At 41.0% G+C, this 72,089-nt stretch overlaps 1 protein-coding gene and 2 pseudogenes across 1 annotated transcript; 2 read left to right on the forward strand and 1 right to left on the reverse strand.

Annotated features, from left to right (window-relative positions):
- Positions 1-20,735: 20,735 nt before the first annotated feature.
- On the reverse strand, positions 20,736-32,308 carry LOC139355069 (uncharacterized). Its single transcript, XM_070999375.1, has 4 exons — positions 32,210-32,308; positions 31,988-32,062; positions 28,837-30,117; positions 20,736-21,458 (listed from the first exon to the last, which is right to left on the reverse strand). Exons 1-4 carry the CDS (start codon positions 32,306-32,308, stop codon positions 20,736-20,738), a joined length of 2,178 nt encoding a protein of 725 aa, XP_070855476.1.
- A 17,423-nt stretch (positions 32,309-49,731) lies between these two features.
- Positions 49,732-50,672, forward strand: LOC139355070 (FK506-binding protein 59-like; annotated as a pseudogene).
- Positions 50,673-63,565: 12,893 nt separating this feature from the next.
- LOC139355071 (uncharacterized) lies at positions 63,566-65,595 on the forward strand (annotated as a pseudogene).
- Positions 65,596-72,089: the final 6,494 nt, after the last annotated feature.

The following is a 72,089-nucleotide window of genomic DNA, read 5'->3' on the forward strand; positions in this document are numbered from 1 at the left end:
AAATTTCAAGTGGCTAAAGAAGTCGGTAATTTAAACTAACAAATCAATTGTTTTTTAGGTGTTGCCATAAACTATTTTAGTTCAACACGGAGCATCATAGTTTCCACATTTTTATCCCTAGTTCCGCTCGAGGAGGGCGACTTGAAAACGATTTCGAACAACCTCTGTCAGGAACTAAGCAACTTGAAATTAAACCTTGCGAATTTCATTGGAATCGGCATGGAAAACGCAAGTGTAAGCAAAGTCTTCACACGGAATTAAAAATAAGAGTTCATTCCCGAGTTTTAATGAAATGTGTGTGCCATTCACTTCAATTGGCTATCAACAGTGCCTTTAAACAATTTTTTACCCGAAGCCTTAGAGTATCTTGTTTACGAAACGTATAATTGGATTTCAAAAAGCGCTAAAAGGCAATCAGATTACAAAAAATATATCAGCTTATTATTTCCGAAGAGGTAAAACGACCTACGTGTTTGTTTTGTTCGACATTAATATTTTTGTCTGTTGAGATTTAGTTAACATGCGTTTGTCTGTAGCCTGTGTAATGTGGTATTGTACTCTATGTTTATATATTTCTTTTTTATACCCCTGCAGAGGGTATTAAGATTTCAGTCAGAAGCTTACAACGCAGTGATATATATATATTCTTGATCAGCATCACTAGACGATTCGATCTAACCATGTCCGTCTGTCCGTCCGTTTCTACGTAAACTAGTCTCTCAGTTTAAAAGCTATCGGACTGAAACTTCTTTTTTTTGCATGTAATATATAAGTCGGAACCAGCCGGATCGGACAACTATATCTTATAGCTCCCATATAAATAATCGGAAAAAAAACTTTTTTAAGTATATCTTTCGTGTTTTTTAACATATAACTTCCTTCGCGTGGAAATAACATTTTTAGTTAGTTCTGAATTTCGAATTTAATTTAATAAAAATTGGACGACTTTATCATATAGCTGCCATAGGACCGATCGGAAAATTGGTGGGACAATAATATGAAAGAAATCATGGCTTCGGTGTTTTTTGGCATATTACCTTATACTAGGGAGCAAATTTTGTTGTATTTTTCAGAATTTCAAAATAAATTAAATAAAAATCGGATGACTCTAACATTTGGCTGTAAAAAACGGTCAGAGAAATAATAAAATAATTATTATAACCTTGCATTTATTTTTATATTAGTATACCCTTGGTGAAGGTATTATGATTTCAGTCAGAAGTTTGCAACTCAGTGAAGGAGACGTTTCCGACCTTATAAGGAATATATATTCTTGATCAGCATCACTAGACGAGTCGATCTAGCCATGTCCGTCTGTCTGTCCGTCTGTTTTAAAGGTATCGGGCTTTCCTGAAAAGTCTTCTTTTTTTCAGGTAGTATATAAGTCGGAACTAGCCGGATCGGACAACTATATCTTATAGCTCCCATAGGAATATTCGGCAAAAAAAATTTAAAAATTATATCTTTGGTGTTAACTTCCTACGCTTGAGTATAACATTTTTTAATTAGTTCTGAATTTCGAATTTAATTTTATTAAAATCGGACGGCTATATCATATAGCTGCCATAGGAACGATCAGAAAATTGGTGAAAAATTGCTCGGAGAGATTACTCAGTACAATCCATGTTGTCAACACCTTGACTCATGTTGGAAACCTCCAAAGGAAGTGCCGTTAGCTGGTCCCGATTTTTATTCGGAGTGTCTATCTTTTTTGACTTAATTATGGCCAGGTCAGATCAAGTTAGGAAATGATTGGCCACAGTCCTTGTTTGGCTGGAAATCTTTAGTTTCTCGAGCCGGATGTCTCTGTTTGTCAAGAAGCCAGGGATACATTAACAAATTTTGTTTATCGATTTTGGGAATGTGAAGAGGTTCAACCCGCTAGGTCCGGTTTCACGTCATAAGAAAAGAAATGTGAAAGTATCTTCCCTCCTAGCGTTAAACAGGGCGAGAGCGGCCGGTAAATTGGTAAGACACAATTCATCGACTTTTGAAAGGAGGTTTGCTCGAAACACTTACTGAAAAGAGCAATATGAACAATTTATCCAAGATTATATGGAATTAGGTCATTTGGAAGTGGTCGATTCATCTGCAGTCCGCGAAGTGACATACTTCATGCCTCATCACCTAGTTCTTAGTCCAGACAGTGAGATGATAAAACTCCGCGTCGTCTATTAGTGCTTCTTGCAAATCAAGTAACGAGAAGTCTTTGAATGAGAACATGCTAGTGGGGGCAAAGCTGCCACCTGAGCTGTTTGACATCCTGGTGGATTTAGATTTTATAAATAAGCTATTACAACGGATATTGCTAAGATGTGTGAGGAGTTAAATAACTCCCCACAAATCTCAGCAGCAGCAGCAACAGATGGCCGGCCGCTTACCTTAGGGAATTTAGTACTAGAGAGCTTGGGGAATTTGGCTTAAGAGAGTTTGGAGAGTACGAGGAAAGAGAGCTTGGAGAGAAAGTGTGGGGCCCTGAAGTGATGCCGTGCGCAGATGCCAAAAATTAACGGTACCAGGAGCCATAAGTGGGTCCAGCGATGGAAGCAGCATCAGTCGATCACGAGGAGTCAAACCGTCAAGATCCGTCAATATACCAAAGTGAACAGACAGTCAATCAAATAAACTACAAGGGAGCTACAACAAGTCGAGTCGTCGGAAAAGCAGCGCCGTGGGAGCCCACAGTGAGCAAGATCGCTACGTCGAGACTTTCGGGATTAAGATACCAGGAATCTTCGAATTTAGACGCAGGTAGCTGAGGTCCAGAAGGCATCACACGGCTAGGTCAAGGCAGGCTGTTTATCCCTATCAACTAAGTCCTGGCGGTACGCCTGGAGAATCCCGAGTATAACAAGCCAGAAGGGAGAGCGGTCGATCGGTACGGTCTCGAGTGAAGTTGTCCAAAAGAGCCCTACGGTTTCGACTCGTGAAGTCCCGGAACGGCGTGTCCGAATCCCGAGTATAACAAGCCAGAAGGGAGAGCGGTCGACCAGTACAGCCAGAAGCAGTGCGCAAGACATTGTCAGCAGCAAACCAGCCACCACATCACGACAGACAAGCAAGACAGATCGAGGCGAGCGGAAACGTCCCGGACAATAAGCGAAAGGGTGAGGTTAGGGTGGAACGTTCGTTTACACTAGGCGTAGAAGCGAATTAAAGCGCGAGGCAGCTTCCTGGCGTTTAGCCGTGACTGTTCGCGCGGGCTGAGCAGAAACCCCAGTGGGACCATCCGGGACAGAGCAAGGGACAGGCGGCGGCGTGTCAAGAGGAGTGATCCTGGAGAGCGGAGCATCCTTTCACCCTAGTCTGAGAACGGTGACGCTTCCCTAAGCCCGCACGGCTGACCCCCTCGCGAGTCCAAGTCGTCATAAGCAGTCAGTCGTCAGGGACGAGCAGCGAGCGAGCATCTTCAGGGAGCTTCAAGGATCTTCAGGGAGCTACAGGACTGGAGCACCGAGACAACGAGGCGAGAGGTCGTCGAGACAACCAGGACCGTCGGAGATACCAAGGGCCAAAAGTGGCGATATCAAGGCCATCCAAGCTACCAAGTAATAATAATTTGTAATAATCTACCCGGAATAAACCCACTACGAACCCGTGAATTCTGTGCTTTCTTACTGAGCTACTGGGCGGTCACGTTTATATAAAATTGGTGGGACGAACACACAATCTACTGAGCTAGCCGCACGAATCTCGTAGAGAGCAGATCACAAAAATCAGTTCCTTACATCTGGGGCCCAACGTGATTGTCCCAGCAGTGAAAGCAACTTAAACAGAATGGGAAAGAAGTGGATCTACCGGCTTAAAAAGGAGGACTTCGCCAAAGTCGCACAGAGGCTTAATGTCACCCTGGACGGCAGATTAGAAGACATGAGAAAGGCATTATCCGAGTATTTCTCAGAAACTCATAATGACCCACAACTCGTCGACATCTGGGCCGAGCTGGAAGCTACATACCACGACAAAGCCGGCCCAAGCATCACGTTAACGAACGCCGAAGGGGACACCCTAGTGGCAAGCCTGAGCGTTGACAACTTACAAAAAGAGGCACACAGGAGAGTCAAGCCAGGACAGGAAAATAACAGCGCTGATCTCGAGATCCAGTCAGTCAGACTATGCAAGGATCGCTAAACAGGTCCGCGAATGGTCATTCAGGTTTGACGGGGCCGAAAAACCGTTCCGGTTCCTGGAGCAGGTGGAATGGTCCGCCAACACATACGGCTTGGATTTAGACATGATTGCCCGAGCGATGCCGGAATTGTTTAATTGAAGGGCTTTGAAGTGGTTCATCGCCAACAACAAACAATGGAAAAACTGGGCGAAGCTCATAGATAGCTTCCACACATACTTTCTGCCGAGAGACTTCTTCACCAGGCTGGCGGATCAGGTCAGGCAAAGGAAGCAGGGCTTTAGCGAGTCTTTCAAAGGCTACATGATCGACATGCAGACGATGGTAAGGCCACTTAATTGTTCTGCTAAAGAGACCCTAAAGATCATCAAGGAAAACTGCACCCCGAGTCTAAGGATCCTCCTAAGGGCGTACAAAGTGTCGGACCTGTACACGCTGATGATATTAGCAGGTGAGTGCATAGAACTCGAAAAGGAAGGGGAAGCGTTCGCGGAAGAAAACAAATTCTCGAAGACCAAGTCGACACCAACGCCTGTTGTTCTGCTGGGTGTGCGGGAGAGTAGGCGTCAGGAGCGTCGAATGCTGCCAGCAGACGGGATATGCCCAGCGATCTCAACCGCAGAGAGGCAAAGAACTGGCGGACAACCTGGCAGCCCTCGGGAAGATTACGAGGATACGACGGCAAGTTAAGTTGGCAGACGGAAGATGTGGCGGAATCGATGAACAGCTGGAGGTGAAATTCGCTTTCGGGAACAAGCGACTGAGCATGAGCCTGCTGATACTACCAGGGGTAGTGGATTCATTGGTGTTGGGATGGAACTTTCTAACACATGTCGGAACTGAGATTAAGTGTGCTGGACACGAAATAATAATACCGGCCAGGAATCGACCCAATGGATGGCTCGAGGAGAAGCTATCGGTGGCAGTCGTGCAACAAGCAAGCGAAGATGACGACACGACGAAATTCCTGGAGGCAAAGCTATCGAGTTTCAACACCATGACATCAACATCGAACATGGCAGCCCATACAGCTCTCCGATCGTGATGGTAACGCAAATCAACGCCAAGTCTATAAAGGATGCCTATCCGGTGCCCCGAATAAATTACATTCTCGACCAACTGAGGGAAGCACGGTACATCAGCAGCTTGGACCTAAAGGATGAGTGCTGGCAAATCCCACTGAAAGAAGGCAGCAGGCAGTACACGGCGTTTACAGTGCCGGGGAAAGGCTTATTTCAGTGGAGAGTAATGCCATTCGGACTTCATTCGGCGTCTGCGACCTTTCAACGGGTGCTGGACCGGGTAATCGGTCCCGAAATGTCGCCGCACGCATTTGCTTACCAGGTTGACATCATAGTGATCGGGCGCTCGCTGGAAGAACACAAGGCTAACCTGAAGGAAGTGTTCCGACGGCTAAAGGAGGCAAATCTGAGGTTAAGCCCGGAGAAGTGCCAATTTTTCAAGAAAGAGCTGTTGTATCTTGGTCATCGAGTGACTAGCGAAGAAATAGGAAAGGATCCGGAGAAGGTAGCAGCCATCGCCGAACTAGAACCACCACCGACAGTAAGAGAGCTCCGACAGTACCTGGGCGTAGCATCATGGTACCGCCGGTCTGTACCTGACTTCGCAAAAATAGTCAAACCTCTCAACGATCTGCTACGCAAGGGCAATAAGTGGGTGTGGACACAGGAACATCAGCAAACTGACGCGACCGACTACGGCATCGGGGCAATCTTGACCCAGGAAACTGAACGAGGCGAAAAGGTAAGGTAAAGCCGAACGCTCAACGGCGCTGAGAAGAATTAGTCAACGACCGAGAAGGAGTGCTTGGCAATCGTCTTAGCGATCCAAAACGTCAAAGCGCTTTACCACTTTAAATAGTAACTGACCACATGCGCTGTAGTGGCACAACAGCATAGAAAGCCCTTCAGGGAGGATCGCCAGATGGGCCCTGGAGTTGCAGCAGTACGACCCATCGTAGCGTACAGGAAAGGACAACTCATCCACTACCGGAAACGCTTTGAGCGATCAAGGAGACATCGGAGGCGGAAGTTTCTGCAGCATGCAGCTGGACTCAGGAAATGCGCAAAAGTATCCGGACTACGTGATGGAGGATAACACCCTGTACAGGAATAAACCTAATAGAGCGGGCAGCGAGGATGTCGCAACATGGAAGATATGCGTCCCGAAAGCTCTACGGGAAACGGTGAAGAAGGAGAACCACGACTTACCGGCGGCTGGCCACGTTGGAAGTCGAAAGACAATAGCACGTCTGGCAGTCCGGTTTTACTGGCCAGGAATGCACAGAGACGACCGAGCCCACGTGCGAGGATGCGAGACATGCATGAGATTCAAGCCGAATCAGATGCAGGCGGCTGGGAAAATGCTGACGCAGGTGCCAGAGGAACCATGAACTACGGTATGTGCGGACTTCGTCGGACCCCTGCCACGTTCAAGGCACGGCAACCAAATGCTGCTGGTACTGATGGACCGGTTCTCCAAGTGGACTGAGTTGGTGACACTGCGAAGCGCGACGGCCGAGACCGTAAATAAAGCTTTCAGGGAATGCATAATCGCGAGGTATGGGGTTCCGAAAGTAACGGACAACGGAGTACAGTTTGCCCGCCAAATTTTAAAGAGTTTCCTGGCCGAAATGGGAACCAAGCAACAGTTCAGAGCTCCATAAACCCCGCATTAGAACCCGACTGAGAGAGAAAATAGGACGGTGAAGACAATGATAGCGCAGTTCGCAGGGCAGAACCAAAGACAGGTGACACACCGTCTTTCATTACCCAAGGCAGAAACCAAGACTACCGAGTGCCCTATATGACAGAGAGACCATAGGGACCGGACGACAGACTGAGACCCCGGAAGAGAAGGCCAGGAAACTCAGGGAAATCTTCGAGATTGTAAGGCGGAATCTGGAGAAAGCTTCCCAGGATCAGGCTAGGCATTATAACCTAAGGAGGAGGCAATGGACTCCAGCGGTGGGTGACGTCGTGTGGGCCAAGGTACACCAGTAGCTACTAAAAGCGGCTGTGGAGGTTTTTTAGGCGGTTTTAAATGTATTTTGTATGAGTTGTTTTTAATTGCAAGCATATACTCATCCCATAATCAGTGTGTTTGCTATTCCACCGAATCCTCCCGTTTTATTGCATTTCAAATATTGTGACCCCTCGTTATCTTCTGAGAATGAGCAGGAGAAAGTGAACGTGCGTACCCACGAACCCGAATCTCACCCCTACCCTCTAGTCCTTACTCATGACTGCTTGTGCGCGAAGGTGTGAAATTTGAATTTTGTGAGTTTTGATTAAAATGTGTAGTTTTTATTTTAGAACAGAGAAGAGAGAATTATACCATTGGAAAGGGCTTGAAAAATGCTTTCCAATGATACCAAATTTTTTTTTTTTTTAAGGGCTTATACTAATTACGTTATCGGCGGTCATCGTTGTTTTTTGCCTTTTTCAGTCGAGTATTGGGAATATACGGGAGGAGGCAGAATTAGAAATTGAAAATTGAATTGAATTGAATTGAATTGAAAAATAACCCTCAATAAAAAAAAATATAACAAAAGTGGTGTTACTGAAAAGCATTTTTCAAGCCCTTTCCAATGGTATAATTTTCTCTGTTCTAAAATATAAACTGCACATTTTGAACAAAACTCACAAAATTAAAATTTCACACCTTCGCGCACAAGCAGTCATGAGTAAGGAGTCGAGGGTAGGGGTGAGACTCGGGTTCGTGGGTACGCACGTTCACTTTCTCCTACTCATTCTCAGAAGATAACGAGGGGTTACAATATTTGAAATGCAATAAAACGGGAGGATTCCGTGGAATACCAAACACACTGATTATGGTATGAGTATATGCTTGCAATTAAAAACAACTCATACAAAATACATTTAAAACCGCCTAAAAAACCTCCGCAACCGCTTTTAATAGCTACACTTAGCTTAAGGCTTAGGAAATTCGAAAGGTTGCATCGCGACATCTTATACCAATGCTGGCCCGACCTTAACTGACCATTTACTCATATCTTGCTTACACAGAGATTGCCTTTCCTTAACCTGCGTCAAAGTTGTACACCTTCGATATTTACCTACATCCTAACCCCTCCTACACCACGTTCACCCCCGGTAACTTGTTATCAATCCTTGTGTTCGTTTTCCTTCTAATAACCATTCTACTGGGGTTTTGGGATTGGTTCTAGGAGTACAACATGCCTGTATGCACTCCCTGTAGATGTCAACCTGTTATGTGAGCATTCTAGACTATAAAAATGACACCACTCAAATTGCTCAGGATCAGTTCTTCAAATGCATCAGTACTGCATACCTATGGATCTAACCGTAGAATTTATCGATTCGGAAAACGAGGTTGAGATTGACAACTTGGAATTACCACCTACGCAAGGTTATGATGTTGAAATAATTGAAAATTCGGATCTGGAATTTGTGCAGGCTTCCGAAGCAGAAGATTCGGTTGATCGCCTCCTACAAGCGTATTTCAACCGGCTGCATCGTCGACCCAAAATAGGGACCCAGGATTGGAGTATCTTTTTATTTATTGGACCATTTGTCTTTGCCGTACAAATACTTTTTAGCTCTGCGCTGTGAACCAACAGATGATGCATATTAAAGTCGTATCGCAACCAAATATTCCGTACTTTAGGACAGAAAAAACAATAATAAAAGGAAGATTTAGATTTCTGATATGCGCTTTTAGGCCGCTGCGAGTAGTAAAGGAATTGGTTTCTGAGCACAACTCGCAATGATACTTCACCATTTCGATGTTTTTAAAAATAAACTGACTTTTCTATAAAAAAAATGTATCTTATATAGAACCTGAGGGACAATTCTTACGTTATATACACTAACTTTATTTTAACGCTATTGAAAGATTTATATAAATATAAAAAGAGATAGACATACGGATATGTATTTCTGACTTTATTCTCAAGTATTACATCGTTTGAATAAGTATTTTGGTACATATAATGAAGACATTTCGTTATCTCATTTACTCCACATGAATTGATGGAAATATATAGTTTTTGACAAGTATAAAAGACCATGTAATTTCGGGTTAAAGAATTAGTATACAACAGTTAGGTACTAGTGCACAACGAATCCAATCTTACGCTGATCAAAAATAGTAATCATTTAAATTAAAAGTAAATACTTTATCAACTAATCTTGGTGAATTTGATAGGACTTCTTAGAGACCTTAAATGAAGTGAAGCCTGTGATTGGCTACACAAAAACTGAAAATCTATGTATTGGATTTGAGTATAAGACCACTGGATGTAAGCTGAAAAAGACACCATATGGAGCTAAAATAGCTCTGTATTTAACTGATAAGGACGACAAAGATGTTTGGATATTTCTACCTAAAAGTTATGTGAACAAATTTTCTACAAAGACACCATTTAGGATATTAAATGAGAATGGAATAACTCATTTGGTATATAAAGGAAAAGATCTGAACAGATATAGTTGTGCTCAAATTGAATTTTTATCAGTAAATAAGTAAAGTAAATAAAATTCTTCAATATAAAGAGCTGAGTTCTTAAATCCAACAACAGTCTTAAATCAGTCTGAAAAAGAAATAGTTTTCCTTAAAACTGTTCGCTCAACAGATAGAACTATTCTTGATGCAATTTGAAGGCATGCTTTTCGAGCAAAACCTACAAAGAATGGAGTTCCTAAAAGCTACTTTGGAGAATTAAGAGGAAAACGAGTTGATCCATTCGAAGTTTGGATTCCATTATAAACTTTGTCCCTGGGGCGACGACGATGCCTCATCTGGAGCAGACACATGTCAGTGTCATATGCTGCCTTCACTGAAAGAGGAAGCCCTTAGGCTAATGATTAAATATTATAAGTTAAACAAACGTATTGCTCCAAAACCATAAATAAAACCAGATGATTTTACTTAAATATTTATGTTTTCTATTTTTTTTAAATGGTTCTTAAACATTTTTATTATTAATTTATCATTAAAAAAATAGTCCTTTTTCTTGAATTTTCTTTAAAAAAATCAGGTTTTTTTTATTTTTAAAAAGACTTTACAGCATACAACAATGTGCGCAAGTGTTAGAAAAGAATCCCTGTAGTTATTGCTTATTAAACAAATTTATAAGCGTACGATTTTAATTTTTAAATTTCCTTTTTTCTAGGGATATTGACCATATGAATCGAAAAACTCTGCTGACCTACGACTGTCAAAATAAAATGCAATCCAATGAGTTCCAGGTTGATCTGAAGTGTCGGTATTCGCAATTATTACTGCGGGATACTTAGTTAGTTAGTTAGTTTTTGGTAACCTATCCGAGGGAAAAACTCCTTTAAAAATAGATTTTGTCTTTGAATGCTTACAAAGAAAATGTTCAATTTGTAAAGTATTCATTTTAAAAGAGCGTACGAATGTTTCTATGCTTATCAATATCAATCATTGAATCGTATTCACAGTATACCAAGCAAGTAACTGCTTCAGCAAGTGGTTCCGAACATCTTCCTTCGATTCTTATAGTACCTTGAGAGATTAAATTTGAACATATAGTTGAATTTGATTGATCAGCAGTTAAGTCAAAGGCTAATGTAAAACTGTTTGAATAAAACATTTCCTTGGTAATTTGTAGTCCACGATCGTAGTGTTTAATTCCACATGATCTAAAAAGCATATTATAACCTCTTGAGCTTTGAACCTTTTCAGCGTTCGAGTAATCGAACTCCAGAGCCCAGGGAAGTAACTTGAACTCCATTAACCAATAGGTTAAAGCGTTGAATTTTAAAATGTTCAAATTAAAATGGGTCTAAGGCTCGGTTTCCTGAGTATGAGCGGTTTTTAACCATACAAAAGGCCAGGAAATTTAATATTTGACCGATAACTGCATTGTCTACATCGACAGTGTATTGTTGCCCGGATATATTGTAAATGATTTGACTTCAACCTTGCTGAATGGGTACAGAGCATTTTTTGTTTGTAAAGCATGATGATGAGCCAATAAAATGCTTGGGTTAACTGTTATATGGTTCATGAAAAGTTGTGCTTTAAGTATCTTTAAATTTGATTCAGTGCCACTTTCCGTTAAATAAAACGTTTTTTTTCAATATTGAAATTCATTCTTAAATCAACATTGTTAACAAGCAGTTTGTTTTGATTAAAAATATCTGCATGAACTTTTCCGAATAACTCAACCTTGTTACTATTTTGAAACATATTTTTAAGGGTCTCATCGAGTCCGAATAAACATATTTCCTTGCTGTTATTCTTCCAAAATTTGGAAAATAATAGTTTAAGTTATCTAAATAAACTGACGAACTTCTAAATATTGAATGTAGAATATTGTTTACAGAACCAAGAGCATTTCCTTCAATGCTGCTGCTATCAATTTTTTTAAGTTGCACAACAAGTCGTAAATAAACACTTGATAAATCTCGATACGTTTCACCATTTCCCAAGCAAACCAATTCGATTGAAGAGGCGCCGTCCAAAGAAGCAATTAGATTGTATGAGACCTCTTCAGCTCTTAGAATAGAACTTTGAGTGGGGTGTGCCGCAAACAAATCTAATTCACTTTTCATACATTCGATATGCGTACTCATTTTGCTTCAGAAAAAATATCTTTAATATTTAATTTTCTTGTTGATTTTTTTTTTATGTTGCGTTTGGGTATGTTTACGTTGTCGTTTATATGTATAATGAAGTTGTTTTTTCCTATTACCTAGCCTTTTCCACTTCCACTTTGAAAACGAGTAATTTTATTCTTGGACATTGATGCACTATGATCAGTACAAACAAGTGGCCCTTACGACAACAAGCAATGCTTGTTACGCGCGGAGCCCTTAACCGATTTGGGCAAGAAAACGAAATCGCGGACATGGAAAAAGACGAAATAACAATAGACAGTTTAAAATACATGCTCACATAGAATGGCTAGTAACATAGAAATTTACAAATTATTGGAAGATAGAAAATACATAAGTTTATCATAATTAGTTGCATTAGGGCTATCAAACAGTAAGACGTGACACAGTGCATTATAGTCGTCACAAAGAACCCGAAAAGGATCATGAAGGGCATAATTGGATCTACAAATTGGCAGGGACAACGGACGAAAACGACGAACTGTTCTACAGGGTACACTCCAGTTGAGGGAACTAAGAAGGAAGGGAGAGTCGACATCACCATTAATTAATTTATGCAAAAACGTAACTCCATGACACTTTCTACGATGGTTCAGGGTTGGTAAGTCCAGCAGGCGCAACCTCGCATGATACGAGGGCAATCGACTTCCTGTGTCCCAGCTTAAACCTCTCAAAGCAAATAAAAGGAATTGTTTTTGAACGGACTCTAACATATTTTGGTAACAGCTAATTTGAGGTGACCATATACACGAGCAATATTCCATTGAGGGACGAACAAGAGAAACATACAAAAGCTTTGTTGTGTATGGATCATCAAACTCCCTTGACCAGCGCTTCATAAACGCCAGGAGACTTCTGGCTTTGTTAGTTATAGTAGATATATGGTCTTTAAATCTAAGTTTGTGATCAAATAGAACGCCAAGATCCTGAACAGAAAAAATACGTTCAAGGGCGTTATTTCCGATAGAATAAGAATACAGAGATGGATTACAACGATAAAAGGTCATAAAGTTACATTTAGAATAGTTCAAATTCAACATGTTAATCATGCACCACGTATACACACAATGAAGATCTAATTGAAGGACATTATATGAATTAGGTAAACACATGGACAAACATAGCTTGACATCATCTGCATACATTAAAACAGTTAACGTTTTTATGACATAAGGTAGATCATTAATCATTAAGCCAAAAAGTAAAGGTCCCAGGTGGCTACCCTGTGGCACTCCAAAAGTAACATTAATTATTTTGGAAGTTTTATTATTAAAACAGACCATTTGAGTTCTATTAGAAAGGTAGGAAAGTATCCACTCTAGTAGGAAAACCTAAAAGGGACAGTTTATAAATAAGAATCCTATGGTTCACTGAATCAAAAGCTTTAGAGAAATCGGTATAAATCACATCAGTTTGATGATGTGTCAGAAAACCTGTAGTAATTAAAGACGTAGATTCAAGTAGGTTTGTAGAAGTAGAGCGACATCTAGTGAAGCCATGCTGACAAGGTGAAATAATAGACCTGCAATGATGCTGCAACTGACAGGTAATAATTTTTTCAAAAAGTTTAGGAATAGAACTGAGTTTAGCAATACCGCGATAGTTTGAGATATCGGACTTGTTCCCTTTTTTAAGCAATGGGATAATAAAGGATTCCTTCCATATGGATGGAAATCTACATTGACTTAGGGACAGATTAAATATCAATGTTACGGGAAGAGCAAGATAAGATGAACAATTCCTAAGTATACAACTTGGTATTCTATCAGGTCCCGGAGAAAATGAGAGCTTGAGAGTATTAAGACTCTGAAGAACATCAGATACATCAATCACTGGTTTGAAGATAGAGTTCAAATGCTTTATTATCAATTGCTTTATTTGAAAGATTTTGTAAAGCAATTTGTTCTTAAATTATATTTCTTAAAGGCTTTCTCCCAAATTCATTGTTTACAGCCTTACCAGTCTCAGCAGGCTAATTTTTTATAGTAGTTATACCCGAAAGAAAAAGTGGTTTTATGTAATTAAAAAGAACGCTAAAAAAATTTCCGATTCCTGGTCCTTGTTGCACTATATGCGGAGATATGTAAAGACTTCCGATGTTGCTTAAGCCCCCACCACACTGATTTACATAATAATCTTGATAAGATTTCACCATAATGACTATTTTAGTTCTAAATAAATAATATTTGGGTATGCATTATTTATAGTCCTGACCTTCTCCTTCTTCTAAAGTGAAGAGTAACGAAAATCGGAACAGCTGAAGTTTCAAATGGTACTATGGTTTGTCTTCAAACCAAGGTAAGTCCTGCACTTAAGTTAACACAGAACTTGGATGCTTAGATTATAATAAATATATTTTGGTACTTTGTTATAACCGAGTGATTGTTCAGAATTGAGATCTCTTTTCTTAGTGGGCTTTTTAGCGTGGTTCTTCAAGGAGTGTGCCCAGAGAGGTTTTTTGATACCAATCTCTTCTGAGGAGTTTTTAGCGATGCTAGATGGCAGGAAACATGATCGCCACAGTACTCCCCCTAGACTTCATGATGTAAAACGAACAGGAAGTCTAATTGTACGAGGTCTTGAAGATTGGTTAACAGCATGCTGTTGGGTGGTCTATTCCTAGCAGTCGTGACACTTCATGAAACAATTGGGACTCAAACTGTCTGCCCTGATCCGTTGTGATGCGGGCTGGAACTCCAAATCTTGAGATCCACGAGCCGATGAGTGCAGAGGCTACCGTGTTGGCGTGCATGTCCTCGATTGCGATGGCTTCTGGCCAACGTGTATAACGGTCAATGATTGTTAAACAGTATCTATATTGACATGATTGTGGTAATGGACCGATGAGATCTAAGTTGATGTGGTCGAATCTTTGTGTAGGAAGCGTGAACTGCTGCAGCGGCGAGCGGACGTGTCTGGAAATCTTTGATTTTTGGCAAGGTATACAGTGTTTAACAAATTGAGAAATCTCCTTGTGCATTGAGGGCCATACGAAGCTTTGCTTGATAAGTTTTATCGTTAATCCAACTCCACTGTGAGAAATGTTGTGTAGTTTTCTGATGACGTTCTTCCTTAGAGGCTGTGGAACAAAAGGTCGCACGATGGAAATAGATAAATCGCAAATTATTGAGTTGGTAGAGTTGGGAATGCTGATTGACTTCAACTGCAATGCACTGGTGTTGTCGTTTAGTAGCCGTTTAAGTTATTCGCAACTTGCTTGTGCGATGCTGAGTTGGTTGTAGTCAATTATTTCGCGTTCGATGGTTGAGATGGGAAAGCGCGTCAGCGGTAGTGTTTTTAATTCCAGCCACATGCAGGATAGAGGTAGTGAATTGGCTAATGAAATCCAATTGTCGAAGTTGTCGTGGGGAGGCTCTTTCAGGTTTTAGCGAAAAAGCGTATACCAAAGGTTTATGGTCTGTGCGAATGTCAAACGTTCTTAATTCTAGCATGTCGCGAAAGTGTCTGATGCTGAGGTATAGCGAGCAGCTCTCGATCATATGTGCTATACTGAAAAACTCCATTGGTTGAAACTGGCCGTCTACGACTTGATGTAGTACTGATCCAACTGCGAAATCGCTTGCATCTGTGCAGAGAGAAAGTGGCGCAGAGGGTGCTGGGTGTACAAGTAACGTTGCCTCTACAAGAGTTCGCTTACATTCATCGAAATCGTTGATGCTGGCGGCAGTCCAAGTGATTGGAGTTGAGTCATTCTTCGTATTTCCAGGGATAAGTTGGTTTAGCGGTGCTTAATGTTGAATTGCATTTGCCAAGAATCGCCTGTAGAAGTTAATCATTGCCAAGAACCTGCGTAGCTCCTTTGCGACTTTGGGCAGAGGGAAATCCGAAATGGTCTTTACCTTTTCTGGCAGTGGTTTGATGCCGTTTAAATAGATATGATGGCCTAAGAAATCGATCGACTTCTTTCCGAAACTACATTTATCTGGATTAAGGGTGAGGTTGAATTGGCGCAGTAGTTAAAATACTTTGCGGAGGTGAAGTTAGTGCTGCTCCATGTTAACTGATGCAACCGCGATGTCATCGACGTAAGCGAAGACAAAATCCAGTGCAGTCTTGAATGTATGGTAAGGGACACCGATCTGGGGTGGTTTGGGCATTGAGAGCTCGGTAACCGCCGCATGGACGGCATTCACCAATAGCCTTACGGACCATGTGTAACGGGGAGGCGTAAGGGCTTTTTGACGCGCGGCAAACGCCGAGGTTGACCAGATACTGGACCTCACTTTTTGCTGCTTGGAATTTTTCTGGAGTAAGTCTTCTGGGCCTAGCGAATGGTGGAGAGCCTTTGGTTTCAATGCAGTGTGTGACGTTGGCGGTTGTTGCTTGAGGGGGAGATGAGTTAAGCTGTGTGATGTCCTTAAATTCTTCCAGTAGCTTGAAGAATTCGCAGTGAATGTTATATGTCCTGATCTCCGCAATTGATTGTTGGCTAAATATACCGCAGCATGATAGGCGTGTTTCGACATCAACTAACTTCGAGTTTTTAAGATCAACCAAGTGATAGAAGTGCTGCAAGAAGTGTGAGCCAATGATTGGGATTCTCGTATCGGCTATGGTAGAAATCCACGTGAAAGGGCGGCGCAAGCCGAGATTCAGCGTAAGGCGGGTGGTACCATAAGTATGGATTGCTGTTCCATTAGCTGCGAATAGCGTATGGTTATTATTAGCTTTGATGTCTCGATTAATTGTTTTTGGTGGTATAACAGATACGTCAGCCCCAGTGTCGATGAGAAAATGTTTACCCGATTTGGAGTCCGGAACGAAGAGACGGTTGGAGGATGAAATTCTGCAGATATTTACTTTGAACAATGGGTAGCGTTTTGAGGCATTTGCGTTACGACCGTCGGAGCTGCCCTGTTGATTTCCAACGGTGGAGCTTAGTTTTTTTAATTGTTGTTGGCATGGAAAGAGCACAGTTGAATGCAACGTTACGCACTGTCCGCGTACTTGTTGTGGTACCAGCATAATTGAGGGTTAGAATTGTCCCTGGATGGTGTGTTACTGCGGAGCTGTTGTTGTTGGGTGAGCGATTGTACATAGCTCCGACCGCGTTGCTGATTGGTGGTGCCAAGGAGCTGACTCAGCTTGTTGTTGATCTGCTGTACCATCTTGTCGTTGTCATCCAGGCGTTTAACCAGCTGGTGGTGGGCGTTTTGCTGTGATACTGCACACATGTGATCTGAAGTGTCGTAGTTAAGGGAATCCATCACTGCATCGGCAGCAGTTGCAAGCTGGGCCAGGGTTGTGTTGGGAGTGCTTTCGAGCAGACCTACGATTACAGCACGCGCTGGAGGTGATAAACGCTTGGTCCAGTAGAGGCGTACAACCGATTCGTCATTGGTGGCGTTAGTTTGCTGTGGTTGGCTGAGTAGATGACTAGGACGACCGTAACCATCTCTGATTCGGCAAGTTTTGACAAAATTGCTTGCTTGAGGGTTGAGTACGGGTTTGTTTGTGGTGGGTTGTTGACAAGAACGTGCACTTGATCCAGGTTTTTGGGGATCATACTGGGATCAGCATACGCAACTACTGCTGCGTATTTCTCCAGTTCTTTGCGTGCACCGAGACCTTGCAACATTTCGATGTTGGTGATGGAATGTAGTTGAGGGAAGGGCATCTTGGCAAATACCGAGTTCACAGCACTCGCATCAGGAATTTGCAGTGGTTCCTGCGCGTCGACGAAGTCTTCGTTATCCGGCATTTTTTGAGGTTATGTTGAAGCTCTGAGTAAGTCGAGGTGCGTTCGCTTTGACTTCAGATGTTCGAATCGTCTGGGGTCACCAATTATGGTTTGTCTTCAAACCAAGGTAGGTCCTGCACTTAAGTTAAACACAGAACTTGGATGCTTAGATTATAATATATATATTTTGGTGCTTTGTTATAACTGAGTGATTGTTTAGAATTGAGATCTCTTTTCTTAGTGGGCTTTTTAGCGTGGTTCTTCAAGGAGTGTGCCCAGAGAGGTTTTTTGATACCAATCTCTTCTAAGGAGTTTTTAGCGATGCCAGATGGCAGAAAACATGATCGCCACAGTACCTTATATCCATTGGAATCAGTAATTAGTTTTATGTCCAAAGGATAATATCCAATATTTTTAAATTGAATTTTTTTTTCCTTTCCATTATAATGCAATACATGAAGGCATCGCGGTCTTTTACTACCCACTGACCTTGGTTTTATTATGTCAGTGTAAATAACAATCAATCCATTTTCAGGTATATTCGTTTGAACGGATACATTTTTATACCTAAATGTTTCAGCATTTACAAGACTAACAAATTCCGTTTCTTCGACGACATTTTTATCTTGGTTGTATATTTAATGTAATTATTCAAATATATATCTGTAATACCGACTTCCCAATCATCGTCCATGTCCTCTGAAATGTTTACAATGTTTGCAAATGCACATTTTACGTTGTCAGGAAAAACATTCATTGAGTCATTACTTAACAATGTGATAAAAATCTTTTTTAAATAACCCATATTTGATTTTTTATGGAAGTTAATGATACGAAATCCAATTTAATTTATTTTTACCAGTTTGTACTGAATTTTTTGTTCTAACCGATCGCCTTAACCTTTCACGTCCTGATACATATTTAAAATTTTGATAAGGTAAAGTTTCCGTTTTCAATTTTTGTAGTTATACCCGTTACTCGTAGAGTAAAAGGGTATACTAGATTCGTCGGAAAGTATGTAACAGGCAGATGGAAGCGTTTCCGACCCCATAAAGTATTCTTGATCAGGATCACTAGCCGGTCGATCTAGCCATGTCCGTCTGTCCGTCTGTCTGTCCGGATGAACGCTGAGATCTCGGAAACTATACTATAAGAGCTAGGCAATTGAGATTTGGCGTGCAGATTCCTGAGCTTCTTACGCAGCGCAAGTTTGTTTCAGCAGAGTGCCACGCCCACTCTAACGCCCACAAGCCGCCCAAAACTGTGGCTCTTACAGTTTTGCTGCTAGAATAATAATATAATAATAACTGAAATGTATTGTTCTCATCAATACCTATCAAAGGCCGAAAAAAAGTTTGTCACGCCCACCCTAACGCCCACAAGCCGTCCAAACCTGTGACGCCCACAATTTTCATGCTAGATAAAAAATGTTAAATGAAATGTATTGGTCTCGTCAATACCTATCGATTGATCCAAAAAATTGATCCATTTAGCTGAGTAACGGGTATCTAATAGTCGAGGTACTCGACTATAGCGTTCTTCCTTGTTTTGCTTTTAATTTTCGTTGTCGTTCATTAAGCTTCACTTTCAGCACTGGTTTCTCTAATCCTATTTTCTTTTTATCTGTTTGACTATCTAAAAAAGGGGTATCACTCACTTTTCGTTTATCTGATACTACATTTTCTTGTTTATTTGAAATAAAATCCTCATAATCACTTTCAGGTGGTAAATCCGGGAGTTCAAATTTTTCCGGATGTGAGTGATCGTACTTTGATGTTGATTTTAATGTGCTGGGGTTTATTAGTGGTTTGGGGTTTAATTGTTCTGGTTGTAATAGAATTTGGTTTTTGTTCATTTTGAAAATTCCACGATTTATTACGTTTTTTATTTTGATAGTATCTTAATTCTTGACGAATTTTGAGCCATTTATCGAAATCACTTATCTTGTTATTATTCAAAATTGGTAAAAATGTAATATTTATTAATTGATTTCCTCTATCATTGTTTATCAATTTCTGATGGCATTAAAATTACTTTGCTTAAATTATGTTTATTTTTAATCATTTTTTAATAGTTTTCCAAAAATTCCAGAAAGCAATGAAGTTATAAAAATAAGTAGAAATTCCCCTTTTTGAATAAGGACTTTTCTCTTAGAGTTTAATGTACGCTTTGGACACAAAATGTAGCGCAATGCATTTTTATACTTTTTTAGAGCATTAAGATGGGACTATGGGACAATAAATGTTTGTTCGCTTTCAAGCGATTTAGGCTCTTTTTGTAAACCATTTTCATTCTGAATTCTGAATTAAAAATGTCAGATCTAAATCTTAAGAGATCGTTAATGCCCTGAGTGAGATCAATAAGTAAATATCCGTGACGTTGCTCCGTTCTTCTTTATATATATTAAATAGCTCCGTTGGGTTTTCTGGGTAAATTTGTCTTGCTAAACATTGATATTGAAGTTTATCACGAGGATTTTTGAAAGCAACAATGTATTTGGTATTTAGTGTAATATCTCTGGTGTGCGAAGATTTATGAAATATGTTCTGAGTTACCAATATTACTGAAAAATTCCTATGGTGTGATTCTTTTGTAAACAGCTCACACAAATTTTTATTAAAAGCTCCCATCATCAAGTCATCCAATATTAAAAGAATTGGTTCATTCGTTTCATTTTCAACTGTTTCAAAATTGGGCTTGGCACTCTCTTCTGCATAACACCAAATAATTCGATCTATTGAAATATTAAAAAGATCATTCTTTTTGATGATTAGATTTTCTAAAAAGGTTGCTTTTCCCAATCCTGAGGGTCCGCAAATAAGCATTGTAAAAGGATGTATAAATTGTGTAAACATTTTTTTATTAAAAATTATATTTTATTCGGAATGAATATTAATATATTATATATATATATACATTATATTATAATGTATTCAAGTTAAACTAGGTTTTATTAATATTCTCTTGATCGCGTTTCTTGGAGCAGTTCTTCTCGAAATGAGCATCAGATCCGCAATAATCACAATAAATATTCATTTTTACGGGGACTATTTCCAATAAATCTCTTAAAAGAATCCATTATAAGAGACATCCTGATAGGACCGTGAATTTAGGTTAGGTTAGGTTAGGTTTGGGCGGCTGTCGGACTATAGTCCGACACACTTAGACCTCAATGGGTCCGTTGTGATACCGCATGATCTCGTTTCTTCCTTCTCTAGGGTCCCGTTTTTAGTAGTTTCGGCTTGTGTTAAGCTGATCAGCATGTCTTCCACCCGGAAGATTTAATAAAGGCATTTATGCTTTTGAGATTAATCTCCGATATTTCGGTAAGATCGTCGATAAAGGGGCTTCCTAAGTGTTTCAGTCTGAGTCTGCATAGGGCTGGGCAGAAGCAGAGAAGGTGTTCTACCGTTTCCACTTCTTCCTCATCCCTACAGCTTCTGCAGAAATCATTTTGCGGGGCTTTTAGCCTGCCTGCATGCGCGCCAACAAGCCAGTGGCCTGTAAGAGCTCGGATCAACATGCCACACTCTGTGCGGCTGAGCTTGAGTAACTCCGAGGTTTTCTTGTTGTTTATCACAGGCCATGTCTGGTGAGAGATGCGACACTGTGGTGCGTTTTGCCAATGGGTGTTGGCTAGTGTGTTGAAGTGGTTTTTTATGTTTAGCTTGCAAGTAGCCATGGGCATACCGACATTTTCCTCTCCTGGTAGGAGAGGCTTGGTGGTGCCCTGCCTGGCTAATTCGTCCGCTATGCAGTTGCCTACGATGTCCCGGTGACCCGGAACCCATATTAGGCTGATAGTAAACTGATTTGCCATCTCGTGGAGAGATCTGCGACAGTCTGCTATTGTACGAGAATTGGTGTTTGTCGAGTAGATCGACTTTATAGCCGCTTGGCTGTCACTATATATGTTTAGGTGTCCTCTCTGGAGGCTAAGGTTCCTTAAACAGGTTAGTGCTTCTTTTATAGCGTGGACCTCCGCCTGAAAGACGCTACAGTGGTTCGGGAGCCTGAATGACTTCCTGATATCTAATTGTTCGGAGTATACACCTCCGCCGACGTGTCCTTCTAATTTGGAGCCATCTGTATAGAAACAGATTGCGTCCGTCGTGCCCGGTCAGCCCGGTCGGCCCTGTTCCCAATCCTCTCTATCAGGAATCAGGGCCTCAAAGGGTGTGTGACTATATTCAATAGATTTGCATAGATCCGTGATCTTCGGAATCGATTTATCATTTTGGAGAATTTTAGCATGGCCATCAAACTGCCCTGTGTCCCTCAGTCGAATACATGCCGATTTGGCCCTTTCCATGCCTGCTAAGTCCAGGCTAGGGAGGTTCAAGATCGCATTCAGCGCTTCATTCGGGGTGGTTCGAAGGGCTCCACTAATACACAAAGCCGCCATTCGCTGTACTTTGTTTAGAGGAGTCCACCACAGAGCCACTCCGTACAGTAGGATTGGCTTGACTACCGCTGTGTATATCCAGTTAACTATTCTTGGGGACATGCCCCATCTTAGCCCGATTGCTTTTTTACAGGAGTAAAGTGCAATGGTCGCTTTTTTGGTTCTCTCTTGGTTGTTTAAGCCCCATTTGAGGCGTTTATCTAGTACTAACCCCATGTACCTGGCGTGATCGCTAAAGGAGAGATTACAATTGTTTAAAATGGGTGGGTTAAGTTGAGGAATTTTGTACCTATTCGTAAATAGAACAAGTTCTGTTTTCGAGGGATTTACCCCGAGTCCGTTCGCTATCGTCCATTCCGATAGCATTTTAAGTTTAGCGGTCATAAGATCGCAAAGTGTTTGTGGATATTTTCCATTAAAGATGATGGCGACGTCGTCTGCGTATGCCACGACCTTACAGCCTCCTCCCTCCAGAATCCGCAGTAGTTTATTTACTGCGATATTCCACAAGAGGGGTGATAGTACACCTCCTTGCGGGGTGCCTCTGTTCACTAGTCTAGTCTGGGTTGAGGTCCCTAGTGTGGCTGTGACCATTCTGCTTATCAGCAATTTATGGATTAGCCTCACCATTGGCGGCTCAACCCCTAGTTCTGTGAGAGATTCTGTTATAGCGGTGGGAAGCACGTTATTGAAGGCTCCCTCTATATCCAGGAAGGCGATCAGTGTGTATTCCTTGATGTTGAGTGATTTCTCGATGCTGTTTACCACCAAGTGTAGCGCCGATTCGGTTGACTTACCTTTGGTGTAAGCGTGTTGCGCTTCTGATATTTGTGTCGGGTCTACGGTGACCCTTATGTGTAGGCTTATCATTCTTTCAAAGCTCTTAAGCAGGAATGATGTTAGGCTTATTGGCCTAAAATCCTTTGCTGTGGTGTGAGTGGCCTTCCCTGCCTTGGGAATGAAAACCACCTTTGTTTCTTGCCATGCTGTTGGTAGTTCTCCTACCGCCAGGATGGATTGGAAGATTTTTTTCAACCAGTTTATGGCTATTTGTCCTGCTTGCTGTATGTGAGCCGGTGTTATCCCGTCCGGTCCCGGCGATTTGTATGGTTTCAAACTACGAATGGACCATTTCATGTTGCGGTCTGATAGGAGTGGATCTATTTCGATTACCTCTCCTGTTCCTCTTTCAGGTGGATGACCTGCTTGTTGGCTCCCCGGGAAGTGAGCGTCTAGGAGCAGGTCCAAGGACTCTTTACTGGAGTCTGACCATGATCCATCTGCTTTTTTTAAGATAGCCCAAAGGCGCGGCTGTCTTAGAGAGTATTTTCCTGAGCCTTGCGGCATCAGTTGTTTTTTCTATGTCAGAGCAGAAGGTCTGCCATGCCGTTCGTTTTGCTCTTCTAATGGCCTTTTTGTAAGAGGCTAGTTCAAACTTGTAGTTCAGCCAATTGGTGTCCTCATTTCCCGCCTTTGCTCTGTTAAACAGGCATCTGCAGTTGGTTCTGAGGATAGATAGTTGTTGGGTCCACCAGGGGGGTTTTTTCCTTCCCCTTGGTTTCTCTGTGGGGCATGCCACTTTGAAGGTAGTGTTGCATGCCTCTGTGAATTTGTATACTGTTTCGTCCAGCTCCTGTGGGTTTGTGATGCTTTCTGACGGTTCCATGGGGATGATATTTGTCAGAACTCCTTTGTACCTGTGCCAGTCGGCTCGTCTGGGGTTAGCGAAGCTGACCGGCAGGGGCGAATCAAGGGACAATACAGTTTCTATGAATCTATGGTCCGAAAAGGAGTGCTCGTCAGAGACTGCCTAGTTTTTGACTGCGCCTACGAGTGAATCTGATACCAAAGTTAGATCTATGATCGTTTGGCAAGCTTTATTTATGAGTGTAGGGACATTGCCCCTATTGCATTAGAATAGGTTCGAATTTAGAATAAAATCAAAAAGATACTCACCTCTGTCGTTGTTGTTTGGGCAACCCCACTGGGTGTGATGGGCGTTGACGTCACAGCCTATTACCAATCCGTACTTGAGCTTTTCGCATTCCTCTGCTAGTCCTCTGACCAGCGCATCTGGGGGGTTTTTCTTCTCAAAGGCCAAATAGGCCGATTGAACCCTTATAGAGCCACTCTGCAGCTCCAGGCTTACTGCGGTGTTGTCTCCGTTGCTGTAATTGCGAAGTAGAAATATACTAAGATGCCTTTTGGCTAATATGCAGGTTCGAATTTTACCTTCTTTTGGGTCAAGCATAAGCTTGTATTCTTTTGATCCTAGTCCAGCAACCTTGCCTCCTACCACCCAAGGTTCCTGTACGAGGACTAGGTCGGCTCCGCCTTCTGTCAGGCGAAGCAGAAGTGCAGCAGACGCTGCTTTACTGTGGTGAAGGTTTATTTGTAGAAGTCTTAGTGACATCTACAGCTTCAACCTCCACCACAGTGACGTCGGCCTCCTCTGTGTCGCTGAGGTCCACGTCCTCGATTGCCGGTCCGAGCGCACGCATCTCTCTGCTTAGCGACGAATCAATAGAGTAGCCGTCCTCCGGCCCACCAGGTGCCTCCAACTCCTCAGCAAGCACCTGCTCGGCTGGGTTGCCGGCAGAGCTGCTAGCGGCGTTGGAGTCGCCCTTATACACTTTGATGTGTATCGCACTGAACCCGAAGTTCAGCACTCCACGAGCAGTCTCGATCGGAGCTACTGACTCCTTGTTCAGGACCAAAACCGCCTGGTTGACATCCCCTTCATGCTCCTGCACCTTGACGACTTTCCAGTCCTTCGTGGGGAGGTGCGGGTTGCATTGTTGCAACATGAAGAAGATGTCCTCCGGCGTCTTGATCGCTGCTGGAATCCAGATCCTGGCTCGAAGTCTACTGGGGACATCGCACCAGTCAAGCGCAACGATGTTTGCCCTTTCATATACCTCGCCGAGCTTGCTCGTCGCCTCTTTGTACATATCAGCCGACCGCTGACTGTCGCATGCTACCACCTTGACGCTGCCCTGGTACCAGCCCGCGTCCATGCAACAGGGCGAGGTGCCTGGCTTCTCTCGTACCATGCGCAGGCAAATGAGGGAAAGGTGGGACTCCACTGCCTTCCACTTGTTTCTGGGGATCCTGCCCTCCGGATTTCCCCTGTCAATCAGGCCGAGTAGTACACGATTCTTCGTGATTTCGGCGAAAGAGACCGATGGCTGGATCTTTGATCTCTTCGCCGATGGCCCGGGTAGTTCGAGGGATCGCTGCCTTTTCGCCTGAGTCGCCTCTTGAGTGGGCTTTTCCTGCCCGTAGTTTGGGAGCACCTTCCTTGCCCACTCTACCTTCTTTAGCCATTCAGGCGAAGGCGTGGCAACGGTGCTCCTGGTGTGTGAGCGCAGAGTGTGGGCGGCAGTCCCCCTTTCTGCGTATGTATATTTTGCACCAGCGGGTGGCCCGAGCGTCTTGGCAGTGCCTACCGTTGCTTTCGGCGCAGATGCGCACGTCGCGGAGGCGTTTGCGGTTGGCTTTCTGCCACCCATCATCCCCAGTTTGGGATGCGGCCCTTTCTGGGCCGTGCTGGTATGGAAGGTGGAACCAGTGTTCGTCTTATCCATGGGTTTTTTAAGAGTACCCGTCTCTATGTTTTTTGTCTTTTTTTCTTCTGTTTTTTGATCCATAATTAGGTCCCACGAGTTGCGGAGAAGGGGAAAAGTCCGCCCGGGCAGAGATCCGCGATGCCCGGGTAAGGCGATAGTTAGAACAGGGAGTCGCCATGTCCCTGAGCACACCGTTTGAGACTGGGCTATTTTTGATCCGGGCCCCCAGCCAGGCTGACTCTTGGCACGGTCCGTACTTCACCGTAGTCCGGAGTGAGATGTTGTTTGGGAGGGGAGTTGGGTAGGTGTTGTGTTGGGAGTGGGTTTGTGTAAAGCAACTATTTAGATGCGGCTGAACACTCGCATCGTCGGTATTGCTTCGTTGCAAAATACCCGCTGGCTGTCCGGGAATGTTTATTTACTGGGGTTTCCGTCCACGGTACCGTGTTTGACTTATCCCACCAGCTTATTCACAGTCCGCTATCCGCAACCTGCGACCCGCTCGGTTGCCCCAGCTAGACGACTTTGGAACCATCTCACAAGTTCCTCAGCCGAGACCGTGAATTTCTTTTTACTAAATTTTAAACACATGCATCACCATTGCTATATATTTCATAATTGTTGTTTAACAGTTAACAGTTCCAGCAGGCATAAACCCCAGCTTCTTAACAACAACTTGTTTGTTGAATTAAATTATTTAATAAACATCAAAGTGGAAGTTTTTTCTTGTGTGTTCTACAATTCGTAAAAAAATTGGGTAGTTGAGTTAAACTTCTTCCAATATCTATATCGATATTGTTTGTTGATAAATACTTGATTAAAAAATTCCTTTTAATTTCAACACGAACAAGAACTGTGTGATACTTATTGAGTGGTGTTAGTATTTCTTCAAGACTCGTGTATGCAATATCTCTAGCTGACCAATCCAATCCGTTTACGTTCTGCTGGTTAAGGTGCTGCTGCTCAAGAGCTCCATTATTTAATTCTTTTAAATTATATGGCGGTTTGAAATGGAAAAAATTAGGTATAACAGTTCCAGCAGGCATAAGCCCCAGCTCCTTAACAAAAACTTGTTTGTTGTTGCCAAAAACATATTGAAAACCTACTATAATGCTTGAATTACGATCGACTGTGTTCATCATTGGTTCAGATTTTTTAATCAACTGAGGGTGTGCTTGCTAGGGCTTTCTCCTTTATATACCGGTAAGACTAAAACATATTTACAGGTTATTTAAAGTAGTCTTATCTGATGGACATGTGTGTAACTAAAAGAAATAAAACTTCTTGAAAGAAACAGGACCACGAAGTCATTTTTGGATTCGAGTATTATGTTGTTCATAACTTAAAATTGAAATGTGACCACGCTTTAATCGAACATTAAAAAATCGTGTATGGAAAATTTTTAGTATGCAGGGTAAATATAAGTGGATTCATAACATCAATTATATCGTAAATCAAAACAATAATTATTATCACCGAACAATTAAAATGAAGCCTATAGATGTGTGCACGAAAAATGAAGAGTTTATTTTCAAATCAGTATATAATAAACCAAAAATATTTCCAAAACATAAATTTTTGTTGTTAAAATAAGAAAATACAAAGGAGAATTTATGAAGGGATACGAACCTAATTGGACCACAGAAGTTTTTAAAGTTTTAAAAGTCAAGTCTACAAACCCCGTAACATATGAAATACAAGATTATATGGGTACCCCTATTAATGGATCATTTTATGAAGAGGAACTTCAAAAAGTGAAAGACAAAAATGCTTTCCTAGTAGAGAAAATACTAAAAAGGAAAAATAATCAAGTGCTTGTAAAATGGAGAGGTGTCGATTCCAGCCACATCTCATGAATATCTGTAAATGACCTGCTAAAGTAAGTCGTAGTTAAGGGAATCCATCACTGCATCGGCAACAGTTGCAAGCTGGGCCAGGGTTGTGCTTTCGAGCAGACCTACGATTACAGCACGCGCTGGAGGTGATAAACGCTTGATCCAGTAGAGGCGTACAACCGATGACTAGGACGACCGTAACATAGTTGAATTCCTGTCGCAAGTCTGTGGGGGCGCACCATCTCTGATTCGGCAAGTTTTGACAAAATTGCTTGCTTGAGGGTTGAGTACGGGTTTGTTTGTGGTGGGTTGTTGACAAGATCGTGCACTTGATCCAGGTTTTTGGGGATCATACTGGGATCAGCATACGCAATTACTGCTGCGTATTTCTCCTGCTCTTTGCGTGCACCGAGACCTTGCAACATTTCGATGTTGGTGATGGAATGTAGTTGAGGGAAGGGCATCTTGGCAAATACCGAGTTCACAGCACTCGCATCAGGAATTTGCAGTGGTTCCTGCGCGTCGACGAAGTCTTCGTTATCCGGCATTTTTTGAGGTTATGTTGAAGTTCTGAGTAAGTCGAGGTGCGTTTGCTTTGATTGCAGATGTTCGAATCGTCTGTGGTCACCAATTATGGTTTGTCTTCAAACCAAGGTAAGTCCTGCACTTAAGTTAAACACAGAACTTGGATGCTTAGATTAGGTTAGGTTAGGTTAGGTTTGGGCGGCTGTCGGACTATATTCCGACACACTTAGACCTCAATGGGTCCGTTGTGATACCGCATGATCTCGCTTCTTCCTTCTCTAGGGTCCCGTTTCTAGTAGTTTCAGCCTGTGTTAAGCTGATCAGCATGTCTTCCACCCGGAAGATTTAATAAAGGCACTTATGCTTTTGAGATTAATCTCCGATATTTCGGTAAGATCGTCGATGAAGGGGCTTCCCAAGTGTTTCAGTCTGAGTCTGCATAGGGCTGGGCAGAAGCAGAGAAGGTGTTCTACCGTTTCCACTTCTTCCTCATCCCTACAGCTTCTGCAGAAATCATTTTGCGGGGCTTTTAGCCTGCCGGCATGTGCGCCAACAAGCCAGTGGCCTGTAAGAGCTCGGATCAACATGCCACACTCTGTGCGGCTGAGTTTGAGTAACTCCGAGGTTTTTTTGTTGTTTATCACAGGCCATGTCTGGTGAGTTTTGCCAATGGGTGTTGGCTAGTGTGTTGAAGTGTTTTTTTATGTTTAGCTTGCAAGTAGTCATGGGCATACCGACATTTTCCTCTCCTGGTAGGAGAGGCTTGGTGGTGCCCTGCCTGGCCAATTCGTCCGCTATGCAGTTGCCTACGATGTCTCGGTGAACCGGAACCCATATTAGGCTGATAGTAAACTGATTTGCCATCTCGTGGAGAGATCTGCGACAGTCTGCTATTGTACGGGAGTTGGTGTTTGTCGAGTAGATCGACTTAATAGCCGCTTGGCTGTCACTATATATGTTTAGGTGTCCTCTCTGGAGGCTAAGGTTCCCTAAACAGGTTAGTGCTTCTTTTATAGCGTGGACCTCCGCCTGAAAGACGCTACAGTGGTCCGGGAGCCTGAATGACTTCCTGATATCTAATTGTTCGGAGTATACACCTCCGCCGACGTGTCCTTCTAATTTGGAGCCATCTGTATAGAAACAGATTGCGTCCGTCGTGCCCGGTCGGCCCTGTTCCCATTCCTCTCTATCAGGAATCAGGGCCTCAAAGGGTGTGTGACTATATTCAATAGATTTGCATAGATCCGTGATCTTTGGAATCGATTTATCATGCTGGAGAATTTTAGCATGGCCATCAAATTGGGCTTTCCACTGCCCTGTGTCCCTCAGTCGAATACCTGCCGATTTGGCCCTTTCCATGCCTGCTAAGTCCAGGCTAGGGAGGTTCAAGATCGCATTCAGCGCTTCATTCGGGGTGGTTCGAAGGGCTCCACTAATACACAAAGCCGCCATTCGTTGTACTTTGTTTAGAGGAGTCAGTATGCATTGTTTGTGCAAGGCGGTCCACCACAGAGCCACTCCGTACAGTAGGATTGGCTTGACTACCGCTGTGTATATCCAGTTAACTATTCTTGGGGACATGCCCCATCTTAGCCCGATTGCTTTTTTACAGGAGTAAAGTGCAATGGTCGCTTTTTTGGTTCTCTCTTGGTTGTTTAAGCCCCATTTAAGGCGTTTATCTAGTACTAACCCCAAGTACCTGGCGTGATCGCTAAAGGAGAGATTACAATTGCTTAAAATGGGTGGGTTGAGTTGTGGAATTTTGTATCTATTTGTAAATAGAACAAGTTCTGTTTTCGAGGGATTTACCCCGAGTCCGTTCGCTATCGTCCATTCCGATAGTATTTTAAGTTTACCGGTCATAAGATCGCAAAGTGTTTGTGGATATTTTCCATTAAAGATGATGGCGACGTCGTCTGCGTATGCCACGACCTTACATCCTCCTCCCTCCAGAATCCGCAGTAGTTTATTTACTGCGATATTCCACAAGAGGGGTGATAGTACACCTCCTTGCGGGGTGCCTCTGTTCACTAGTCTAGTCTGGGTTGAGGTCCCTAGTGTGGCTGTGACCATTCTGCTTATCAGCAATTTATGGATTAGCCTCACCATTGGCGGCTCAACCCCTAGTTCTGTGAGAGATTCTGTTATAGCGGTGGGAAGCACGTTATTGAAGGCTCCCTCTATATCCTGGAAGGCGATCAGTGTGTATTCCTCGATGTTGAGTGATTTCTCGATGCTGTTTACCACCAAGTGTAGCGCCGATTCGGTTGACTTACCTTTGGTGTAAGCGTGTTGTGCTTTTGATATTTGTGTCGGGGATACGGTGGCCCTTATGTGTAGGCTTATCATTCCTTCAAAGCTCTTAAGCAGGAATGATGTTAGGCTTATTGGCCTAAAATCCTTTGCTGTGGTGTGAGTGGCCTTCCCTGCTTTGGGAATGAAAACCACCTTTGTTTCTTGCCATGCTGTTGGTAGTTCTCCAACCGCCAGGATGGATTGGAAGATTTTTTTCAACCAGTTTATGGCTATTTGTCCTGCTTGCTGGATGTGAGCCGGTGTTATCCCGTCCGGTCCCGGCGATTTGTATGGTTTCAAACTATGAATGGACCATTTCATGTTGCGGTCTGATAGGAATGGATCTATTTCGATTACCTCTCCTGTTCCTCTTTCAGGTGGATGACCTGCTTGTTGGCTCCCCGGGAAGTGAGCGTCTAGGAGCAGGTCCAAGGACTCTTTACTGGAGTCTGACCATGATCCATCTGCTTTTTGAAGATAGCCCAAAGGCGCGGCTGTCTTAGAGAGTATTTTCCTGAGCCTTGCGGCATCAGTTGTTTTTTCTATGTCAGAGCAGAAGGTCTGCCATGCCGTTCGTTTTGCTCTTCTAATGGCCTTTTTGTAAGAGGCTAGTTCAAACTTGTAGTTCAGCCAATGGGTGTCCTCATTTCCCGCCTTTGCTCTGTTAAACAGGCATCTGCAGTTGGTTCTGAGGATAGATAGTTGTTGGGTCCACCAGGGGGGTTTTTTCCTTCCCCTTGGTTTCTCTGTGGGGCATGCCACTTTGAAGGTAGTGTTGCATGCCTCTGTGAATTTGTATACTGTTTCGTCCAGCTCCTGTGGGTTTGTGATGCTTTCTGACGGTTCCATGGGGAGGATATTTGTCAGAACTCCTTTGTACCTGTGCCAGTCGGCTCGTCTGGGGTTAGCGAAGCTGACCGGCAGGGGCGAATCAAGGGACAATACAGTTTCTATGAATCTATGGTCCGAAAAGGAGTGCTCGTCTGAGACTGCCTAGTTTTTGACTGCGCCTACGAGTGAATCTGATACCAAAGTTAGATCTATGATCGCTTGGCAAGCTTTATTTATGAGTGTAGGGACATTGCCCCTATTGCATTAGAATTGGTTCGAATTTAGAATAAAATCAAAAAGATACTCACCTCTGTCGTTGTTGTTTGGGCAACCCCACTGGGTGTGATGGGCGTTGACGTCACAGCCTATTAACAATCCGTACTTGAGCTTTTCGCATTCCTCTGCTAGTCCTCTGACCAGCGCATCTGGGGGGTTTTCCTTCTCAAAGGCCAAATAGGCCGATTGAACCCTTATAGAGCCACTCTGCAGCTCCAGGCTTACTGCGGTGTTGTCTCCGTTGCTGTAATTGCGAAGTAGAAATATACTAAGATGCCTTTTGGCTAATATGCAGGTTCGAATTTTACCTTCTTTGGGGTCAAGCATAAGCTTGTATTCCTTTGTTCCTAGTCCAGCAACCTTGCCTCCTACCACCCAAGGTTCCTGTACGAGGACTAGGTCGGCTCCGCCTTCTGTCAGGCGAAGCAGAATTGCAGCAGACGCTGCTTTACTGTGGTGAAGGTTTATTTGTAGAAGTCTTAGTGACATCTACAGCTTCAACCTCCACCACAGTGACGTCGGCCTCCTCTGTGTCGCTGAGGTCCACGTCCTCGATTGCCGGTCCGAGCGCACGCATCTCTCTGCTTAGCGACGAATCGGTAGAGTAGCCGTCCTCCGGCCCACCAGGTGCCTCCAACTCCTCAGCAAGCACCTGCTCGGCTGGGTTGCCGGCAGAGCTGCTAGCGGCGTTGGAGTCGCCCTTATACACTTTGATGTGTATCGCACTGAACCCGAAGTTCAGCACTCCACGAGCAGTCTCGATCGGAGCTACTGACTCCTTGTTCAGGACCAAAACCGCCTGGTTGACATCCCCTTCGTGCTCCTGCACCTTGACGACTTTCCAGTCCTTCGTGGGGAGGTGCGGGTTGCATTGTTGCAACATGAAGAAGATGTCCTCCGGCGTCTTGATCGCTGCTGGAATCCAGATCCTGGCTCGGGGTCTACTGGGGACATCGCACCAGTCAAGCGCAACGATGTTTGCCCTTTCGTATACCTCGCCGAGTTTGCTCGTCGCCTCTTTGTACATATCAGCCGACCGCTGACTGTCGCATGCTACCACCTTGACGATGCCCTGGTACCAGCCCGCGTCCATGCAACAGGGCGAGGTGCCTGGCTTCTCTCGTACCATGCGCAGGCAAATGAGGGAAAGGTGGGACTCCACTGCCTTCCACTTGTTTCTGGGGATCCTGCCCTCCGGATTTCCCCTGTCAATCAGGCCGAGTAGTACACGATTCTTCGTGATTTCGGCGAAAGAGACCGATGGCTGGATCTTAGATCTCTTCGCCGATGGCCCGGGTAGTTCGAGGGATCGCTGCCTTTTCGCCTGAGTCGCCTCTTGAGTGGGCTTTTCCTGCCCGTAGTTTGGGAGCACCTTCCTTGCCCACTCTACCTTCTTTAGCCATTCAGGCGAAGGCGTGGCAACGGTGCTCCTGGTGTGTGAGCGCAGAGTGTGGGCGACAGTCCGCCTTTCTGCGTACGTATATTTTGCACCAGCGGGTGGCCCGAGCGCCTTGGCAGTGCCTACCGTTGCTTTCGGCGCAGATGCGCACGTCGCGGAGGCGTTTGCGGTTGGCTTTCTGCCACCCATCATCCCCAGTTTGGGATGCGGCCCTTTCTGGGCCGTGCTGGTATGGAAGGTGGAACCAGTGTTCGTCTTATCCATGGGTTTTTTAAGAGTACCCGTCTCTATGTTTTTTGTCTTTTTTTCTTCTGTTTTTTGATCCATAATTAGGTCCCACGAGTTGCGGAGAAGGGGACTGTTTATTTACTGGGGTTTCCGTCCACGGTACCGTGTTTGACTTATCCCACCAGCTTATTCACAGTTGACCTCGAGAGAGGTCGTCCGCTATCCGCAACCTGCGACCCGCTCGGTTGCCCCAGCTAGGCGACTTTGGAACCATCTCACAAGTTCCTCCTTTTACTAAATTTTAAACACATGCATCACCATTGCTATATATTTCATAATTGTTGTTTAACAGTTAACAGTTCCAGCAGGCATAAACCCCAGCTTCTTAACAACAACTTGTTTGTTGAATTAAATTACTTAATAAACATCAAAGTGGAAGTTTTTTCTTGTGTGTTCTACAACTCGTAAAAAAATTGGGTAGTTGAGTTAAACTTCTTCCAATATCTATATCGATATTGTTTGTTGATAAATACTGATTAAAAAATTCCTTTTAATTTCACCACGAACAAGAACTGTGTGATACTTTTTGAGTGGTGTTAGTATTTCTTCAAGACTCGTGTATGCAATATCTCTAGCTGACCAATCCAATCCGTTTACGTTCTGCTGGTTAAGGTGCTGCTGCTCAAGAGCTCCATTATTTAATTCTTTTAAGTTATATGGCGGTTTGAAATGGAAAAAATTAGGTATAACAGTTCCAGCAGGCATAAGCCCCAGCTCCTTAACAAAAACTTGTTTGTTGTTGCCAAAAACATATTGAAAACCTACTATAATGCTTGAATTACGATCGACTGTGTTCATCATTGGTTCAGATTTTTTAATCAACTGAGGGTGTGCTTGCTAGGGCTTTCTCCTTTATATACAGGTAAGACTAAAACATATTTACAGGTTATTTAAAGAAGTCTTATCTGATGGACATGTGTGTAACTAAAAAAAATAAAACTTCTCGAAAGAAACAGGACCACGAAGTCATTTTTGGATTCGAGTATTATGTTGTTCATAACTTAAAATTGAAATGTGACCACGCTTTAATCGAATATATCCAAAAATATAAATTTTTATTGATTAGAATAAGTAAATACAAGGGAGCATTTATGAAGGGATACGAACCTAATTGGACCACAGAAGTTTTTAAAGTTTTAAAAGTCAAGTCTACATACCCCGTAACATATAAAATACAAGATTATATGGGTACCCCTATTAATGGATCATTTTATGAAAAGGAACTTCAAAAAGTGACAGACAAAAATGCTTTCCTAGTAGAGAAAATACTAAAAAGGAAAAATAATCAAGTGCTTGTAAAATGGAGCGGTTTCGATTTCAGCCATATCTCATGGATATCTGTAAATGACCTGCTAAAGTAATAAAACGGCACAATAACAAGTTTAATTTTTTATCTTTTTATTTACAAATTTTTATTCTTATAATATAGGTATATAAACATTTATTTAATAATGGGTTTAATTTTGGTTACTATTTAATATATGTTCAATAGTATAATGACCATGGGACAATGTATTACAATTATCTGGTAAAATACATCTCTTATCATCCTTATAATTAAGACTTATTTTGTTCATAATTTCAGTATAGGGGATGTGCGACCTATTTCGAATAAGTCGCTGGGATCCATAAAATGTTTTTTATATTTTATAAATTCTATATAATCTTCATGATTCAGTTTTTTAATAACTGATTTCTTAACTCCTTTAATTTTTTTATATATTCGTTTTCGTTTCCTTCTTCATCAACTAAACAAGAGTATGCCTTAGCCTTAAGTCCAGCAAAAGAAGTCATAACCCTACCTGCATGTTCATCCTTAATTTTTCCAGGTTCCCTATTATTAGCTTGAACTATATTAAGATGGTTGTCTTGTTTGTAATTTGAGGTATCGAATCGTTCGGGATTTTCTTTTATAGTTTTGTAAAAGTCTTCCTCTGAAGTGAAGTAAATGAATCTGTATTCATATAAATTATTTTCGAAGAAGGACTTTTAAGTAATAGAAAATTATAACAAAATTCATACATTAACCATTTAGATAATTCTAAAACAGCAACTCCTATGTATATTGGCTTATAATACATAATTTTTGATGGTGTTGTTTCAATCGCTACAAGATCTTGCCCTAAATATCTCAACGCTATGGAAGTCATGTCTAGCTATGCGTTGCTGACGACGAATTTTTTTTTTTTTTTTATATATTGTTGAACGTTGATGCACTAAGAGCAGTACAAACAAGTGGCCCAAACGACACCAAGCACGTGCTTGTTACGCGCGGGGCCATTTTTATTTCGGGCAAATACGGTTCGCGAGGAAGGTACATAGAACAAATAAAGACAGGACAAAACATAGATCAACAAGATTAAAGCAAATGAGCTAAGATTTTAGTTTTAATGCAGGGATAGAAGTTGAGGAACAAATTAAATGATATAGGTTGTTATAATTATCAGAAAGAACGCGAAAGGGCTCATGCTGACTAAAATTAGACGAACATCGTGGCAAGTTGATAGGATGGTAGTTTCGCATTAGTCTAACAGGAACATTGAAACTTAGGCGGCTTACCAAATCTACAGAATATCGCCTCTGATAAGATTATTCATAAAAATAGTACCAAGCATAATTCAACGGCTTACTAGACTAGGCAAATTAATTAATAGCAATCTACTCGAGTAAGAAGGCAACCTGACGTTTTGATCCCAGTTCAAACCACGTAAGCCAAAAAGAAGAAATTCTTTCTGTACGGACTCTATACGGTCAATGTGCACTTGATACTGAGGACTCCAAACGGAAGAACAGTATTCTAAATTAGGTCGGACAAGTGAGGTAAATAATAATTTGGTAGTGTATGGATCATCAAATTGTTTAGACCAACGCTTTATAAACCCAAGAACACTCATAGCTTTATTTACAGTAGAGGTTATGTGTGAGTCAAATTTAAGTTTAGGATCTAGGAGAACACCTAAATCGTTTACTTAGTATATTCGGTCCAAGGACATGTTCTGAAGAGAGTAACTCATGAACGTTGGCGTACCCCTATAAAAAGTCATAACGTTGCATTTAAGATAATTTAAATTCAAAAGGTTGTACTGACACCATTCCTGGAATCTATTTATGTCTGACTGCAAGCAGAAACCAGATTTAATATTATTATATGAAAAACAAAGCTTAACATCATCAGCATACATTAGTACACGAGAGTGATTTACGATAGAAGGAAGATCATTTATAAACAAAGTAAACAGCAAAGGGCCTAAATGACTGCCCTGAGGCACTCCAGATGTCACGTTGATCATCTTGGAAACAGCGTTTTTGAATAAAACCCTCTGAGATCTAACATTCAAATAACTTGAAATCCAAGTTAACAGATTATTCGGAAACCCAAGCTGATCTAATTTGAATAAAAGAAGAGAGTGGTTAACAGAGTCAAAGGCTTTACTAAAATCTGTATATATAACGTCCGTCTGCAATTTTTTGTTAAATCCATCTAGTACAAAAGATGTCAATTCGAGCAGGTTAGTGGTGGTCGATCTACGCTTAAAAAAACCATGTTGACACGGCGATACTAAAGAGGAGCACAAATGTTGCAACTGAGAGGTAGTAATGCGTTCAAATGTTTTAGGAATTGCAGACAATTTGGAGATTCCTCTATAGTTCTGAACATTAACCTTCGCACCCTTTTTGTGGAGTGGAATAATAAAAGAATCTTTCCAGATAGTAGGAAAAACAGATGATGAGATAGACAAATTAAAAAGTTTTAGAATGGGTTTACAAATAGTTCGGGCACAAAACTTAAGAACACACCCAGGGAGTCCATCTGGCCCCGGAGAATAGGTTGGCGTTATAGTTTCTAAATCACTTAAGAGAGAACTCTCGGTGATTACAGGAGAAAAAATACAATTTGCCCTGTTTAAGTGATTAGGGTAGCTAGAATTAGACCATGAAACAGAACTATAAGTAGATTGGAAGAATTCAGCAAATAAATCTGCAATTTCGGGATCCGTAGATGCCTCAATAGAGTTTAATCGTACGGATGATGGCAATGCTGAAGACTTTCGCTTAGCATTGACAAAGTTATAAAATTGCCTCGGATCCTTTGAAAATTCAAATTTACATCGGTTCAAATACATGGAGTAGCAATGACTGTTAAGTACACTAAAATTAGTACGAGCCACCACATATCTTGAAAAATCGGATGGCCTACCCGACTTTTTGTACTTTTTATAGAAGTTTGTTTTTAAGTTTCTAAGTCTTTGCAACTGATTGGTAAACCAAGGTGGCCTGTCTAACTTAGGAGAAAATCTGTCAGGAACACATTCACTGAAAAAAGAGTTTATGACACTATAAAATAGTTCCGAAGCACTTTCAATATCCAAGCAATTATATAAATTTGTCCAGTTATATTGTGAACTCAAGTTGTTGGGTTTACTAAAGTCACATTTACGAAAGCAGGAGCGGTCTTTTTGCGTTTAGGTGACCCTTCTGACATTTTTTTATTATCAAGGTCCGCCTTAAACTCTTTAAAATTAGCAACTACGCTCATAAGCTTATCAAAAAGTTTCATAAAACGATCATTGGTCAGCGCAACATAGCCATCCAAATCACGGTCTATTTCAACGCAAGAGGCACAAGTCCACGAGAAACCAACACGCAGATCAATAAAATCTTTAACTCTGCCAACAAGTCCAGTACATTTTGGATGAATGACTGTATTGCAGAGACTACAGTAAATAAAAACATCATTAGGTGACGATCCAAACTGACAATCTTTCTTGGAACAAAAAGAGCCATTTTTAAGTATTTAAATTTAAGAAAAAAAGTTGTTTATAAAACCAAAGAATCAAAAGAATTATAAATACCTCACTTAATTTGACACTGGGATCAAACAATAAAAATGTAGACACACAAAAAAACAAAAGGATAAGAGCGCGAAGAGACTGCGAAAGCGAGAGAGCGCGACAGAGTGGCTGTCGACTGAGCGTGGCTTGCGAAACACAAACAAAATATACACGACAACAGTTGCGACGACAAGAAACGGGAGAGAGATTACAAGAGAGAGAGATTACAGATTATGGGAAACAACAACAAAAGCTACTGAAACAAATGCACCGCAGCGTACAAAAGTTAAAATAACAAAATGCACAGGTTAAAAACAGAGTTAGGTTTTGTTAAAATTGCTACAATAAAATAGACAATTAAACACAAACAGACGATTTAAAACACAAGCACGGCTGGTTATGTTGGACTAAGACACAAAGCAAGGCACCAGTAACACAGATATTAATGACAAAATGACAAAAATCACAGAGCACAAGATAAACACAACCGGTCACAAGCGGCGCTAAGCGATATTTTGTCTTGATTTATAATGTTTTACTAATACTATATTTCTTTGCTTGGTGATATTTTCCATTGTTTTACCGTATACTGCATTATTCATTAACTTAAAAAATTTTTTTTCAAAAACATTTTTGGCTAGTTTTTTTGATCAGTGTTTAAATCAATATAAGGCTTTAACCATCATGATTGTGTAAAAGACAACCCTATGTATTTTATTTACAATTAAACCATGTTGTATACAAAGTTGAAGCTGTTTTAAATGGATAATGTATTCGCTTTTATTCGTGAAATCATCTATAAGTTTTTTCTGTTTACCTCCTGGAGGAACTTTGTTTTCTGGACAGAAAGGTAAGTAGTTATGTGAGTCATGCCGATCAGTAGGGTATTCTAAATTAACTTCTAATATATATCCTACATTTCCCTCAACAGAAATATTTTTATAATCGAACGATTCTAATTGATCATTACTTAAAAATTTAATTCCTGAAAGTGGTAAGGGTTGACTCATTGCCCAACCATATAAATTATTTGCATTAATGTAGCTCAGAAAGTTATTTGGTTTACTTGAATCAAAGTTAGTTATGTATTTATTATTAGCTATATAAATTCTTTGGGTACATTGAGTTAACTCACCTCGTATCGCTCTTTTTAAAATATTGTACGTGTCTCCGTCGCTGATAAGTTCTAAATGTACATTAGTATACTTGAGCATAGCATCCCAAGATAACATTGGTGCTCTGGTCTAGCTTATACATTTTATGACAAATTTTTCTAAAATTTTCGAAAACATCGGTCAGAACTAAAACATCACTTTCTAAATAAAGTTTTTTATAATCTTTTATAGTATTATAATTGAAAGTTTTCCAAACCTTTTGGGCAAAATTGTAATCATCTATACTACAGTTTTCTTCGCTGAAAGAATTGTAAAAACTATCAATGTCAGGAAGCTGGGTATCCTCAAATTTTTTAAAACAACCTAAATAGTCGTAAGAAAAAAACACCCTTCCTACGCACTTGCTTAAATTTTTCTCCCTGAAATTTAGTACTTAGAATTCCATGTAGCTCGATAGTTTTTCTAAGCTCGAATTTAAAAATCTATTCGAATCGATGTATCTTATTTTATATCTATTTGTGCATTTATTTTAATTGTCTGCGTTAGCGCTATATAAAGCTCGTTATTACAGGGTATGGGGCTTAAGTCTCCTTCTAATTCAGTAATGAATAAATGTAAGTTAAGTCCTTCCCAAGGAGCCACGCATGTCCCTGGGAAGGACCGACTTATACCTAGCCATTCCAATATATTGGTGTCGTCTTGAAGTGTTCTCCCTCGGGTGACCTCTCGTTCAACATTATAATTGTCTTTATTTAATATTGTTAAGCTATCCAGTTAAGTCTGCTTGCCGGTCCAATTAGTTCTGTCTTCCATTCGCTGCTCCGACACCCGCCAGAGCTCTGTGATTGACCGTCCCGGCGTCGACGTCGGCGTCAGCGTCAGCGGCCGGCTAAGGTTTTGCCGACCTTGCAGTTCTCACCGTGCTCCACTTGCACGGTGAGCGGTCAGCGTTCCCGTGCCAGGCCGGCGGATGTCGCTGTGTTGAATCGGCACGGGGTGCGGGGGGCAGGTAGGTCGGTGCCCGGCCGGCGCATGTTGCCATGCTGAGTCGGCATCGCGGCGGGGGGAAGGTGAAGTCGGCCGGTCAGCCCTCTCCTATTTATTAGACGGGCGGCCAGCCCTCTGTTGTTAACTTTTCCCCTTCTGAAAATCTGCGTCCCGCAGATCAGCAACTCTTCACGGGGGCCGCACCGGTGGAGTGCGCCTCCAGTTCGACGATTCCTCGATGCGTTGGAATGCCTTTGGTGGAGGTTATTTTTCTCCATACGATGTATAGTAACAAGGCGACAACGAGGGTCATCACTGCTTCTGTTAGGATTGAGAATAGAAAATTGTTAGATATTGTCGACAGCTTTCTTAAATTCTGCAGGCTAAAATCATGAACATATTGACGGGCTGCCAGCCCTTTGTTGTTAACTTGTATTTCATATTTAGATAAGTTATGAAATACTACAGGAAAGAATTTTTAATTTTTTTAATAATTTTTACTTTGGCTTACAATTTTTATAAATGGGACCCATGTATTTTCCAGAAAATTGATTAAAATATTTGTCCAGGTCGTCAGCGTTGATTTCCTTTTCACAGGCACAGCAGTTGCCTTCCTGTTCATGGATTGTGCTAGCAATCGGGTATTTGGGGGTCGACCAGTACATGTAAAACAAGCTCGTGGTATTTTCCTTGAGTGATTTGCAGAATTTTTGTATGCAGTCAGCGCCTATAAAATTATACAAAATTTGATTTAGTTTTTAAAATAGTAATAAATTAATTTTTTGTTTTTTTTTACATAAATTCATATGTCCACAATTCGTTAAGATCAGGATTATATTTATGTGCTATATAAAATGATACCGCACATGCAGTATGCCTCTGCACTTTCGTTGTTGACGAAGTTGAAGACGAATTTAGGCATGTTCTATAGTTTTCAAAAACAGCCTCAATATCGGCATATATCACCACCGGAGGAGATAATTTTTTGTGAAAGCCCTTGAATGAAGTTGTAGTATTTGGTTCAGGGTAAAACGAGGCGACTCTTCCGCATTCAAGTTTGTTGTGGGTAGTGTTGTTGACTGTGAAAAACTGTAGACAGTTATTACAAAAATGTCCTCTATTTGGCCTTGGAATGCTGTGAGTAGCATAATCTTTTTACACTTGCAATGTAAGCGTAATGCATACTTTCTTGGTTTACGTTATTTACTCCCAATATATTTATGTGGTTAGTTCGAATAAATTTAGTTCTAAACGTTGGACCGATATTTTTGTCACTATCAGCATCGATCTCATAAATATTTATACTAAAATCTTTATTATTTTTCTCGAAATGAATAATCCAAATCCAATTTATTCGTGATTGGAAACTCGATTCCTGAAAAATGCAATCTAATTCCGTCATATACAATTATTTCGTTATTAATATAATTGGGGTAAGTTGTGGGCTTTGTCATTTTCTCTCTCGTGAATACTTTTTATACCCGTTACTCGTAGAGTAAAAGGGTATACTACAATAGATTCGTCGGAAAGTATGTAACAGGCAGAAGGAAGCGTTTCCGACCCCACAAAGTATATATATTCTTGATCAGGATCACTAGCCGAGTCGATCTAGCCATGTCCGTCTGTCCGTCTGTCCGTCTGTCTGTCCGTCCGGATGAACGCTGAGATCTCGGAAACTATGGGAGCTAGGCTATTGAGATTTGGCGTGCAGATTCCTGAGCTTCTAACGCAGCGCAAGTTTGTTTCGGCACAGTGCCACGCCCACTCTAACGCCCACAAACCGCCCAAAACTGTGGCTCCTACAGTTTTGATGCTAGAATAAAAATTTTAACTGAAATGTATTGTTCTTATCAATACCTATCGATTGACCCAAAAAAAAGTTTGCCACGCCCACTTTAACGCCCACAAACCGCGAAAACCCGTGACGCCCACAATTTGTATGCTAGATAAAAAATTTTAACTGAAATGTATTGGTCTCGTCGATACCTATCGATTGATCTAAAAAATTTTGCCACGGCCACTCTAACGCCCATAACGCTTAAATCTGTATACCGGCGGTAGGTGGCGCATTTTAATCTCGCTTTGCTGCTTGCATATCTCCATATAGCTGAGTAACGGGTATCTGATAGTCGAGGTACTCGACTATAGCGTTCTTCCTTGTTTTGCTTTGCTGTTGTAAAGGTAGCACTCTCATGAGTTTTATTAGCTATGAATGCCAGTATGCATCATTTGAAAAAAAATACGTCAGTATTCTGTACGTTTATAAGTGCATTTCGGGCTCTTATATTCTTCGGGGCCTATATGTATCCGCTAGCAGGAATGTTTTCTAGCTTGATTATATTTTTTTTTTATTGCCCAACCAGAGTTTTTTTCTTGAAACTCACTGCTCGATGCTAATAAGCTATCTACTGCCATATTTAATTCATCGATAATGTTTTCATTTTGGTATACAGATTTATATGCAGTCCCAAAATGTTTTGTTGTTTCAATAGTAACTCCTTCGTCTGTTTGTTTAATATAGGTACCATAAACTCTTAGGTTATTTAATGGCTCTATATTCTATCATGCAATGCTTTATAATATCAATTATATTTTTTTTTGGCAATGCTGATAAAAATCTTTTAAGTCAATAGTGTTTTGGAATATACTATTGATTCGATATGATTTTACAGGAAAAATAGTTTATAAGTTAAGAAGAATTATATTTGCATTATTTTTTACTTCTCTGGCTGATGCATTTTTATGCTTATCGGTCAATATGTGTTGACGTTCCCTTGATGCAAGATATTTATCACCACAAGTAGGGTATAAAAGTTCTAATTTTAAATCCTTTTTATTTTCGCTAATTCTACCTCTTTTTTTTTTGGTTGAGTTCTTGAGAAAATTATACCATTGCAAAGGGTTTGAAAAATGCTTTCTAATGATACCAATTTTTTTTTTTATTTTCTTTTATTAAGGGTTTATACTAATTACGGTATCGGCGGTCATCGTCGTTTTTTGCCTTTTTCAGTCGATTAGTGGGAATAAAGTTGTAGTATTTGGTTCAGGATAAAACGAGGCCACTTTTCTGCATTCAAGTTTGTTGTGGGTAGTGTTGTTGACTGTGAAAAACTGTAGACAGTTATCACAAAAATCTAAGATTAACCAACTGGGGATACTATAAAAATCTCCTCAACAGGAACCTACCCGCTCCTCCGACACACATACGCAACCGTCAAGAATAAGATAGCCTAGTTAACACTTTTACTGATATCTGCGGTGAGGCCTTAAAAAGGGCTTGCCCAAGTAGAACAGTTAAAACAAAGCACAAACCCCCATGGTGGAACCCAACCCTAGCGAACCTTAAAAGAGAGTGTAGAACTTACTTCAATAAAGCTAAATACAACAATAGCGAATCCTCCTGGAATCTATATCATTCAAAACTAAGCCTATACAAAAAGGAAATAAGAATATCAAAACGAAGAGCCTGGGCTAACTTCTGCAGTAGCATAGAATCTACTGCGGAGGCATCCAGACTCAGAAGAATTCTAGCTAAAGCTCCAGCTACCATTGGCTATCTTAAAACCAATGCTGATGGCTGGACGGAAAACAGTCAGGAAACCCTTGAACTACTGTTAGACACACACTTCCCTAACAATACCCAGGTAGTGGAGGACCTCCACATAGAGGTGAATCTAGACGACCAGAGTATTGCCAACATTTCAAACCCCGACCGCATTCAGTGGGCTGTTAACTCTTTTAAGCCCTTCAAATCACCTGGCCCGGATGGGTTCTTCCCGGCCCAGCTACAACGGACATTAGATATGTCCCTTCCCTGGCTGACAGCCATCTCCCACGGCTGCCTTGCTCTAAACCATATTCCAACAAGGTGGCTGGACGTTAAGGTAATTTTTATACCGAAAGCCGGCAAGCCCTCCCACACAAACCCAAAGGACTTCCGCCCGATCAGTCTCTCTTCCTTCTTGTTGAAGACCCTGGAAAGGCTAATTGACACCCATATCAGACTAACCATCGACCATAGCCTACTCTCTGACGCACAGCATGCGTACCGTAAGGGTAGATCAACCGATACCGCCCTCCACTCTCTAGTGTACAGTATAGAACGAGGCTTCCACAATAAGGAATACTCTCTTGCAGCGTTTCTAGACATAGAAGGCGCCTTCAACAACGTCACCCCAACGGCGATCACTGGTGCTCTGACTGAACTGGGCATTGAGCGGCCCATAGTGGGACTCATACACACCATGCTAACCAGCAGAGTAGTGCACTCCACTATGGGATCGGCCCTCTCGACCAGGAATGTCAGTAGAGGAACCCCACAAGGGGGCGTACTCTCACCTCTTCTATGGGTTTTGGTGGTCAACAAACTGCTATCACTTCTAGAAGAGGCGGGCACAAAAGTGGTAGCCTACGCGGATGACGTGGTTATCCTACTGCAGGGCAAATTCCCGCAAACCCTTTGTAATCTAATGGAGACAGCCCTATCCACCCTTTCCCGGTGGACGGCTGGCTGTGGACTGGGAGTTAACCCGGAAAAGACCGAACTAGTTCTCTTTACAAGGAAGTACAAGGTACCAATTCTAGTTCCCCCAAAACTACACCAAACGCGCCTAACCTTTAGCAACCAAGCAAAGTACCTAGGTGTCATCCTTGACAAAAAGCTCCTCTGGACTGATAACATCCTAGATCGCACACGCAAAGCGGCCATAGCCCTCTTCGCTTGTAAAAAAGCCATAGGGAGGAAGTGGGGTTTCTCCCCCATGATAGTTCACTGGCTATATACTGCAATAGTCAGGCCCATTCTCCTCTACGGAAACATCGTTTGGTGGCCTTCTCTAGATAAGAACTGCAACCTCCGGATCCTTCACAAGATCCAAAGGAGCGCAGAGCTCTGCATCAGTGGGGCGCTGCGCACTACCGCCACCGAGTCACTAAACACAATTCTCGATCTCCATCCCCTGGACCTACTTGCCAAAAGCTGGGCATCTGCAGCGGAAGTGATGGCAATTCAGGAAGCCACTACCCACCTGAACACGTCTGTACATAAAGACAGTGATATCTTCATATTCTCGGATAGTCAAGCTGCCCTCAGGGCCCTCGACTCCTACACAACGAGCTCAAAAACAATCTCTGAATGCCGCAAATCTCTTAACGAGATGGCCACTCATCTGAGAATCAACCTCATCTGGGTGCCTGGGCACCGCAACATTGAGGGCAACTGCATAGCAGACGAGCTGGCAAGACAGGGGACAACCGCCGATATCCTTCGTGATAAGGACACGGTAGGGATGCCCATGGCTACCTGCAAGCTCCTTCTCAGGCAGAGATTGTATACTCTTTCCAACAACCGTTGGAACTCAATCTCAACATGCCACAATTCTAGACTCACATGGCCAAACTATAACACGAAAAGAACAAAAACTCTCCTACAATGTAGTAGGGAGGACATCTCCACTCTCCTAAATGCCCTCACGGGCCACTGTCTTATAGGGACTCATGCGATAAGGCTGGGTCTAAGTAACCACGACTTCTGCCGCAGCTGCAAAGAGATAGACGAAGAGGAGAGCTTCGAACACCTCCTATGCTTCTGCCCAGCGCATAACCTAAAGCGCTTTCAAACCATAGGTAGCTACACACTTCCGAACCTTGCGGCCATTCAGGACGTAAGCATTCAAAAACTGCTATGTTTCTTAAGAAGAACAGAATACTTCGCGAAGGCAGAAAACCCATGAGCTAGGGAAACGGATCTTTCAGAGATCATGTGGTATCACAAGGGGCCCATTGTGGCCTAAGTGAGGGGACTAATATTTAGTCTCCAACCACTCCTACCTAACCTAACCTATCACAAAAATATCCTCCTGATTTGGCCTTGGAATGCTGTGAGTAGCATAATCTTTTTACACTCTTAATGTAAGCGTAATGCATTCTTTCTTGGTTTACGTTATTTATTCCCAATATATTTATGTGGTTAGTTCGAATACATTTAGTTGTAAACGTTGGACCGATAATTTTGTCACTATCAGCATCGATCTCACAAATATTTATACTAAAATCTATATTATTTTTCTCGAAATGAATAATCCCTTTATTCGGGATTGTAAACTCGATTCCTGAAAAATGCAATCTAATTCCGTCATATAAAATTATTTCGTTATTAATATTAAAGTGGTAAGTTGTGGGCTTTGTCATTTTCTCTCGTGAATACTTTTCCTCCTTTGCTGTTGTAAATGTAGCACTCTCATGAGTTTTATTAGCTATGAAAGTATGCACCATTTGAAACAAAATACGTCAGTATTCTGTACGTTTATAAGTGCATTTCGGGCTCTTATTTTCTTCGGGGCCTGTATGTATCCGCTAGCAGGAATGTTTTCTAGCTTGATTATAGTAATTTCAAAATAATTGAAATTTTTTATTGCCCAACCAGAGTTTTTTTCTTGAAACTCACTGCTCGATGCTAATAAGCTATCTACTGCCATATTTAGTTCATCGATAATGTTTTCATTTTGGTATACAGATTTATATGCAGTCCCAAAATGTTTTGTTGTTTCAACAGTAACTCCTTCGTCTGTTTGTTTAATATAGGTACCATAAACTCTTAGGTTATTTATTGGCTCTATATTCTATCATGCAATGCTTTATAATTTCAATTATATTTTGTTGGCAATGCTGATAAAAATCTTTAAAGTCAATAGTGTTTTGGACTGTACTATTGACTCGATATGATTTTACAGGAAAAATAGTTTGTGAGTTAAGACGAATTATATATTAATTATTTTTTACTTCTCTGGCTGATGCATTTTTATGCTTATCGGTCAATATGTGTTGACGTTCCTTTGATGCAAGATATTTATCACCACAAGTAGGGCATAAAAGTTGTAATTTTAAATCCTTTTTATTTTCGCTTATCTTAGCTTTTTTTTTTGGTTGAGTTCTTCTTTACCCTTATCCATTCTCATCCGTTTGAGACCATTTGATGATGTTGTGGGATGATCGTCCAGATGATTTTGCCTTCTGTTTTGTGGTTGCCGTTTTCAACATTCATTAAAATATTGAATGCATTTTTAGGTTCATTACAATTTTGATAGTGATCGTCAAATTCATAATTATGAACTAAGGTAGAGCATAAGTCACACCTTATTTTTGATTTACACATTTAAACCTCGAAGGCATTCCGAGGCTTTAAGCACTGAGCATAATGAGCTTCAAACTCACTCATCTACACTTTTTTGGTGCACAAATCACAAGCAATGAATGACTCAATTTTTAGGGTTTTAGTTTTAATTTTTTTATTCAAAAAATATATTGTTATTTGTTGTGATGTTGTTTACAATTTTCCCCCACTCTTTAAAAAAATAAAAGACACGATTTGAATTGTTAGGCGCGATTACAAGGACCGATGTGGATTTAACTATTTTATTAGAATACAGTACTGAGGCATTTGAAGAACTGATCCTGATCAATTTGAGTGGTGTCATTTTTATAGTCTAGAATGTTCACTTAACAGGTTGACATCTACAGGGAGTGCATACAGGCATGTTGTACTCCTAGAACCAATCCGATTGGTTCTCGAATATAAGGAGCAGCCCAATACCCCAGTAGAATGGTTATTAGAAGGAAAACGAACACAAGGATTGATAACAAGTTATCGGGGGTGAACGCGGTGTAGGAGGTGTTAGAATGTAGGTAAATATCGAAGGTGTACAACTTTGACACAGGTTAAGGAAAGGCAATCTCTGTGAAAGCAAGATATGAATAAATGGTCAGTTAAGGTCGGGCCAGCATTGGTAAAAGATGTCGCGATGCAACTATTCGAATTTCCTAAGCCTTAAGCTAAGCTATTAAAAGCAGTTGCGGAGGTTTTTTAGGCGGTTTTGAATGTCCCAAAATCAGTGTGTTTGCTATTCCAAAAAATCCTCCCGTTTTATTGCATTTCAAATATTGTGACCTTTCGTTATCTTCTGAGAATGAGCAGGAGAAAGTGAACGTGCGTACCCATGAACCTGAATCTCACCCCCTACCCTAGAGTCCTTACTCATGACTGCTTGTGCGCGAAGGTGTAAAATTTTAATTTTGTGAGTTTTGTTCAAAATGTGCAGTTTTTATTTTAGAACACAGACTTGAGAAATATCAATTTTGTTTTTTATTTTTTTTTAGTGAGGGTTTATACTAATTACGGTATCGGCGGTCATCGTCGTTTTTTGCCTTTTTCAGTCGAGTAGTGGGAATATACGGGAGGAGGCAGAATTTTAAATTCGGTACAGTTTTCCGCTTCAGTGCATCGTTTTAAGAAATTCTTAAAACTAAGCTTCTTACCCTATACATAAATATTATTGGGTGGCCTCTAGATATAAACCCTGAAAAGTGTTCCCAATAAGAAATTTAAAACATAAACCTTAAAGTGATCACACTAGCTAATTTTTCTATACACACCCGTCTAACTTTATCGTAGACACAAACAAGTGTGTAAATCCTCAGCCCTAAAAAGTGATCCTATAAGTATTATACAATTTGAACATTAAAGTGATTCTTCAGCTCATTTTTCCTAGACACACTCCTCAAAAGGAATCGTACAGCGGCGATCATCGCAGCGACAGTTTCGGCAGCGTCCAAATCGCCGCTGCGAAAACCGCCGCTCCCGTATATTCCCACTACTCGACTGAAAATGGCAAAAAACGACGATGACCGCTGATACCGTAATTAGTATAAACCCTCAATAAAAAAAAAAATAAAAAAAATGGGTATCATTGGAAAGCATTTTTCAAGCCCTTTCCAATAGTATCATTTTCTCTGTTCTAAAATAAAAACGGCACATTTTGAACAAAACTCACAAAATTAAAATTTCACACCTTCGCGCACAAGCAGTCATGAGTAAGGACTCGAGGGTAGGGGTGAGACTCGGGTTCGTGGGTACGCACGTTCACTTTCTCCTGGTCATTCTCAGAAGATAACGAGGGGTCACAATATTTGAAATGCAATAAAACGGGAGGATTCCGTGGAATACCAAACACACTGATTATGGGATGAGTATATGCTTGCAATTAAAAACAACTCATACAAAATACATTTAAAACCGCCTAAAAATCCTCCGCAACCGCTTTTAATAGCTACTAACACCATTTATCAAAAGCGGCCGAAGTGTTCGCAGCAAAATTGGCCCCAAGATACGACGGACCTTACCAATTCATGGGTTTTGCGTCAACAGTAATCCGCAAAATACGGCACGTAAACACAGGAAAAGAGCGGAAAGTGCGGATCATCCACGTAAGCGAGCTGAAACAGCAAAAAACGGAAAACATAAGCGAGCGGCTACAACAAGCAGACACAACAGACGCAAAACAACATTGAAACTACAAGGATAACTCAAAGGATTCTCAAAGGATACTACGAAAATACTCCAAGGATAAATCCAAGGGTTCTCAAAGGATACGACGAAAGAGTCCAAGAATAACTCCAAGGATACTACGAACACACTCCAAGGATAACTCCAAGGATTCTCATAGGATACTACGAAAAGAGTCCAAGGATAAGTCCAAGGATTCTCAAAGGATACGACAAAAAAGTCGAAGGAAAACTTCAAGGATCCTCAAGGGATACTACAAACACACTCCAAGGATAACTGCATCGATTCGCAAGGGATACTACGAAGTGACTCCAAGGATAAATCTAGGGACTCGCCAAGGATCGACCTATCTTATATATCCAAGGCATCGCCAAGGATACTACAGGGCAACTACAAAGGTGCAAGGATATACGAGAACGACAAGAACACAAAGGGAGCAGACCAGGGCGTCCAAAGACTCGATGGGGACTGATCGGAGAACACGCATCAGCAGTCTGCCGAAGGAAGGGGGAAGACGTCACAGATCAGAGAGCTGTACCGTAGATCTGGGTAGGAATGAAAAGAAGGCCTGAAGGAAATAAATTCGACTTGTCAGGGGCGGCGTGCTCAAGGAGATCCTGGAGGAGGGCAATGGCACAGGGACGCCACACACCGGATGCACTGTGTCCCTGCACTATACGGGTCGCCTGGTCGACGGCACGGAATTTGATTCCAGCGTCGGCCGCAATAAGCCCTTCGAATTTCCGCTCGGCAAAGGCAATGTTATCAAGGACTTCGACAAGGGGATGGCCACCATGAAGATCGGCGACCGCTGCTTCCTCACATGTGCTCCCAATTACGCTTACGGAGCTGCCGGCAGCCCGCCCGCCATTCTTCGGGATGCTACTCTGATCTTTGAGCTGGAGATGCGGAGCTGGAAGGGCGAGGATCTAAGTCCAAATCAGGACGGCAGCATTGACCGCACCATTGAGCGCACTCCCAGCGATGGTGCCTTCGTCAAGGCTCACATTTCTGGTGCTTTCGAGGGCCGCATGTTTGAGGATCGTGATGTGGAGTTTGACTACGGAGAGGGGCATACATGGCGGCTCCTGCAACCTGAAATGCAAAAGGGTTTTATGCAGGAAGCAGAAAACAAACACCACAGTACTTACCTGCTGCGAGCCAAATGCGAAGTCCTCTCCGCACCCGCTCTCGAGTGTTGCCGGCCTGGAGCCAGGTTTAGCCGGCAGAGGACGAGTGAAGGGCGAGAGAGGACGAAAGGAGACAAAAGGAGACGAAAGGAGAGAGAAAAGATGAGATAGAAAGGAGTAAAGAAATGGGAAAACTTACCTAAGAAGGTTGCAAAATCACCATGAGCCAGGGACGGGGGCTCCTCGATAGGCGGTCGTTTGGCACTGGACGATAGTGCGATCGATGGGCACACGCAGAATGGAAACATCGTTCATGGTGAATATCGCAGCGAGCAAGTGGCAACGCCACCCCAAGGATATCGGTAGCTGATGGGTATCGATATCATGGGGAGCCCCGCTGGGTTATAGATAGCTGATGGGTATCGATGCCCAGTGGGAACAGATGGAAATATCGGCGCTGGAGACTTGAAGTTGCTACGAGGAGGACGACCTGCGCTGTGGAGACTCAATGGAGTTAAAAGCGTCGAGGGAGCAACGAGGGAGCGCCGGGGGAATCGGCAGGAGCATCACGAGGACTCGAAGGCTAGGATATGCAAGGAAACGCCGGATTGTAGGACAGAGCTTTTAAATGTTTCCCGATGTAAGGGGGGTATGTGAAGAGTTTAATAACTCCCCACAAATCTCAGCAGCAACAGCAACAGATGGCCGGTCGCTTACTAGATACGCGGCGAATACGCGTAGTAACGGCACTGCGGGAAGAGAGAGTTTGGAAAATTCAGTTTAAGAGAGTTTAGAGAATTCAGTTCAAGAGAGTTTGGAGAATTTAATACGAGAGAATTTAGTACGAGAGAGCTTGGAGAATTCGGCTCAAGAGAGTTTGGAGAGTACGAGGAAAGAGAGCTTGGGGAGAAAGAGCGAAGGGTTAACGGTAGATCGCCGCGCTTAGCACCCTAGTGTGGGCCGTGTGCAGAGGGCGAAAGGTCGAACGATAAAACCGCGGACCTTGGACCCTGAAGTGGTGCCGTGCGCAGATGACAAGAATTAACGATACCAGGAGCCAACCGTCAAGATCAGTCAAGATACCAAAGTGAACATTCAGTCAACCAAATAAACTACAAGGGAGCTGCAACAAGTCGAGTCGTCAAAAAAGCAGCACCGTGGGAGCCCACAGGGAGCGCGAGACACTCGGTATTGGGATACCAGGAATCTTCGAATGGAGACGCCGGTAGCAGAGGTCCAGAGGGCATCACACGGCTAGGTCAAGGCAGGCTGTTTATCCAAGCCAGAAGGGAGATCGGTCGATCGGTACGGTCTCAAGTGGAGTTGCATGTAGATGAAATACATTCGTGGTGAACAAAGTAGGACAAATTCAGAAAATCGCACCACTAAAGTAATGGCTGAAAATATTTACCAAGTTAAACCCAGCCGATATTGTATCGAGAAGAATGCTACCAAAAGATCTTAAGAACTTAACTCTGTTGTGAAACGGGCCTTCATTTTTATGTCACCCGATAGGAGATTTATCTGAAGGTCTGGAAGGTCTACGCTACATTAGCTTTAATTTGCAACAGGTTGCATATAATAATAAGTCTTAAAAAAGAAACAATAATCATGGTTGTCAAGGTGCAATTATGTATACACCTGGACTTTTTTAGTCGGTCGCCAGCTAAAGTCAAGCGACGAAGGAACGATAATGGTTTCTCTAACCAATCACTCGAAAAGGATCCTATGCATGCAAATCATTTTAATACATACTTTAAATATGAGTGGCTATGGTCCATCCAAAGGACATTTTCTTAATGCCTCCTGGACTGCCAGTAAGTGAGCAGTGGTAATTTTATTCTTTCTTGCCAGGTTAGGCAGGATCGCCATATTATGAAAAGGCGAGACGCTTGACTCTGAGTGACATTTAATCGGCCGCAGGATCGAATTTACAGGTGAACTTAACAAAGGCGCTTTCGACTATATGTATGTATGTAAGAATTATATGTGTGTGAGGGGTTATTAGGCTTGTTCAAGTATCCTAGTTTAACGGTTAAAATGTAGTTGTCTAATTCTAATACATTCTAACAAGGAGGTTCTTATCTTAACTTCTTTTAACATATACTCTACGCTTTTAGTGCGGCCGACATCTTGACTAACCGTATGATCGAGGTTTACCATATGATTGAGTGTATTTGATGCTAACCGATAGTTGTTGTAATTATTTTCTTTTTATAAGTTGCTTACCGATACAACATGAACAAATTACAAAAAATGTTTACTCTTGAAATGCTACACATTATCAATAAGCCCACACATACCAGAATAAACTTTAAAGCCGACACCGAACAAATCGCTCCCATCTGCAGCCACTTACTTCACCAAAATTTCGTTTATAGCTCCGACAGGGCTTGAAATATATTGAAAGAAAAGTCTTTTTATTTTCCTTTAGCCGGCCAAAAGACACCAGAAATAAAAAAACAAAAGGTTATACAAAACGCATAAAATCACAATTATTTCATAAGTTTTAAATACAAGTTCCAAAACTATAAGTCAAAATGCAATATTTTGTAGGATTTTTGTATTGACAAGCTTTTTTTTTAATAAACAAAAATACTATTTTTTTTAAATCTGCAAATAATAATGTATTTTGACTCAAAGTCTAGATATACCTTTAAATATTATGAATATAATTTGAATTTTTTATAAGGATTTATTAGTTACCGGACGCATTTAGGAAATAGGAAACACATGAGGAGTAAAGAATATTTAATAACTTAAATCATTTTTTTAAAAAATTAAAAAAAATGAAATGCAATAATTTTCCGAGCGTTGAAGGAAGCGTTTCCAACCCCATAATGTATATATATTCCTTATCTGGATCACTAGCCGAGTCGATCTAGCCATGTCCGTCTGTCTGTATGAACGTTGAGATCGCGGAAACTAAAAGAGCTGGGATATTGGGATTTGGCATGCAGATTCCTGAGCTTCTTGCGCAGCGCAAGTTTATTTCAGCAGGGTGCCACTCCCACAAGCCGCCCAAAGCAGTGGCTTCTACAGTTTTGATGCTAGAATAACAATTTTAACTGAAATGTATTGTTCTCATCAATACCTATCGATTGACCTAAAAAAAAATTTGACACGCCCTCTTTAACGCCCACAAACTTCAAGAAATCGTTAATTTGATCGTAGATATCTCGGAAACTATCAAAGATAGAGAACTGAGATTTCATATTTAGATTCCGTGGCCACGCCCACAAACCGCCCAAGCCTTTGGCGCCCACAATTTGCATGCTAGTTAAAAAATTTTAACTAAAGTGCATTAGCCTCGTCAATGCGTATCGATTGATCACTCACTCGCCCGGCCCGAATCTGTAGCTAACACAATTTTCATGCTAGAAACAAAATTTTAACAATACCTATCGATTGACGCCTATAACGCTTAAATCTGTCTGCCGCCCACATAACCATCTATTGAGAACGCGGGTAGGTGGCGCATTAAAATCTCGCTTTGCTGCTTGCATATCTCCAACTCCCATTGGTCCCTTTAGCTGAGTAACGGGTATCTGATAGTCGAAATAATCGACTATAGCGTTCTTCCTTGTTTTTTTTTTAACATTGGTTTTATTTATTGCAGCTTCTCATAATTTTGAGACTAACAATAAGTTTACGAATCTTAACATTAAAATTTAACTAACAGTATACTAGGACTGCATTCTGGATGCGCGTGCCTCAAGTCGGTCGCTGGGTGGGTAAGTCATTGCGACGGAGACGTGATTAATTGCTCAACCTTGTTAGACCTCTCGCCGGGTGGTAAGGGTGCAAAGATAGCTTGCAAAAGTACTTTTCCTTCTGTTCTGCGATCACTTCTTTGACTGGTGAAATGTTTATGTCACGATGTATGTTTTCGATGCGGAGTCCTGGTGAGTGTTCTCAGGATCTTCGACTGAGCTCGCTGGACTATGTCAATATTGCTATTGCTGGTATTCCCCCATAACTGGGAGCCGTACATCCATAAAGGTTTTAGTACCGAGTTATGTAGCAGGACTTATTATTCAAGGCTAAGGGGAGACCGATCGTTGATAAGCCAATGAAGGCTGCTGGCTTTTAGCCTTAGGTGTATTCTTTCGGCTTTAAAGTGCCGGCGCCATGTGAGTTTTCTGTCAAGGTGTACTCCTAGATACGTCACTTTGTTTGCTTGCGGGAGTAGATTGTTGTTTAACGTGAGTGGAAGGAAGCTTTGCCTGTTTGGGGTGAACGTAACGTCCTTGCATTTTCGTTCGTTCACTTTAATTCGCCAATCTGATAGCTATTTTTCGACATCGACCAGATGAAGAACTAGCTGCACAGTTGTCTGCATCGGGCGTTTTAAGCGGCTTAGAATACCTGTATCATCAGCAAACGTAGATGTTGTTAGTCGTGTGCTTGTCGGGAGGTCTGCTGTCTAGAGGACATATAATGTTGGCCCAAGCACGCTACCTTGAGGAACTCCAGCTCCAATAGTGAAATCGTCAGTTATAGCAGTGGTGCACCTCACAGCTAATTTTCAGTCGTAGAGGTAAGATTCTAATAGTTTGTGGGTGTTATAGGGGAGCATTGTCTTGATATTGTACAATAGACCTTCTAGCCAAGCTCTACCAAATGCTTGAGAGACATCTAAAAGTATGGCAATAAAGTGCTTTCGGTTTTTGAACGCGTTCCGAATTTCTGATGTTATCCGGTTGACCTGCTCAATTGTTCCGTGCTTTTCACGAAACCCAAATTGATGCGACGGAATTCCTTCCTGTATTCTTAGGTATGTTTTTATCATTTTTCAAAGAGTTTAGATAAGAATGAAAGTAGGCTTATAGGTCTATACGAAGTGGGGATTTTGTGGTCTTTTCCCGGCTTTGCTATCATTATTATAATTTACTTTTTGCATCTCACTGGATAGTGGCCAAGTCTAGCTATGGCATTGAAAAGCTGGGTGATAGTGCAAACGGCGCAATATGGGAGCTCAGTAGTGATCATTTTGCGGTTTAAAAGGTCGCAGCCCAGGGATTTTTGCGGGTTCAGCCGATTTTTGATGATGTTAATGATTTCGTTTGGGCGAAACTCAATTGGCTTATGTTCAAGCTGAGGCTCATATGGTAAAGTCGGCAAAGTGAACGCAGTAGTGACAGGATTTGGTTGGAAGACATTTTTAAGGTGGCGTGCTGGCTCTGTCTGCATCGCTGCGCGGCCAGCCACCTATGGGATTCCTAATAGGCGTCACAGTTTTTTTCGGTGAGCTTAAAGTTGGATGAGCTCTCCATAGTGAGTGTTTCGTACTAGATGTTGACGTTTGCTCTATGTAGCGGCGCTGGAAAATGCTTCCTCCTGCTGTTAAGCTTTAGGGAGTTGACGTGAGGCATGTCTTAAGCTTTGCCTAGCAGATGGCGATCTGTGGATCGATGTAAGCGTCGCTTTTCGAAAACGAGCTGTTCGATTTGTAGATTTGTCTTTTTTTAGTTGCATTGGGTATTTGTAGTTTGAGGTGTTAAAACTCGAGCTGCAGAGACGAGTACAAACTCCAGTGTATTAACAAAGGCTTCATCGTTGAGATGAGGACATCGCTCAATGTGTGAGCTAATATATTTCCTGTACTTAACCCAATTTGTTTTCTGTGAAGTCAATTTTAACGATTGTTCCAAAGTTCCTGGATGTCGGAGTAAAATAAACAGGACAGGCGAGTGATCAGATGAAAGACAGCTGCTTTCTTTTTGGAGTCACGAGATGAGATCTCCAGTGTGTGTGCTTGGCATTGTAGGCTCCTGCTGCTATGAGTGAGTTGAAAAACTGCATAAACTCATCTTCAGCTATAGTGAAGCGAGGGGGCAGTATACGGCGGCTAGGGTTATTTGGTTGCCAGTATTTAGTTGTATGTTTTTAGATGTGGCCTGTAGGTATTTTCTAGAAAATTTGTTATGAGTGGTGCCCAGTCCCACCATGAGCCCCACCATCTGGATGATTAGGTTCGTAGAATGAATAGCCTCCTAGTTGAAAATTGTATTTGTTTGTAAGGTTTCTGAAAGGAGCATTACGTCGAGTAGGAATTGCTATTGAGTGACTCTCTGAAATTGGACTTTGGACTCCAGACTTGGGTCCCGAAATCTGAGCATCCTGAATTGTGGGAACGTGCCGATAGTCTGAACAGCGGCTTGTTCTAATTGTTTAGTCTATAAACTGTGGTTTTTTGTTTCATGGTAATTTTCCTCTGGCTTGCTTATAGTTTGATAATTTTCCATTGGCTAGTTGACAATTAAGTTTTGGGTTCATATTTCTTAGAGGGTGTCTCGTAATCTGAGCATGTATGTGCAGGTGTGTGTACATGTACATAGGAGTAAGTGGTGCCATAGATATGTCACTCCCCCATCCGTTGAATTTGGCCTGTTCTCAGGCGAATAGTCTTGGGTATAACATTACATTTTCTTCTATGTTAATCTGGTTGGGTAGTTTACAATTTCTGTATTTTTTGGTGTTTCTTACTTTGGTTTTACATAATTACATTTAAATTAGTTTTCTTGGTATGCTCTTAAATTTATACTATAAATACAATAAAATGATTATAATAATAATTACAAAAGTTGTTAAAGTAATTATTTGAAATGCATTATAATATTTTGTATGTGATTTTATTATTTCTTTTGTTTGAATATAAGACCATGCTTCCAATTTTGTTATATTTTTATTTATGAAAACACTATGTGTGTAATCTAACATTGAATTTGAAAGAGTGAATTCATCTAATTGTATTGAACAATTAAGGATTTTAACGAGGTTACTTCTGACTATAGAAATTTCTTTATTAATGCAATTTTGATTCAGCAATGTTTTAGAGATATTCTATGTCAATAAAATGTTGGGTTCAACATAATTAATTTGGAAATTTTTATAAGTTTTAGTATATTTGCATTCAGTGGGTTCCTGTCTAATTGTTTTATTTATACAATCATCAATTACAATTTTCCCTGTTTCTTTATTAAGTACTTTATCTTCATATAGAAAATATTTATAAAGTATATTTTCTGTTAAAATATTGTTATTTTCATCGGGTTAAGGAATAATTTCAAAAACGGGAGCTTTGACTATCTTTTAAGGAATGTGGGAAATAATCAAAATTTCATTTGTGTCTGTTTTAAGACAAGTGGAAGTTTTCATTTTCAACAATTTCTCAGGGTTCATATTTTTTAAATAATCGTGTTTTAATAGTTTTGGATTAAATAGTCCCAATCTTGACATTTGCATTCCTATTTCGATATCTTCGACATATTCCGTAAAGTGTTGTAAGTTAAATATTAAAACGCTGACTTGCTGATCTCTTTCTCCTTTTTCTTATAATTTGTTAATTATTTCGATTCCGTTATGTATGACATCGATAATCGTATTTACATCAGTGTTTTGAACGCTAGTATCTACCAAATTATTGATTTACTGTTCCATCTCATCTTTATCGTCTTGATCTAAAGTTCCGAATAGATATTTGTAAACTATTCCTACGATATTGAATAGACCTCTCTTGCTACGTTTTGCTATTCCATGGATTTCTCTTTTAAGTTTTTCTACTAAATATCGGATTTGGATGACATCATTTAATTCATCGGCTTTTTTTTAAAAGATTTTCAAATGTTTGTTCGGTTTTTGTTATATTTACACTTAAGTAATGGTATTCTTAATTAGTTGGGATTTCTTTTGATCCTGTTTTAAATACAAGATATCCATTTTGTGCCTTTATGGGATTTATTACAATCCCTTCAGTTCTGCAGTAGGGACGCGGTGACATGGCTCAAGGCAAAAAGCTTTTTTTGTTTTTTTTTGTGCCTAAAACGCTGTGCCGCTGTTGACGTCAGCAGAGCAGTCGGCGCAGCGTAGAAGACTGCCCACGAAAACGATCGTGCAACAAAGAGAGGCAGATACTCGGATATTTCCCTCTCTTTCTTGTCTTATAATCTGCCTGCACTCCGTGCTCGCAGAGACAAATTTCGGCCGGTCCGTTATTTTTTTTTGCGTCTCTCCGTTATGTTCGGCTAGCGACTAATATTTCGGCGGAAAAATTTTCGTGGAGCAGCGACATGTGAATGCCCTAATATTTTAGGAGCATTATTGTGTATCGAAAATATACAACTTATATTGTTTTATAAAAGTAAATTATTTGATTATCCGTCACCGACTACCAGTCATCGAGTGCGGACGTCTTTTTTCTTTCACGAAAAACACTCGCGATCATGGGCCCCGAGCCCCCCAATCTGCAGGGTAATCGCTTTGCTGTGCTAGGCGAGAGCCCCAAATCAAAAAAGAAAAGACCTTACCAAAAACTTACGGAAGAGTTCCCTGAACTTCCAACTCCAGTTCAAAAAATCCAAAGTTTATAATAGTAAAAACAAAAGACTCCCAAAAACCAATCTCACACTACTCTTGCTTCGCTGTACACAAGGCACTACAAACCATCAGCAAGGAAATAATTTCCATTTCTACGCTAAGAGATGGAAATCTATTGATGCTAGTTACCACCAAACCAGTGGCCGACAAATTCCTCCGTACCACCCACCTACCTGGCTTATGCGACGTCGAATTCAATTACCACGAATCTCTTAACTTTGTGAAGGGAACAATATACGCACCATGCCTAAACAACATCCCAGAAGAAGAAATTGTGAAAGAGCTACGAGCCCAAAACGTGCATTCGGTATTCAAGTTTACCAAAACCATCGACAACGCCACCAAACCCTCGGGAGTGATTCTGGTCACTTTCGATCTCTACAATCTTCCTAGCAAGCTGGACATCTCTTGGTACAGTGTCAAAGTAAGGGAATACATACCAAACCCAATGCGGTGCAAAAACTGCCAGAGGATCGGACATACATTGACACGCCCTCTTTAACGCCCACAAACTTCAAGAAATCGTTAATTTGATCGTAGATATCTCGGAAACTATCAAAGATAGAGAACTGAGATTTCATATTTAGATTCCGTGGCCACGCCCACAAACCGCCCAAGCCTTTGGCGCCCACAATTTGCATGCTAGTTAAAAAATTTTAACTAAAGTGCATTAGCCTCGTCAATGCGTATCGATTGATCACTCACTCGCCCGGCCCGAATCTGTAGCTAACACAATTTTCATGCTAGAAACAAAATTTTAACAATACCTATCGATTGACGCCTATAACGCTTAAATCTGTCTGCCGCCCACATAACCATCTATTGAGAACGCGGGTAGGTGGCGCATTAAAATCTCGCTTTGCTGCTTGCATATCTCCAACTCCCATTGGTCCCTTTAGCTGAGTAACGGGTATCTGATAGTCGAAATAATCGACTATAGCGTTCTTCCTTGTTTTTTTTTTAACATTGGTTTTATTTATTGCAGCTTCTCATAATTTTGAGACTAACAATAAGTTTACGAATCTTAACATTAAAATTTAACTAACAGTATACTAGGACTGCATTCTGGATGCGCGTGCCTCAAGTCGGTCGCTGGGTGGGTAAGTCATTGCGACGGAGACGTGATTAATTGCTCAACCTTGTTAGACCTCTCGCCGGGTGGTAAGGGTGCAAAGATAGCTTGCAAAAGTACTTTTCCTTCTGTTCTGCGATCACTTCTTTGACTGGTGAAATGTTTATGTCACGATGTATGTTTTCGATGCGGAGTCCTGGTGAGTGTTCTCAGGATCTTCGACTGAGCTCGCTGGACTATGTCAATATTGCTATTGCTGGTATTCCCCCATAACTGGGAGCCGTACATCCATAAAGGTTTTAGTACCGAGTTATGTAGCAGGACTTATTATTCAAGGCTAAGGGGAGACCGATCGTTGATAAGCCAATGAAGGCTGCTGGCTTTTAGCCTTAGGTGTATTCTTTCGGCTTTAAAGTGCCGGCGCCATGTGAGTTTTCTGTCAAGGTGTACTCCTAGATACGTCACTTTGTTTGCTTGCGGGAGTAGATTGTTGTTTAACGTGAGTGGAAGGAAGCTTTGCCTGTTTGGGGTGAACGTAACGTCCTTGCATTTTCGTTCGTTCACTTTAATTCGCCAATCTGATAGCTATTTTTCGACATCGACCAGATGAAGAACTAGCTGCACAGTTGTCTGCATCGGGCGTTTTAAGCGGCTTAGAATACCTGTATCATCAGCAAACGTAGATGTTGTTAGTCGTGTGCTTGTCGGGAGGTCTGCTGTCTAGAGGACATATAATGTTGGCCCAAGCACGCTACCTTGAGGAACTCCAGCTCCAATAGTGAAATCGTCAGTTATAGCAGTGGTGCACCTCACAGCTAATTTTCAGTCGTAGAGGTAAGATTCTAATAGTTTGTGGGTGTTATAGGGGAGCATTGTCTTGATATTGTACAATAGACCTTCTAGCCAAGCTCTACCAAATGCTTGAGAGACATCTAAAAGTATGGCAATAAAGTGCTTTCGGTTTTTGAACGCGTTCCGAATTTCTGATGTTATCCGGTTGACCTGCTCAATTGTTCCGTGCTTTTCACGAAACCCAAATTGATGCGACGGAATTCCTTCCTGTATTCTTAGGTATGTTTTTATCATTTTTCAAAGAGTTTAGATAAGAATGAAAGTAGGCTTATAGGTCTATACGAAGTGGGGATTTTGTGGTCTTTTCCCGGCTTTGCTATCATTATTATAATTTACTTTTTGCATCTCACTGGATAGTGGCCAAGTCTAGCTATGGCATTGAAAAGCTGGGTGATAGTGCAAACGGCGCAATATGGGAGCTCAGTAGTGATCATTTTGCGGTTTAAAAGGTCGCAGCCCAGGGATTTTTGCGGGTTCAGCCGATTTTTGATGATGTTAATGATTTCGTTTGGGCGAAACTCAATTGGCTTATGTTCAAGCTGAGGCTCATATGGTAAAGTCGGCAAAGTGAACGCAGTAGTGACAGGATTTGGTTGGAAGACATTTTTAAGGTGGCGTGCTGGCTCTGTCTGCATCGCTGCGCGGCCAGCCACCTATGGGATTCCTAATAGGCGTCACAGTTTTTTTCGGTGAGCTTAAAGTTGGATGAGCTCTCCATAGTGAGTGTTTCGTACTAGATGTTGACGTTTGCTCTATGTAGCGGCGCTGGAAAATGCTTCCTCCTGCTGTTAAGCTTTAGGGAGTTGACGTGAGGCATGTCTTAAGCTTTGCCTAGCAGATGGCGATCTGTGGATCGATGTAAGCGTCGCTTTTCGAAAACGAGCTGTTCGATTTGTAGATTTGTCTTTTTTTAGTTGCATTGGGTATTTGTAGTTTGAGGTGTTAAAACTCGAGCTGCAGAGACGAGTACAAACTCCAGTGTATTAACAAAGGCTTCATCGTTGAGATGAGGACATCGCTCAATGTGTGAGCTAATATATTTCCTGTACTTAACCCAATTTGTTTTCTGTGAAGTCAATTTTAACGATTGTTCCAAAGTTCCTGGATGTCGGAGTAAAATAAACAGGACAGGCGAGTGATCAGATGAAAGACAGCTGCTTTCTTTTTGGAGTCACGAGATGAGATCTCCAGTGTGTGTGCTTGGCATTGTAGGCTCCTGCTGCTATGAGTGAGTTGAAAAACTGCATAAACTCATCTTCAGCTATAGTGAAGCGAGGGGGCAGTATACGGCGGCTAGGGTTATTTGGTTGCCAGTATTTAGTTGTATGTTTTTAGATGTGGCCTGTAGGTATTTTCTAGAAAATTTGTTATGAGTGGTGCCCAGTCCCACCATGAGCCCCACCATCTGGATGATTAGGTTCGTAGAATGAATAGCCTCCTAGTTGAAAATTGTATTTGTTTGTAAGGTTTCTGAAAGGAGCATTACGTCGAGTAGGAATTGCTATTGAGTGACTCTCTGAAATTGGACTTTGGACTCCAGACTTGGGTCCCGAAATCTGAGCATCCTGAATTGTGGGAACGTGCCGATAGTCTGAACAGCGGCTTGTTCTAATTGTTTAGTCTATAAACTGTGGTTTTTTGTTTCATGGTAATTTTCCTCTGGCTTGCTTATAGTTTGATAATTTTCCATTGGCTAGTTGACAATTAAGTTTTGGGTTCATATTTCTTAGAGGGTGTCTCGTAATCTGAGCATGTATGTGCAGGTGTGTGTACATGTACATAGGAGTAAGTGGTGCCATAGATATGTCACTCCCCCATCCGTTGAATTTGGCCTGTTCTCAGGCGAATAGTCTTGGGTATAACATTACATTTTCTTCTATGTTAATCTGGTTGGGTAGTTTACAATTTCTGTATTTTTTGGTGTTTCTTACTTTGGTTTTACATAATTACATTTAAATTAGTTTTCTTGGTATGCTCTTAAATTTATACTATAAATACAATAAAATGATTATAATAATAATTACAAAAGTTGTTAAAGTAATTATTTGAAATGCATTATAATATTTTGTATGTGATTTTATTATTTCTTTTGTTTGAATATAAGACCATGCTTCCAATTTTGTTATATTTTTATTTATGAAAACACTATGTGTGTAATCTAACATTGAATTTGAAAGAGTGAATTCATCTAATTGTATTGAACAATTAAGGATTTTAACGAGGTTACTTCTGACTATAGAAATTTCTTTATTAATGCAATTTTGATTCAGCAATGTTTTAGAGATATTCTATGTCAATAAAATGTTGGGTTCAACATAATTAATTTGGAAATTTTTATAAGTTTTAGTATATTTGCATTCAGTGGGTTCCTGTCTAATTGTTTTATTTATACAATCATCAATTACAATTTTCCCTGTTTCTTTATTAAGTACTTTATCTTCATATAGAAAATATTTATAAAGTATATTTTCTGTTAAAATATTGTTATTTTCATCGGGTTAAGGAATAATTTCAAAAACGGGAGCTTTGACTATCTTTTAAGGAATGTGGGAAATAATCAAAATTTCATTTGTGTCTGTTTTAAGACAAGTGGAAGTTTTCATTTTCAACAATTTCTCAGGGTTCATATTTTTTAAATAATCGTGTTTTAATAGTTTTGGATTAAATAGTCCCAATCTTGACATTTGCATTCCTATTTCGATATCTTCGACATATTCCGTAAAGTGTTGTAAGTTAAATATTAAAACGCTGACTTGCTGATCTCTTTCTCCTTTTTCTTATAATTTGTTAATTATTTCGATTCCGTTATGTATGACATCGATAATCGTATTTACATCAGTGTTTTGAACGCTAGTATCTACCAAATTATTGATTTACTGTTCCATCTCATCTTTATCGTCTTGATCTAAAGTTCCGAATAGATATTTGTAAACTATTCCTACGATATTGAATAGACCTCTCTTGCTACGTTTTGCTATTCCATGGATTTCTCTTTTAAGTTTTTCTACTAAATATCGGATTTGGATGACATCATTTAATTCATCGGCTTTTTTTTAAAAGATTTTCAAATGTTTGTTCGGTTTTTGTTATATTTACACTTAAGTAATGGTATTCTTAATTAGTTGGGATTTCTTTTGATCCTGTTTTAAATACAAGATATCCATTTTGTGCCTTTATGGGATTTATTACAATCCCTTCAGTTCTGCAGTAGGGACGCGGTGACATGGCTCAAGGCAAAAAGCTTTTTTTGTTTTTTTTTGTGCCTAAAACGCTGTGCCGCTGTTGACGTCAGCAGAGCAGTCGGCGCAGCGTAGAAGACTGCCCACGAAAACGATCGTGCAACAAAGAGAGGCAGATACTCGGATATTTCCCTCTCTTTCTTGTCTTATAATCTGCCTGCACTCCGTGCTCGCAGAGACAAATTTCGGCCGGTCCGTTATTTTTTTTTGCGTCTCTCCGTTATGTTCGGCTAGCGACTAATATTTCGGCGGAAAAATTTTCGTGGAGCAGCGACATGTGAATGCCCTAATATTTTAGGAGCATTATTGTGTATCGAAAATATACAACTTATATTGTTTTATAAAAGTAAATTATTTGATTATCCGTCACCGACTACCAGTCATCGAGTGCGGACGTCTTTTTTCTTTCACGAAAAACACTCGCGATCATGGGCCCCGAGCCCCCCAATCTGCAGGGTAATCGCTTTGCTGTGCTAGGCGAGAGCCCCAAATCAAAAAAGAAAAGACCTTACCAAAAACTTACGGAAGAGTTCCCTGAACTTCCAACTCCAGTTCAAAAAATCCAAAGTTTATAATAGTAAAAACAAAAGACTCCCAAAAACCAATCTCACACTACTCTTGCTTCGCTGTACACAAGGCACTACAAACCATCAGCAAGGAAATAATTTCCATTTCTACGCTAAGAGATGGAAATCTATTGATGCTAGTTACCACCAAACCAGTGGCCGACAAATTCCTCCGTACCACCCACCTACCTGGCTTATGCGACGTCGAATTCAATTACCACGAATCTCTTAACTTTGTGAAGGGAACAATATACGCACCATGCCTAAACAACATCCCAGAAGAAGAAATTGTGAAAGAGCTACGAGCCCAAAACGTGCATTCGGTATTCAAGTTTACCAAAACCATCGACAACGCCACCAAACCCTCGGGAGTGATTCTGGTCACTTTCGATCTCTACAATCTTCCTAGCAAGCTGGACATCTCTTGGTACAGTGTCAAAGTAAGGGAATACATACCAAACCCAATGCGGTGCAAAAACTGCCAGAGGATCGGACATACAGCTAGACACTGTGGTGATCCAACCATGTGCTCCACCTGCAATCTTGCCCCTCACCCACCCGCGCCCTGCTCACGCACCGAGTGCGCGAACTGCTCAGGCCAACACCCCGCCTCCTCACCTGCTTGCCCAGCGTATCAACAGCAATGAGACCTACTAAAAATTAAAACAACAAAAAAATGCAGCATGCGTGAAGCTAGAATTATTCAAAAACAACAACTACAACAATCATCATCGACAATCAATCACTCGGCTTCCTTCGCGAAGGTTGCTTCCTCTCAACCGACTTCGGTAACGGCTTCGAAACCGAAGCAAGACTCTCTGCAAGCAGAAGACAACAACAAACCATCAACCAGCAAGCAAAGCACAACCAATGTAACACAAAAAGCAAATGTAACCCCCTCCCCCACCTCTCCTCCAACGCCCTTGCGGGGCTCCCCCCATTTCCCCCTTTCCCCCCACTACCCCAAATCACCACCATCACCACGAACGCAAGATAAAAACCCCATGATCAAAGACCGACTAAAAAAATCTCGCGCTATCATTAACGAAGCGCAACGGTTTCTAAAAACTTTAGATTCGGACCACAGTAATTCTATAAATGAAAATATGTCCACAGACTCCGAGTTTAGCCAAGCAAAAAACCTTTCTGACTCTGAATCTCAAATGGAACAAGATCTCTAAAAGCGCCCCCAGTACCCTCCTTTTTTTTTTCTTATTTAAATAAATGCCTTTAAAAATCACCCAATGGAATATAAATGAATTTATAAACAATTACAACCAACTGTCTCTACTCATTAATGACAATTCGCCCGACATTATATGCCTACAGGAAACCCATCTGCCTAACGATTCAAAAAGCTTTGTTTGCCCTAAGGCCTATTTAGCTTATTTCTGCAACCTTCCCCATAACACGTCAGCCAAACAAGGTATTGGAGTGCTCATTAAAAGACACATCCCCCATACCCACAAACAGATTACATCAAACATATTATGCTCAGCACTCCAGCTTGATCTGGACCGGCCCATTACCATAATAAATATGTACATCCCACCTTGCCACAGTTTCAGGAGTACCGACATTGTTGACTGTTTAAACCATATATCCGGACCTTTCATAGTGTTGGGCGACTTCAACTCTTGGAGCCCGCTATGGGGATCGCCAAAATCCAACTCCCGGGGGAAAGCCCTGGAGCGTACAATTGCTGACCTAAATTTAATCACACTTAATGACGGCTCCGCCACTCACCTCTCGTCCCACAATACTCTTACTCACGTAGATATCTCCCTGATATCCCCACAACTTGCGCACATATGCGACTGGTCTATCGCTTCTAATTTGTATGGCAGCGATCACTTCCCAATCACTACGTTCGTATCAATCCGTTTCAGTGCTGATAAATCCCCACCGTTACCAAAGTACAAAACCGACTTGGCCAATTGGGAGAGTTTTAAAACAAAATGCACGAGTATCTCATTGACATGGAAAACTGGTAGCCTTAACAGCCAAATTGCCCAAATTACTAAATGTATAAGGGCGGCGGCAAACTGCAGCATCCCACAAACTAAAAGCATTCCACACAAGGCCAAAGTCCCCTGGTGGAACCACTCTCTCCAGGAGCTTAGGGACGAAAAACAAGATCTTTTTCACAAGTACAAATCGGACCTTACAATTCCGAATCTTTTACTCTACAAAAGAGCCAACGCTTGCTTTAGAAAAGCTGTACTAGCTGCCAAACGCACCTGCTTTCAAAATTTCACTTCCCGAATCTCACCTTTCACTACCCCCAAAAAGATATGGTCCGATGTCAAGCGCCTAGCTGGGGTACCCCCCACCCCCATAAAATATTTAAAAACGGAAACTGGTCTTCTTACCTGTCCGAAGAAAATTGCAGAGCAATTTGGATATTGTTGGTCAGAGTACTCGGCCGACCACAACTTCTCTCAGCAGTACTGTCAATCTAAGCAAACCTATTTAAACCACACCTACCAACCCATTTCTACATCTCTTTCCGCGAGGCAACTTGACTTAAATTTTACAAAACTGGAATTAGAAATCGCAATTCAAACGGCAAAGGGAAAAAGTCCCGGCTTTGACAGAATTTCGTATCCCATGCTTAAAAACCTACCACCAGCTGTTAAAGATAAACTTTTAAAGGTCTTTAACGCAATGCTCCAAACAGGATCCTATCCACATACCTGGAAGTCAGCCACGATAATCCCTATACCCAAACCAAACAAAACTAACCCAGAAATCAATAGCTTCCGTCCCATTTCACTTCTATCTTGCCTAGGAAAAACAGTCGAGAAAATGATTGCACGCAGGCTCATGTGGTTTACCACCCAAAAAAGCCGTATCTCTCACTACCAGGTTGCATTCAAAAAGAGTCACAGTACTATGGATGCTCTCTTGAGATTCCAACACTTCGCGTCGAAGGCCCTTTCTACAAAAAATTACGTATCCATTCTGGCTACGGATTTTGAAAAGGCTTTCGATCGCGTGGGGTTACACTCAGTGTTATACCAACTCGTACTCTGGGGCGTTGGTCCAAGACTTTATAACCTTATAAAAGCCTTTATGACCAACAGAACTTTCAGGGTCCGAGTCAATAACTCAACATCAAATCTACATAAGCTCCACAATGGCATTCCTCAGGGTTCCCCTCTTTCGGTGGTACTCTTTATGATTGCTTTTGAGCAAATATCTTCAATTTTTAACAGACACAAAGACATTTCCATTTCATTGTATGCTGATGACGCATTTATTTACACCAACAAGAAAGATCTCAATTCCGTTAAAGATACCTTCTCAAACGTTCTGGACGAACTGGAACAGTGGGGCGCTTCATCTGGGGCATCTCTTTCCATTGCAAAATGTCAGGTCCTACATATTTGCCGAAAACAAAATTGCAACTTTCCCGAAATTGTATTTAAAAACAAAGTCATTCAACAAACTAATCATTTAAAAATCTTAGGAATTACCTTCGACTCTAGGCTTACATTTAAAGAACACTGCCTAAGACTTAGAAAGCAGTTAGAATCTCGTCTCAATATAATTAAATTTTTAAGCTCAAAATACTCTCATGTACATATAAATACTTTAATTAACATAACAAGGGCATTAATACTCTCAAAGATAGATTACGGGCTCCCGATATTCGGCTGGACTGCAGCCTCCAATATCAAGAGTATTCAACCACCATACCACGCAGCTGTACGCAGATCTATCTACGCCTTTCCGACCTCTCCGACCAAGTGCACTCTAGCGGAGTCCGGACTACCCAGCATCACCAACAGGATAAAAGAAACTACAACCCGACTCATACCTAAATTATATACCACTCCAAATCGGTTATTAGCTGGCGACTTCAAAAACATATTTAAAGAAAGAAGGAGATACAAATATCCTTCTACTCTCCGGATTTGCGCCAACTTTAGCAAGAAATTGGACCTACCCCCACCAAACACATTTAGATCGTCCGGGCCATCTCCACCCTGGTCTCGGAACCAACCTAACATCAACACCAAACTGCGTATCTCCACAAAAAGTGATACTCCCAGCTCAGTTCATCGCACCCGCTTTCAAAACGAAAAAGAACTCCTCGGTGAAAAACATTGCCTGTTTACCGACGGATCCAAAACTTTGGAATCAACCACTTTCGCAGTCATCGACGCTAACAACACCATCATAGCGGGAGGGGCGCTCCCCCTCTACAATTCAATATTCGTGGCAGAAGCTACGGCTATATTACTAGCCTGCCGCTTTGCCACCAGTAAAAACGGAGAGTTTGTTGTCTGCACTGACAGTCTGTCGTCACTCCTGGCAATAAATAACCCCGAGTAACGCGATCCCACCATAAGAGAGATACAAAGATTAACAAAAGAACATCCGAAAAAAATAACACTCTTTAGGGTCCCAAGCCACCAGGGCATAAAGGGTAACGAAGACGCGGACCAGGCAGCCCACAACATTGGCCTCTCACCAACATTCATTTTCACTCCAATAAACAGCAAGGACATACACAAGCTAATAGATCGCAACTTGGAAAACCAAAAGATGGAGGAATGGTCCACTTTCACCCATAGATACTGCAAATTTAATCCCACTTGTACAAAAATACCTCTCCCAGCGGCAATCGGGAGACGACAATGCAGTACCTTTATCCGACTTCGTATAGGACACACCAAACACACACACGAACACCTATTAAAAGGCATCAACAATCCGATCTGCAGTCTCTGCGGAGGAATCCCAAACACCGACCACCTTTTAGACAATTGCCCTGGACTGGCCAATATTAGAGCCCACCTGTTCGGCACACAGCCCCCTTCCCAAATCCTCGATTGCCCATCCGTAGAAAATATTAAAAAAATTTACGAGTTTATAAGTAAATCAAAGCTAGCAATATAATAACAAACTAAGCCCATAAATAAACCGCAAGTACAGATTTAAACACAGCAGATTAGTTACAGTCAGAGTCGAAGGCCTCCGCAGCCAGTGCTCGGAAATTTAGTATTAAGTTTAACATTGTATGATAAGCTTAATTTGTTAAATAAATAAATAAATAATATTTGATTATACTAAAATTAAGTAATTTGGATTTACTTATAATGTTATGTTTACTTATTATACATTTTTATTACAATATATTTTTTTAGTGTAATTATAGAAAATTAGTCCGTTAAAATTGATTTCAATATTTAAAATATTAGTAGTATTAGTATTAACATTTTTAAAAAATTCGTATTGTATTTCTTACTTAAGAAGTACAAATTATATAGTCGGATATATTTCGCCTTAGAAAGGGTATAAGTGCAGTGGCACGCGCCAACAGCGAAGAGAAAACAAAAGAAATCAAGTAAAGGGGTGAGAAGACTTGGTGCATTCTGTTTGAGTGATTGAAAGGGAATCATCCATGTTAATTGTGCGCAGCACAATGTTACAAATTTCACATTCATTTATTATATTTTGAATTAATTTTTGATAGTCAGGGAAATAATATTTTTCTCGGAACCATTTAGTAGTTTTTTCGATTCCTGGATTTAAAAGTTCCTTATGTCTTTTCAAAATTGTTTCTTTAAAATCTGTATATGTCAATATGTCTTCGAGTCTGTTCGCACATCTTAATATTTTGTTAAATGACTTGCATTTATAATTTCAACTTTTTGGAATGTGAGAAAATCTGAGTCATTATGGAAGTAGACCGCGATCTTTTTAGTGTATAAATATTCTTTAATTATTTCTTTTGCTGAAGTCTCTCTCATTTCCCTATAAATAATTTTAATTTTGAGTTTGTGAAAGTAGTGTGTTACTTCAGTTGTGTCTTCGTTTCCTTTAATTAATTCGATTTGTCGGGAAAAATAATTAAATGGTCTCTCAGTTATAGAAATATAATTTTGGTTGTCTCCCTCAGCACTGTGCACTGTTGCATCTGCATTACTAGCGGTTTCCTCTAGTATGTTTTCTTCAGAATTATCTGTATACATAGTTTCTTCTATTTTAGTTCTGAATAATGCGTCGGCTACATAATTTTCTTTTCCTGGCAAATATTTAATTTGATAATCGTATTCGTTTAATTTTATTTTCCACCTTTGTAGTTTCATATTTGGTTCCTTAATATTGTTTAGCCAAACTAAAGGTTTGTGATCGCTTAGTATTTCAAAAGATCTGCCGAAAAAAATATGACCGGAAATATTTGGTAGCCCATACAATTGCTAAGAGTTCTTTTTCTATAGTAGCATAATTTATTTCATGTTCGTTAAGAGTTCTGCTGGCATATAAAATTGGTTTATGATTTTGTGATAATACTGATCCTATCGCCATGTTACTTGCGTCCGTTGTTAAAAAGAATGGTTTGCCAAAGGTAAATTAAGATGGGGTCGGATGTAATCAAGACTTTCATTTTTTCAAATGCTTCTGTGTATAGTTTGTCTTTAGTATTAATTGTGGCACCTTTCTTTAATTTCATTGTCATTGGTTTTACAATGTTTGCAAAGTTCGTTATGAATTTCCGATAAAATCCACATAATCCTAGAAATTATTTAATTTCTATTGGGGTTTTTGGTATCGGGAAACTTATAACGGCACTTATTTTCTTTGGGTTTTGTTTTATACCTGTATATGACCTAGGAACTCTGTTTCGTTTTTCATAAATTCACATTTATATAATTAAAATTTTAAATTTGCATCTCGTAATTTTGGAATACTTTTTCAATGATAGAATGTGTTTTTCCAAAGAAGTGGAAAAAATTTTTATATCATCTAGATATACTATACAATCTTTTTAGATTAAATCTTCTAATAAATTGTTCATACATCTTTGAAAAGTAGCGGGCGCATTTTGAAGGCCAAATGGCATTCGAGTACGAGTATATTCGTAAAGTTTTGTTGAGAATGCTGTTTTCGCTATTGATTCTGGTTCCATTTGATGGAATCCTTTGGCTTAATCAATGGTAGTGAAATATTGACATCTTCCTAATTTGTCTAATATTTCATCCATTCTGGGTATCGGAAATTTGTCATTAACAGTGATTTCGTTTAAATTTCTGTAGCCTACCACTAGTCTAAATTTCGGTTTTCCTAAAGCATCGCTTTTTTTTTGGAACTATCCAAATTGGTGAGCAATAGGGAGATTTTGATTTACGAATTATTCCATTATTTAATTTACCTGTTTGTTAACCTCTTCGTCGAAAGTTTGAGGGTATTTGTATGGTTTTCTATATACTGAGTCTTCGTGAATCGTTTGTATCGAATGTTTAATAGTACTTGTAGAAGTCAAATTTTCACCTTCTTTGTACTGAGTGTCGTTATATTCGAACAAAACCTTTTTATACCCTTGAAGAGAGTATATTGATTTCAGTCAGAAATTTGCAACGCAGTGAAGGAGACGTTTCCGACCCCATAAAGTATGTATATTCTTGATCAGCATGACTAGACGAGTCGATCTAGCCATGTCCGTCTGTCCATCTGTCCGTCTGTCCGTCCGTTTCTACGCAAATTAGTCTCTCAGTTTTAAAGCTAATTTCTTTTGCAGGTAGTATATAAGTCGGAAACATTTTTTAATTGGATTTGAATTTCGAATTATATTTTATCAAAATCGGACTATATCATATAGCTGCCATAGGAACAATCGGAATATTGGTGGGAAAATAATATGAAACAAATTATAACTTCGATG

Source organism: Drosophila suzukii, unplaced genomic scaffold, assembly GCF_043229965.1.
Source record: "Drosophila suzukii unplaced genomic scaffold, CBGP_Dsuzu_IsoJpt1.0 scf_7, whole genome shotgun sequence".
NCBI classification, from domain to species: Eukaryota; Metazoa; Arthropoda; class Insecta; order Diptera; family Drosophilidae; genus Drosophila; species Drosophila suzukii.

Bases quoted from the DNA above. Each gene is read 5' to 3' on its own strand.
- LOC139355069 (XM_070999375.1), bottom strand. From the start codon at position 32,308: ATGGACGCGGGCTGGTACCAGGGCATCGTCAAGGTGGTAGCATGCGAC. The intron at 32,063-32,209 runs GTATACGAAAGG...CTCCCCACGAAG, and splicing joins CGACGAGCAAACTCGGCGAG to GACTGGAAAGTCGTCAAGGT. The intron at 30,118-31,987 runs GTAGCTCCGATC...CCGACACAAATA, and splicing joins TGGTCCTGAACAAGGAGTCA to TCAAAAGCACAACACGCTTA.